The following is a 72,089-nucleotide window of genomic DNA, read 5'->3' as shown; positions in this document are numbered from 1 at the left end:
AGGGACGGATTGGCGCCATACCAACAGTGCAAAGGTGGCATATAATTTACACAGAATAGATCAGTTTACCTCTCCTCTCATCTCATCAAGTGTCTATTTAAAGGTGGGATGAGATGCACAGATTCATTCATTCATTCATTCAAGCAGATCTTGGTGGTTAGATAAATTTATGCAAGGAAGTCCTTGGATGGTTGATGAAGGATTGTTCTTAGAGGTCGAAAGAATGGGACCTTGAAATACAGGTATTTTGCCTTAGTCACATAGAAGGATACTATATAGTAAATATAACTTCAAACAAGTATCTGACCAGTGACAGGATATATTGCTTAAGTTTTATATCCTATTCAGTTTTGAGATATATTGTTCTATTTCTTGCTCTGTAAAAAAATTTAAGAAATTATAATTTCTGAATTAGGAACAAAAAACATATTTTCACAACAGACTTTAATCAAGCACTCCTACTCTCTGATGGCCACCTTTACTGGAGATAACTTGTCCTCCTGGGCTTTGTTGGAGAGACATGATTATGAAAGTATCAATCCTTTTGACAGTAATAACTATATCAAGACACATTGTAGACTGTCACTACTGTGAATTAAGGTAAATTATCAGTAAGAACAGCACAAACAAACTGCAACCATCATTAATAAATTGCTAGCAGTACTGGCATGTTTCTTTAGAGGAATAAATGGACTTTTATATTAGCTTTTAATGAATGTTAACTGCTTCGGAAGTTTAAATAACGACAAACTGACCATTCCTTATTAAAAGGGATTTGAAGAGAAGTGAGATGTAGGAAGATGTTCTTTTAAAAGATATGGCTTTGATCATTTCTAACTCATAAATTAAACAACAGAGTTAGCTGAAAGTACTTACATACTTTTATACTTATTCATAGATTAAACAAAAAATGGAGGAAAGATTGATTATATTTCTTGTAAAAAGCTAAAAGGGTGAATCCTTGTTTTAAGTAAACTGCCCAACCTTATTATTAATTAAGAAATCAGCTGAACCTAAGGTTAATTATAGAACAGCTGCTGCTGCAGACCCATGATCAAGTGTCTGCTCTTGAGTGAGCAGGGGTACTTGCTGTGGGAATCGAGGGTGATAAATGCTTCAATGTTACTAAGATGGATTGTTTGTGGATTTGCCCAGAAAATACTTCAGAAAGTGTTAAGTAACCGTTTTAGTAAGAACCTCTTCCTAGTAACCAAGATTTAATAAAGAGATTGAGCAGCAGATGAAGAGTTGGTATAAGAGGAAGAGCACACGCTCTTCACAACGATTGAAATAGCTGTGAGTACTGTAATGCAGTATATCCAGACAATAGCAGACAATAGCCATTAGAACTAATAGCATGTCCAAAACAACTTCTCTCCAAAACTCAGGAGTACTATGTGGGTGTGTTTTTATTTTTATTTTTATTTTATTTTTTGTATCTTAAGGTTTACCAAGGTGCTGTCCAATAACAGACCACAATTTACTGCAGGAGATTGCCAACAGCTTACAAAGCTGAACAAAAGGAAATAGTCATAGACTTTGCTACCTTACCTTAAAAGGAAAGCAGCAAAAATAGCACTTACAAAATAAATATTGAGCCTGAAGAAACAAAAGTATCATACTATATTGCCTGGTAAGCACTATACCATGTACCAGTACGCTCTAAATTCCTGTAGCTGGAGATCCTATTTAGATTTTCTTTCCTTGAATGTCATTTGGTTTCCCCCTTGGACATAATTTTAATGAGGAAATCAAAAAAGCCCAATGTGGTAAAATTCATAGTAAATTTGTTAAATGGAAATAATTGGTTGAATAACATTTTCTCTCCAGGGAATAAGAGTCTCATGATAACCTTTGCTTTGGCCATTGGAGCAGAGGGGAAACCCAGAGCTGTTAAAAACTGAATGTCACTGGGAATTGTTTTCTTCCTGTAGAATTGAAACTGTTTCAGTTCTGTTTATCACAGAGCCACCCGGGAGCAAGCCAGCAAGAAGAAGCTGCACTTGGCCAGGGCATAGGTATCGGTGTACCTTTCAGATAGAATTGCTCCACAAAACCTAAATTACAGGCTACTACACAACTGGTATCTGAAATTAAATAAGATGAGGATTTCAAAAGGACTGTCAAATGCAATGCAGATGGGTCAGTAATGCTGTTGAATTGGGTGGGAGAAGATTTGCTAGAAATGTTCTAACATGGGACAAAATGTATCCTAAGCTCCTCCTTACGTGCTTATAAAATTCAGGATGTTTTCCTTCTTATCTTTACAGAAATGTGTAAAATTAACCTCTTAGTATTCTGCATATTAAGTAAGAAGCCTTAAAAGGTCAAAACATCTAGTTTAATGCACTGACAATCTATGCATGGAAAAACGCCAACTTCAAATTAACTGATATTAACTCCTATTTTCTGTGTAGCTACTACTTGTTAAAATTAGATCTGGTTTTAAGTTTAGATCTAAGTGTTTCAACTGTATTTAGTGTTTCTCTTGGGAAAGAAGAATAATTTTTATGGTTAGAGACCTACGAGAGGAACCAGAAACGTGATTTCTGTTCCAAACTCTGCACAATAACACAGTGAGTGACAAACCTAAAATTGGAAAACATTGCAAAAAAAATGTTTTTCTTTGTGTTACAGACTCCCTGTAAAAGCTTATTTGTTTGTTCTTGATGGTACCTGCTATATACACTGCTTCATAAGATCGTGTCTGTTACATGATTTGCATCCTGTACAATAGCTTGCTTTCATCAGTACTTAGATTATCGCTGTGTATCTAAATGAGAATTTCTTTTCTCAGCCCTGTTGGCTTAAAGATTTCTTCCTCAAAGGTTCTTCCAGTTCCTGTCTCAAGAACCATATGAACATAACTGTGGTGACAAATAGAAGAGTTTAAAGGCTTTCACAGCTCTGGGACTCAGATCCCAGGCTGCTATGCAGTATCATAGCTGAGGAGTTTCCCCCTTGAATTTAGAGAGGTCAGTATTTCACTCAGGGAGACCCTTGAAATATATACCCAGTGGAAAGTGCTGTTACCTGACATTTCACAATGCATTTTAGCATTTTGCAATGATTGCAATCCAGACTGCTAGAGAAATTTATAGGCTTAGGTTCTTAGTATAGTGAAAGTTGTAGTGCAGTATATTTGTCACTGTATTTATTTCTGTGTGTTTTATTTCCCTCTCGTATGCTTTGTGTATTGTGTCAATTATCTGAGGAAGTATATGATGAGTACAACACACATATATGAAAAAAGAGAGTATTTTAGAAAGTTTGCACTAAAAAAGTGTGAATTTATATGAGATACCTGCTATCATTTTGGACTGTAAAATCAAATATAAGATTGGATAAAAAAGATTTAATCATTTCAATTTTGAAACTGTCACTGCCTCCAAGCACTCTGCTAACTTATCTCTCAGTAATTTACATATCTCTGTCTAACTTTGGCAAAACAAAGCACTTCCTCAAGAAAAACCTGTATGAGATTTACAAATGGAATAGCTCTGAGCAGTTCCAAAATAATGTCTAATTTGCTGTGATTTCAAAGAAGGAATGGATGGGGTAAAAATAACAATTCATAATAAATAGTAATTGTAATTAAAAATAGTAATAATAAGTATTTATTTGCTCTTCAGGGAATGCATGTTCCAATGAGAGCTCATAATTTGCTGAATTTGACAGTACTTGAACACAACATGGTGATTCTGAATACAATAGGGGAAGAATCAGTATTTGAGAATATCCAAAGTCAAGGTCAAACAAAAACTGGATAGCTGAATATGATAGGATTGCGATGAAATTTAGGGTTTAGGGTATTCTGCTTACTTGCTGTCCAGTCCTGGAGGAGCATATATTCCCTAGGGCCATCATTAGTTATTCATAAAGTATAACAGAAACCTAGTTTTACTACCCTATTCAGAAGTACTTCAGTCATGGTAGCACTGAGTCATGGTGTATGGCTCATATTTTAGAACAAAATGGAAAAGCATTTGCCTGCCTATCCTTAAGAATTTGATCTCATAGACAGTTTCTGAAAGCATTTTCCATTCACATGGCAAAAACACTTTGAAAGGATAAACCTTTTAAAATTGGAGTTACTGGCATTTCCTTAAAAATGGGTGCTCATACTACTTTTCATATTTTTATACGAAGTGATTCCAGAAATTTGTATAGGCTTTGGGATATTGCCAAATATCTCAAATTTACTTATTTGATGATAATTGACATTATATGGGATTTTGATTTAGCAGAGTGATACAGCAGTATACTTAAATCACAATACAAGTACAAATTACAGTTAGTAAAGTATAGCAATTGCAAATATACATTTGAACCACAATTCAAATGTTATTCTCACTGCCAGTCTCTATAAAATGTTCACCATCATGACACTGAGTGTCCTCAGCCGCTGAAAAGGAATACTTGGGTTGAAACCAGCTCAAAACTGTTGCTCACTTCAAAGTTCATTTTGTTGATTGTTCAGTTTTTATGCTCTGTTTTGGGCTGAGCCAAATATACATCCCCACTCCCATGCTGATCTGGGTAACTATGGAAGACACCTGCACTCTTTTGATTAACTTTAGGACAAACGTTTATACAACCAGTTGACCCACTCAGCTGATGTAGTCAGTTAATCCATATAAATGATGTAGTCAGTTCATCTATCCAACTGTTATAGCCATTTATCTAAATGAAAGGCCGCCTTCCAGTCCCTGTTGTGTTCCCTGCAATAAGTTCAGCTTCCTTCGCAACACGTGTGGTCAGTCACTCCCTACTTCCCTGAGCTTCATGGGCACATTACCCTTTCCTGACTTCTTCTACTGATTGGTCACATCCTCAGAAAATCAGACATTGAGAATAAAGAGAGACTGTTATGTTCTTGTTTTATGGCTAGAGAGACACACCAAGCAGAGGGGTTATCTGGATTCCCTTTGCTGGGCTGAGGAATGGTTGTGTGTCTTCATATAAACTGTGTATTTGCCAAAATACGTAAGAGTCCTGAGCTTGGAGAGGAGCATATGTCTCTTTACTTCCACATAAGTGTGCCCATTTCGGTAGAGAAACAGGCTGTCTCGAGTTGTCATACTGCTTTGCATTTTCAGCCTTAAAATTTTGATTTTAAAGGTGTGACACACCTTTGAGTGGAATTGGGGATAATTCGGTTACACTCACTGAGCCGATGAAGAAAGCACAAACACGTTGTTCTTTTTGAATTCACAAGCTTCCTACGTTGATAGAAGCATTTGAATCTGTGATTTCCACATCTCTTGAGAAGACTTTAACCCCAGATGATTGTGGTAGGAAATGGGTCCCCTTCGGAGTTACAGATCTCTTTAAGAACAAGTAACATTCCTTATTTTGGGGGATTTATACTTAAAGATCTCATTCAAGTAAGATCTTATTTAAGTTAAATTTTAAATGCCTCTCTGAAGTGTCATGTATTGTTTACCATCTGGTCCACTGATTTAGTAAAAGGAAACAGAGACCAATGTGTTGAATTAATACAGTGGGCAGATAAGAAAGAGGTAAGCATAAAGATGGGATTGGGATTAAAGTGGAACATTAAAAATTAATTTCTTTAGAAGTTTAACTTTATTGTGTTCTTACTTTCAATTTTGGATTCATCTGGATGGAAAACAGAATATTTTGGAATTCCTTATGTAAGTCAATGGAGTATGGACCCCATTCCTCCTCTAAGCTCTTGAAGAGCTATGGATTCTGGAAGGTATAAGTCTGGTAGATCAGCTGCCAAAAAGCCATGCAGGTGAGTTGGCAAATAATCAGATGAATTTTGAGAGCTTAATCAAAAGTGACTTATCTCTGTCAAACTCTCTTAATTTAATGAATAAGTGAAGTCCAATGGCCCCCAGAAGCGGTTGCATGCTACGTCAACAGCACTTCCCATGTACAAGTGCTACTATGACAAGTAGTTGTTGATAACCCTACATAAAAGAGAAAATCAGCTCATTGCATGTGCTCACCAGCAATGTGAAAAAGCATGTTGTTCTGCTGTGTGTGGGATATGGTAACAGAAATTCTCTAAACCCCTGGCCAGAACCAGGCTCTAACCACAGCTTTCACAACTAGGACCGCACACTTTCATTACTTGGTGCGAATGTGACAAGAAAAAAATGAATGTTAAGTCTCTCAGACAGCCAGTACATCTGGCTTTTATCCTTCTCACTGCCTCATTCAGGAAGGAATATGGTTATTTTTAAGTCTAGGATCTGTATGTGGAGCCAAATAAACACAATTCTCCAGCTGGTTCAAAGAGGATAGGAAAAGATTTTGAATGTCCTAAATTGTACAGGCATATTTATCATCTACTAAAACCTCTCCCCAAAAGAATCAAAGGCCTCATTTGTTCTTACAATACTCATTACAGCTCCAGTCACCCAATCAGAGCCTTAAGGCAAATAACATTACATTTCAGATACCAGAATACAAACAGCAAATTGCAAATATTCTTCTTGACCAGGTCATGAATGTTTTTTGATATATAATATATCAACTGAGACTTTCCAAGCAGTTGCAACCTTCAGATAGTTTAGTTCTTGCTGTGGTGGTGTAACTAAATTATGGCCAGAAAGGTGGACTAGAGCTTCCCAAAACTGCTCTTCACGGATTGTGCAGTTCTTCCTGTGACCATGGTTTCTTTTGTTTTCCATCTCTTCTACCCAAGTATTTTTGGTTTATATGTTTTTTTTTAAAATAACAGTTACTATTGAAAACAATGTCTTAAACTGTGTTTGCCATGTGGTTATCCAGAGCTGGGTGGGTACGGATATATGGTTTTGGTGACCACCACCAGGGCTCTTTTGAAGGTGTGGCCTATTTAATTCAGAAAAAAAGTATTGAATCCTTCCTCCCTTAGCTTTCCAGTCTGCTCATATTTACTACTTCTCTCTGACGTGTAGCAATCAAGTCACTCAGAACACCTTGTCCTACAGCTTCCACATATGCTACTTCTCCCTGAATCTGCTGTATATGATTCATTTGCAGCTAACTAAAGATTAGGCAACTCATTTGGAAATATGTTGAAATGCCCTTACAGTTTTCGTTTAGTAAATGCCACTGAGCAGAAAATGAAAAGGACTATCTTCTTTTTTAAAAGGTAAAAGAGTTTCCTTATTTTATGAGTGTTTTGAACTTCTGCAAAATGTGGCTTGATCAGTACTTTGAATGATGGAAACATCATTATCTGAAGTTTTGTCTGATTTGTTTAAATACCTACAGTTTAGAGGGTATAATTACTTAAGTGTGGTATGCTACTGTGTCTCAGTTTTTCTTTCTCATTTCTGCACCATTTTGGTTAGCATTCTGTTTCTCATCTAGTCTCAACAATATTATTAACTTCAGCAGGTATAATAGAGAAACCTTGTAGTAGGCTAAGTAAAGATCTTCTTTAAACATCATTTTACCAAAGTAAGGCCACACAATTATGTTCATATTATTTAAATGGTTGTTACATCTAATATGTTTTACAGTTCTTTCTGGATCTGCCCAGATGGGACTTTCAAATAAAGAACAGATGAAAGCAAACAGCAATATAACAATTGGACGCTCGTAGTAAAAACAAGAGTCTCAAGCTTAGAGTTGTAATTGTATCTCCTTTTGTAGGGAAAATATGTTTCCAATAACTTTGCTGCTACCCACTGTCTGAAACCTCCAAATCAGAGATGGTTTCCTTCCTTTGTTTTTTTAGATTTTTTTTGCTATGAAAGTGTAAATAGAGATGTAATAGAGATAATGTAAATAGAGGCACAGGCATGTAAATGCTTTATCCTCTGTTAATCTGAGATAGGATCTGTGGCAATTTTCCTGTTCAAAGGTGTACAGATTTAGAGTATTTATTGTGAATCCCTTTAGCTTATCATTGCATAATTAACTATATCTGTGTCACACTTATCTGACACTTCTTATTAAAATTTGTTCTTTATATTCAATCTTTCTAAAATATCTCTATTCTCTTCTTTACTTCCTGCTCCTGGTTGACATATTGACGATGTATTTGTTGAATTGTTCTTCTCATGTAAAACACAAAACTAGGACTTTTCTTTTTATGTCGCATATTTTTCTTATGTTTTTCATCAGTGGTCCCAGTTATTTAAGTGAAAACATGTGAGAGCTCTTTGGGAAAGGAGAGAAAGAAACAGTGAGGCTTTGTGACTGTAGGCAAACAGCTAAGGAAATATTTTTTTCTCTATTTGAATATATTAATAATTTTTAAGAGTCTGAGGATCAGATCTTCAGCCCAAGTTAAACCCTTTTCTGCTACTTTAGCTGTGCACAGGGTAGACAAAGTCAAGCCGAAAGACCAAGTGGAATTTTTTTCTGCTCAGCCAAATCCCCATTCCATCTGGTGTTATGCCAGAGCTCCCACCCTCTATCATCTTCTGCTCCTCCTTTCAGCATCCTTTTAAAGAACACATTGCACACGGGCCAAGAGCTGAGAGGAGCTAGAGGGAGAGAGAACAAGATGCAGGCTGAACCCGGGAGCCCAGGGTTTAGAATAACTAGTGTAAGAAAGTTGTACTGTGAAACTGTTTTGGCCCCAGGCCAGGATACATACACTTCTTTTTATCCTCTTCCCATTGTCCACCCTCTACTCCCTGCTTTATTCTGAGTACGAGCTTTGAAGTGTTGTGCTCTGGACTCCAAAAGCTCTGTAACAGAAGGGAAATTCTTGCCTTACTGAGAATAAGTTGCTTTGCCCATGCACAGGTTTTTCATGTAATCTATACGTGAGGATTCTTCACACAAAGATCCATAGTCCCGTGCCATGTTCTTAACACATGACACTGTTACAAGAGAAAGGCATTCACAAATAACATGTATGAAAGCACCAAAAAAAAAAAGAAAAAAAAAAGAAATGTGTGAAAAGATAAGCTTCTGGGGTTGCTTTTGAGCCTGTGAATGCTATATGGTTAGCCCACGAGGGTTTCATAGTCGGGAGTTTGTCTTGTGTGGTTTTGAATGGTGAATAAGACAGCTATAGAAATTTTGAGTTCTGTAGAGACTATGGTCTCCACAGAAGATGCAACTGTTTTAGTTAATGTAATTACTCTTATGTGACAAAGAAAAGTAACCAGTACGTTAAAAAATCTTTTAAAAGAGAGAGTTTAATTGAAAGAGACCACTATTTAAAAGTATAATACTTTAGCATTATCAAATCATGTGAATCCCATGGATAGCCGAAAGCTCTCTGCAGGAAAATCCCAAATTCTAAGGAAGAGATAACTAGATTCTTCTCCAGATCTCTGACAGGAAGGAGGAGAATACTTGTGTGGCACTCAATTATTCAGTAAAATCTGTTTGATGCTGCTCAGAGGTTTGGAATGTGAAAGGAAGTGTTGCAGGGAGAGACTAGTTATCACAATCTGCATGAAACTCTCAGAAAGGCATAATGCACTTCATCATTTGGATCACTCTGACACATATATGGTGTTTATTTATATATGTACATCTATCATACCAGATCTTTTCCAAATCTTTGTACTTTGCTGTGGATACAGTTTTTACACAGATCCTTCTTGCAAGTTCATTGCCCTCTCACAAAGCACAAATATCTTTCTCTTTTAAATATGGATCTGTCTTTTACAGCTGTATTCACTAGAAAGATCTAAATGCCTGGGCTATGTCAAATAAGAAGCTATCCTCCATAAATGAAATAGTATCGTTCTCTCCAGCTGCCTTCCTCAAGCACGTTGTAGGGCCAGTAGTAACCCATAAAAAGTTTGCAGTCTTTTCCTGCTTGTATATCACATCTGAGGTACTGTAACAAAAAACAATAGTCAGAGCAATATTTTCTTGTTAGTGATGAGGGATGGAATTGCAGCCCTAAGTCACTGGCAAGATTCCCATTTGTTTTTTGATAGGTCCGTAACTAACTAAAGAGGACTACAATCTGGGAAACTTTGAAAATAAAATCTGATCCTCATTATTCTCCTGTCTATGCAGTTTTTTCCACTCAGGAGCCTAAACAGTGATGAAGAGAATATTTGTAAAGCCAGCTGGCTCTGTCTATAAGCCCACTTGTGCTGCAAAGTTTGTCTGTGTGTCTCAAAGGGATGCCAGTCTTTTCACTTTTAAACAGTTTTCTTCTTCATGGATTTAAGCATGTTTACATTTTCTTGTCCAACTGCTGAATCTGTACCCTTGCTGGTTTTCTCATCTCTGGCCCATGGATGCTGTTCATATTTATAACTTGTGGACAGTAACCTTGTCAAACCTCATGCTCTGGACATTCCTTGGCAGAACGTTTCTGACAGGTGATTTTTCCATTAAGGGATTTTTTCATTTGGCTCCACTCCTAAACTCTCCGCACAGTCTGTCTGGCAGGCTGGGTGTGCACTTCAGACAGACTCTGCCAAAAACTCAAGATTTGTGTGCAGTTCTCAGGCAGATATTCAGAAACCATAATATTTTCTAATTTAAGCTCACAGATAACATGTGGCCAAGTTCACACATTGCTTTATTGAGATTGAATGGAGGTGTTGAGTGAAATTTAATGGGAATGTAAGTGTGAAAGATTAGAGGGTAACTAAGTTTTGCTGTGAACTTGTGCCCTTACATTATGGAGAGGCTCAAAAGTGGGATTTTCTTCATTTCCAAAATTTCCACTTAGTTTCTCTCAAAAAAGGCCAAGATGTGACAAAATCAAAGAATCTGAGTTCTGGTAGTGCCTGAATTTGTGACTCATCCAAAAGTTTTTCAGATTTTGTGATTCCCTCAGGCCACAAGGTTTTACGGTTTATTTTATCTAGCCAAATGTACTGTTGAAATCAGTTTTGTCTCAGTATAAGAAATTAATCCTCTGAAAGACATCTTTGCAAAATGCAATGTTCTGTATGTTTTTACTATTCCACAGAAATAAACTGAGCTGTAAATAGAATTCTTATTCCACTGTGGGACAAAATCGACACTTTTCAGTAAGGGAGGAAGACCGGAGAACTGCTCTAGAACAATGGTTTGTGCACTCAGCTATAGGGGAGAGAAATAATTTCTTCTAACAAGGCTTAGGCATCCAGTTCTTACGTTTAACAGTCATATTCTAATCACTGGGCTAGTAACTACTCGGATGCTGGTCTAAGGGTAAGAAATGGTCACCTGTTTACTTTCTCTCTGAAATTGTTTTCTGGATTAGAGAAATCTTTTAGTGAAACTGATAGGTAAGGGGAGGGGAGGAGAAGGGAGAGAGGGAGGGAGAGAAAAAGAGAGAAAGAGAAATAGAGAGAAAAAGGAAAAGAAAGAAGAAAGAAAGAAAAGAAAGGGAGGGAGGAAGGAGAAGAAAGGGAGGGAGGGAGGAAGTGAAGTAGGAGGAAGGAAGGAGGGAGGAAGGAAGAAGGGAGGACACTAATATATAAGCACTTTCTGAGAGAAAAAAAATGTTCTCTTGCAAAATTCCTGACCACATAACCAGCCTCAGAAGTCAATAGTAATTATAAAATACTGGCAAGAATGTGATACATTTAGAATAATTTGTAAGATAGGCAAAATGGGTGGAAAATAATATGAAGACAAATGCATGTGCAGTATGTAGTCTTAGATGAACACAGTTCAGCTTCATTAATCTTTCTCAAAATGGATATATATCTATTCTACAATAATTTATGAACACAATATATAATCCAGTTATTGAGATATTTATCAAATGAATATATTGGTTAAATTTAATAAAAGGAAACAGAATCTGAAGACGAACCATTACTTTATGAATATTTTTGGACTGGAATGAGATGAAGACTGAATTATTATCATGAAGACTTTATCCCTTACCTTCAGCCTCCTAAAAAGCTTCTGCTTCCGTTCAGAACTGAGCAGCAGAGAATCAGAGAAGCTAAAGAGCTATAGCGCTTGAAAAGAGGTTAGTTCACAGTCCTCTGAGCAGATGGATAAAGATGATTTTTGTGGTATCTGAAACTGCCAGACCTGCCTGGTCTACGACTAAGGAATGGTAAATTAAAGCTATGTTAGACATGCAGAGTATTTCCATTTTCAATAACTTTAACTAAATTGTGTGTGTTTTTTTTTTAGCTGAAGTGAAACAATAGTTTGTTTTAAGAAAGTTGTCTTGAGAGTTATTCACCTCTGGTCGCAGGCTATTCGAGGGAAGAACTGTTAGCGCCAAATCCAATTGCTTTTGTTGATATGCAATAATGATTATATAGAGTACTGTGGCCCAGAGCCCATTCTAAAAGTGGGAAAATCAAGTCATTGCTCCCCAGGACAGGTTAAAGCATTTTGGAGTGGGTCCAGAGGAGGGACAATGAAGCGATTAACCTTGTAATACTGGGAGAAATGTTACCTCATCTTTGGATAAAAAGTACTGCCAGATAAAGCAATTTATATCAAACAACCCTGCTCCACTGAAAATTTGAAGCAAACCTCAGTTAAAGCGTCAAAATACTCCTGTTGTTAGAATTTCCAGTCTGAGGAAGCTAGAAGTAGGGAAAAAAGTTAACAATTTTTTCCAATCTGCCTATGTAGAGTCAAAAAGCTCAGTCCACCTCCACGTTTTCGATCAAATGGAAGCCCTACTACAACCATTCCAAACCTCGTTCAAACCGCTGAAACCATTTTAGGCTTCTTCTGCAAGTTAATTCAAGTGAAACATAATGTGTGTCCTACTTAGGAACAGATAATTGCACCTTAGCACCTCTGATACCTACTGCTAATTGTCACAGCATTGTTATCTGTTTTATACTGCTTTAGGTAAACTTTTTCTGCCTTTACTGTACTGCTACTTCATAAACAATATAACTCTTATTTCTATGATAGCAGTCTGGATTCTAATTTTATTTCATCCAAGTGCAACTAAGTCACAGTTTAGTTATACTTACACTAGAGGCGGAATGTGACATAACATACCAACACCCCTCCCCAAATATTATTTATTTTTAGTAAACTACTACTTCAGTTCATAAGCTAATTGTTACTGTAACGGTAGATGTACTGTAGGAATTCTCTGCCAAAGTTCATTTAATTTGCATGTTAATAGAGTAAATCTTGCATCCATTTAATAGTGCTGACTCAGGAGTTTGACAGACAAAATAAAAATATGGGTGTGTTTGTGGATACACAGACCTGCCCTCTGAAATCCTTTGTGGCATATTAAAGCAAATGAGAATCCTCTCTTTGGCACCATTATCCAAATGCCTCCCCCACTTCCTTTCTGTCTGAGGTAAAGGCTGTGCAGATGGTTTGGTGTAATTCGCTCAACAAAATGATTCAGAGACAAGACGATAAAGCCCTTTTTACTTGAACCTTCATCCCTTTGTTTTTGCTGTATGCTGCAGGAATTTAGTACGTGGGATAGTTTATTTCTTAGAATTTTAACAGCTTAGGCTAAAACATGCCATATTTTTCCAGCGAGTGTATGGCTTTACTTTTTTTGAAAAGTCTTTGAGAATACTCTGTAACATATCTATAGTATCTACGTTCTGAAAGAAGGAGTTACAATCCCAGCTTTAAAACGTATCGCCTTTAAAACGTATCGATAGTGTTGCCTTTGTAAACTTTTATGTGCATCATAGGTAGGTCTGCATCCAAGACACACGTCTAATGAAAGCATAAATAAAGGTAAAGAGTTGCCACCTGTAGCAGGAGACAAGCTTGAATCTTTTGTGAGATGTAATTTCTAAAGAGCCATAATTGGAGATGAAAATCAGTTTGTCACAAAGTCTTTCTTTTCACTCTCTCTTTCTTTAAGTGCTATCCTTTTATCTACCTTGGCAGAATTTAACCAGCTGTTTTCTTGTGTATCTTTAGGAAAATGACCATATTTTCAAATGATAACCAAACAAAACAATTTTCTGACGGCATTTTTATAGGCTTACAAAACAACCTCACAAAATCTTTGATGGTGTGCTTTTAAAGTACACCTAAGTTCTGGTATTATTAGCTTATAATTCAGCAGTGACACACAAGTATTTCTCAGGGGAACTGAGACTGAACAGTAGAGGATTTTTTTTCCAGACCTTTGCGTTTGAAATAGGATTCTTGCATTTTACAGCAAGCTTTGAGATTCACCCTGAGCAAAAGAGCAACTTTCATAACGAGTGTCTTGTCTTACCAGAACCAGATTCGGACACATTTACTAACTTTGAAGTGTCTTACTTTGCAAGTAGTGCCATTAAAAGTGATGAGAGAGAGAACCTCAAAAAGAGAATAAAAAACTTACTGTAGTTTTTATGAAAGGAAGCTGAGCGTTGAGATAAACACAAAACAGCTGGTTTAGAATCTACCAGCAATCTGATATTTAATATGTTATGCAGCTCATCACTTAAAAGTTTATTTAGTTTATATAGCTTATTTAGCTACTTCTGTATACTCCCTGTCCCCACCACAGTGTCTGTTTGCCTGATGATTTTTAGTGTTCGTTTGCTGGTGTATAGATGGAGAACTGAGGCACAGAGAAGGTGGCCTGATCAAAATTACAGAAGAACAGTAATTAGTACAGTGATGGAGTGCAAGTAATTTTGCCTAACATCAGGGGATTGATTTGTTGTTTTTTTCCCTCTTGTAGGCATCCACTGCTGTTTGAGAGGATCTAGGGTATCACAACTAACCTCCATTTGCCACCTGAGAGCTGTACTAACCTACATTTGCCACCTGAGAGGTACACAGCTCTCCTGCATAGGTCTTGTAACTGTTCTCTCTAGAAATTAGAAGATGTCCTGGATATTTTAGATAATCTTAAATGGCACTAGACCTCTACCTATACACAACTGAATCAAGTACTAGGTGTCTAACTCTGATCACAGGGTCAAAACTCTCACAATGAATAAATGTCTAATCAGTGGAATTTAGGGTGCAGTTCATCTTCCCAGATGTGTAAGTCCACAAATCTATCTAAGGATAAGGTAAGTGACACTGAGGTCACTGACTTAGCCAGCACTGACTAAAAGGCAAGCTTAGACCCCAATGTAAACACAGATGAGATGAATGCTCTCCCTGAAATCCCTGACTGAGAATCTTCAGTTGGTTTACCCTTCGTTGTTTATTCTCTCTATATTTTTCAGTGATCTTGATTAAAAAAAAAAAAAAATACAGACCGCTGAAGCGGGTAAAATTGGCTGTTTTTAACTTTGATATCTTTAATTCAAAGGCCTTTGTCTTTTTAATGAGACATAAAGACCAAGACTGACTACTGCAGACAGACAGGCTATCACTGACTCCTGTGCTGGATGCAATGCTTAATGAGGAAAGCTGTCCCTCCATGACTGGTCTTTTTTTTGGTTTATATTTTCACTAATAAATGTGTGGCCAAATTTTAGTCAGGGACAGCGCAGACCATAGAGTAGCTGCATTTTCACCATTCCTAGCTCCAAGCTAAGAAGGGGAAAAATGATACCATATCAATGTTACAGAATTGGAGCTACAAAGAGAAAGAGTGAGGAACAGAAAGGTGTTTAAAGTGGTACTTGTATCTGTAGCAGGTAATCAAGGAAAAGCAGCTGGTGCTTCTATTAGAAAGAGAATAGAGAGAGCGAAGGGCCAAGTCACCAAGCCACATAAGGCACATTTCCCTTTTGCTCCCATATTCCCTTCACTGACTAATGTTTGCCTGACCCAAATGACCTGCTGACGCAATCAGCATCAGTACCTAATGGTTCAGAGTGCTCCAAAACTGAGTTCTTTCTTTCAGATAAATGTTTGTCCTGGGATCTTTACCCGTATGATCGTGCAAGGTCTTCATGTTGTTTTTGCTGTTGTGAAAAATTGCCTCAGAAGTAGGCCTGCTAGGGAAGACAGCAGACATCTTATCATGGAAAGTATGCAGATAGAGTAATCAGCCTCAGCCAATATAATGTCAGATTATGAGCCTGATCCAGCGTCTTGGCTGCCACATGTGATTCAGTGCTTCTGGGCTTTGTCAGCCAAAAATAAATCACAGGTCAGAAAAACCTGATGCTATTTCTCAGACACGGCAAGGATATATGCACAGAAGTGGCTTCAGATCTGATTTATTGAGATCTCTTTTTGTCTCCAGAGAATGACTGGAACACATGTATTTTTTTTTTCCTCCAAAATACTCATTTATGGAAGAACATGTTTCAGCCCCTAAATGACTATTCTATGCTTGTCAGTTTTAGATTGCAGCACCAGTTACTTTAATGATTTCTGAGGTGATGCTGATGCCTCTGAGGCTGCCTGGCAGAATTGCTAGCATAAAACTAATGAGTATCCCAGTATGACCCTGCACTGTTAGAAGATGAAGGGGAGGGGGGAAATAAATTAGAGACCGGGGTCTGTAGAAAGAATATCTGTAAAGGCACTTAATGGAGTCTAAAATAGAAAATTAATTACCTTATAATGATTACGGTTTGTGAGAATATTTGATTTAATTCCATTTATAAATATTTTCCACTCAATGATAAATGAACTCTGGGATAGGTAGTAAGCAAAATCTGAGTCTGATACAACTTCAGAAGTACATAGAGTAGAGAGGTATTAGAACAAAGCAGCTTTTATCTACTGTTTTCATTCTACTTCTAACAGGCTTTGCATAATCTTTGGGTATGAAATAATGTGGCATCACTGTAAAGTAGATGTTGGAACATACACCTGAAAGCGCTTGATATAATCACAGTAAAAAATGGTAAATTAAACAGCATTAGTCTGAAGCAGCCTGTTATTAAACTATTAGAAGCTATAGCCATTACAGTTTATTGTTTATAATTCCCCAGCCCCTAAAGCCTTATTTAGTGTTTCATATTTTTCCAGGTCAGTTATATGTTGAATTTTTATTTCTTAATACAGTCATTAACCTATAGCTCTTCTTGTGAGGAAAACTTGCATATTTTAAAGCTATAGCAATGTTTTGCTTATAAGTAGCTATCAAGCAAACAAAATGGAGGCATTAAAGCTCTAGTCTGCTGCGGCTCTTGAGTGCACAGGTTAATGAGAAATTATTTTTCAAATTTGTTTTACACATTTATGAAATTCAGTATAGTATTTTACACAGACAGTCAAATTGCATGGTCATACAGGTTCCTTCTGGCAATAAAATCTATACATTTGCGAAATAACTTTAAAGAAAGATAACATTGTTCCAAATATGGAAATAAAACCATAATAATACAAATATTATAAATTCAGATCTTCTAGGTAGCACTTCCGGAGCTTGGCACTTCTCTTTCAGATCAGCAGCTATTGATTTTGTGTAATTTTCCTTCAGAACTACATATTCTCAGACTCTCCCATAAAGTTTTAAATAAGGCAGCAATTCCATAGTATTTTATACTTGTATTTGACTTCTGCAAAAAGCAAAAAGAGAGAAAGTGAGAAAGGGTGTGGTAAACTGATATATTGTAAAAATATATATTCAATATTAATATAATACATTTTTGAAAAATCATCTGCTTAAAAAATATACTGGAAACTCAGCCATCACAGCACTAAGCAAATGAGTCAAACCTATGACGTGAAATGTGCATAAATAGAATAAAACTTAGCAGATATATAAGTAATATGTGAGTTTCACTTCACAAGAAAAAAAGAGGTAATCATTTTCCTTTTATATTGGAGTGAAAACAGGAAAAAGATAATATTTTCTATGAAATAAAATTGTGAAAAATTATAACTTTTTCATTTTAACATTTTAATTTATCTTATTTCATTAGCTTCATAATCAGTATGTTAGAAAAAGCATTCACTGGATGAGTTAAAATTAAAGTACATTTCATTCAAAAATATCAACATGTTATTTTAAAACCCTTTATCATGTTTTTCTTCTAAAAAAAACCTGTTGAATTAAATTTCTCCTTTTCCATTTTGAAGAAAAGATAATTCCAATCGAAATAGTTGTATCAAAAGTTCTGCAACTGAGTCTATAAATTTCTTTAATATGAGTGAAATACAAACATAAATAAATTTCATGAATATTGAAAAATTAGGCTGTGGAAGTAGTCTGAATTCCATGAAGTTCTGAAGATCTATCCCTATTTCATCAGCTAATGATTGGTTCACTCATTCAGGTATTTTATATTAAGATTATATATTTTCACTACAGCAACATAATTTTGAAGGTAAGAATACTTTTAAAAGACTTTATGGCGTATGGAGTTTTTTGATAGCATGCTTTTTCAATAAAAAATAAAATGCTTGTAGGCTTCTCCTGATAATGTTCACTCCTTTTGGGACTCCTGCATTTGAGTGGAGACAAAATTAACTCAAGACTGATAATCTTTTAAGATGAATCTAAATTGAACATTTTAAGATATTTAAAAATGTTTATTGCATCATGCCTTTCTAGTGTGCGTATCAGTGTTTCTTCATTCAAGCACTTCAGTAGAGGCAGTTGCATCCCGTCTTGCTTTTGTGAAAGATACCTATAATAGATTCATGTCTGGGTAGCACTTCATAAATCAATAGAGGCTACTATAAAAAATATGGAAAAAGGTAGCTATTTAAATGACACAGTGGCAAGGTAAGCAGTAGAAAAGGAATGTGAATGGTTCTTAGTGGAAAATGGATATGAAGAAGAAGAAAATTTGAAGGTTCTCAGGTAAAATTTGGCCTTAAAAAATAAGATCCTGACTCACAGATTGTAGGTTTTACCTTTGACTTCAGGGCATGAAAGCTTTTGAAAGACTGTTGAACAATCCAAGAGTTTTGGAAGAGAAGATTCTAGTAGAAAAAGCTACCAGATCCATAGGCTATGCATATGGATATTTAATCCTATATTGAAAGAAATAAAGGAAGAATCACTAAAGTTAGCTTTACCTTACTTATGTTTAGTGGTATGAAAGTTCAATAGCTGATACCAGGTAGTTAGTCATTTCACTTTCAGTGTAATCAACAGAGGCAACAAGCATTTCCAAATAACAGGTCATCCCTGTATTTGTATAGGTGAATTGAAAGTACCTCTAAAAGTACCTTTTGAAAGTACTTCACTAAGGACAGAGAGTTTAGATAACTAGGTTAGACTAAATGCTTGACTTCCAAACATTTAAGTCTATGTGAGTTAATATCACTCTAGTTTTTCAGCTTTTTTAATAGTATTTAGCTTTTTAAAAGTGCAAGACCTTAATTTTTTTCTCAGTTTTGTTTCTGGTACCAGAAATTCCTATAAATTGTATTAAATTCTCCTATGTCTATCAGCAACTCAGGAATTAATTTCCAATACGCATACATTTAGCTACCACTGATGATTTTCTTTTGATTTTTCATACTCTGCCTGCTGATAGCTTGACCCTGCAGTCCTTATCCACTCCTGTCACAGTTCAGTGCAGACATCTATAAGATTAGGTGGAGGAAATGGAGTCTTAGCAGAATAAAGGAAGAGAGCTCAAAGAACACTCCTGCATAAAAAAGTGATTGGAAAAGTAAAGCTAGTAATGCTCTGAATGAATAAAGGGGGTTTACCTAGAATTTCAGTTGCTTAATCTCTTTCTTATATAATGATAAATTACTGTTTATGCTTTAAGTTGACAGCAGAGAGTGTGTCAGATAGGGCAAACATGTAAAAAGTTTCATGCAACAGAAAAAGTTTGCTGTTGTTCAAATAGCTGGTTCCTTGGAAATACAGTCCCTACAGAAAGGCACTTACAAATCCTTTACAATATATGTAATATCTTTGAAGAGCCCTTATATGAAAGTTCTTTGTAATTTGTTAAATGTAATAGTATTCTGTAAGCTTTCTTTAACACCATGTAGACTTGAAGTTTAAATTTTTTTTGATCCATGCTGTTAAATTCACATAGATAGAATTCTTTAGTGATTGTCACAAGATAGCTACCAAATCCTCTCCAAAGAAGTCAGAATGATAGAATTGCACTGTGATATCTAACCTTAGTTTATTAATTTTCAGATCTGTTTATTAAGAATCATTGCCAAATCACTGTCAAATCAGTCTATTAAAAACTAAGATTAATACCTTTTTTACAAAAAAAGTTAAATAACATCTTATACATGGATATTACAACATAGAACTATTACTGAATTAGATAGCATCGTTGACTTAAACAGCATTTACAGAGTGCTGGCAAGTTTAGATATTAAATAACATCAAGAATCACGTCTGCGCCAGACAAGTTATGAAAATATTATTAATGAATTGAACAAGAGAGTTCCCGGGAACACTTTACACTGTGTAAGTCATTCTGAATCAATAGATTTATATCAATTTTTAAGTGGTGAATTAGCTGCATATACTGAATGGACTTATGTATGATCGGATATTATGGTTCTTTGTCATCTTCACCTCCCATTGGTGGTGAGATTGTGAAATATCAGTGAAATATTGCTTTTTGTAACTAGACCCCTCAAACTGAGTACTCACAGATAACCCCAGAGAAGGGGGTTTACTTTCTTCTCTTTAAGGAGAGGTTAACCGCTTCTCTTTGGCATTGCTCAAACCTTAATAGTTTATGTTTTAAAATATTATTTTCTGCGGGAAACTGCTCTGGTTTATTTAATGTACACAAAAAATGCCCTGAATGCTTTATGTGTGTGAGTTATATATGTATGTATATATTTTTATATATACACACTCAGGAGACAATGTTTCTGCTGCTGGGAGATCATAGTTTGAGTTGTTGGTGTCTTTTCACATTTATGTAAATAGTTGCCTGGAACATAGGGGAAGAATACCCACAGGAGCAAAAATTTGCAGAATCTCACTCTAAAAATGGGTTATAGTTTCACATCTCCGGCCTAATTAGGCCAAAAGAAAATATTTCTGTAGCAGGAACGAGTCCCAGTCTATCAAGGAATGTAAACATATGAGTAGTTTTAGGCATGTGGAAATCTCATCAGTTTTCATGAGAAAATATACGACTTTAAATTTCTCTTTCAGTTACAATCTTTCTGAACTAGCGTTTATGCAAGTGCAAGCCTCGCTATCCTTGATTAAAGATAAATTCATATGCTCTTATTAACAGCTAGTTGGACATCAATACATCTAAAGTAAGATCTGTATTAGTATGGAAAACATTGTCATGGGAAATATTGATTCCATTCTATTCCAGTTGCATAGTATCCTAATTTCTTGGTTATTCCACTAAGCCATTGGGACCTAGCTAGTAATTCATATCTTAAACAATTTATTTTAAAATTTTATTTTAAATGGTAATCTGATATACACAGAGGTAACTTTTCTGACTTCCATGAAATATATGTTTCCATACTGGTATCTTTCAACACAGAACAGATACAGTTAAGCAACCTGCAGCTATTTGCATCAAAAGCATTATCAGCACTTGAGTTTCACCCTAAAGCCTACTAGACTTGCTGAAAATGCACACAACTCACACTGTACGGACTCAGGTCAGCCCCCACCTCTCAATTTCCTACCGATCAAAAGTGAAGAAACTTTTCTGCCTTAATTCTGCAATATATCTGAAGATAGCTATAAGTTGGAAAATCTTACACATTCACTAAACCAAAGTAATAGTCTTACAGAATCTGTAAGACTAAATAAAACCAGACTGAAGTGTTAGCACTTTCAGCCCTTAAGTGGAAATACAGTGTTTGTTTTAGATGCCTGAATTAATTAGATAAGTATGAGTACTGCAACTGAGAGATGCATTCTTTTATAGTCCTTGTCTAGGTTGGAGTCAAGAGTTATATGCTGTGTTTACAATATAGTGCTTCATAAAGATTTGGAAGACTAAGAAATTAGCTACTAAACCACCAGCTCAGCTACCAGTCCTGAAAGTCTTTGATTACATACTTTGCCCGATCCTGTTTGCATCATCCTTAGAATTTCGTGGAGGTAGAAGGGAATTGTTCACAAAAAATCACTAAATTGTGCTCAACTGTGAAGAAGCAGGAGTGGGGAAAGGCTCCCGTAAGCTCATCATTCCATCACCCATTATGCTCCTCATATTTAGAAGAGGATGATTACATAACCTGTAAAGTATGGCAAGTATGACTTTGATTCCAGCTGTACAGAATAGATGCTGCTTTAGAGCATGCACCTAGAAATGCCTAGAGCATTCTGTTTGATCTCATAATTAAAGATGAATCTGAACAGGAAAAAAGCATAGATAAAAGAATTATTATTTCCAAAGACACTTGCGAAACTTCCAGTGACTTTCAGAGTCATGATTTCAGTCATGATGGTCAGCTCATGCAAACACATGTGAAAAAATACTGATATGTACACACAAAACTCCATGACTCCCTCTAACCTAGACTAGCTCTAGACGACTATCATCTACTTTGCTGTATGTTATTTTTTAGTTTTCTCTAATCTAACCCAAAATCTAGAGAACAAGAATTAAGGAAAGAGGGGGAAAGAGGAGCAAGTCTAATGCCAGTGGTAAGTGCTGTCATGAGAACTTGCCATGACAACACTACTGGGGTTTGTATGTACAAGGCCATGAGAGCAGAAGTATGAGAAAAATGACATGAGAAGAGTAAGGAGAAATTACAGCCACAGAGGCTCTGGGAAAACACTACCTCAATGGCCTAGAGGTGAGGTTACAGTGCTGCAAATAGCAGGCTATTAGCATTACTAAGGCTGAGGCACTAAGGTAGCTAGAGTGCTGTGAAACAACTTCCATGTGTAAAGTAACAACAAATGCTTTGCTCCTCTGTTACTGCAACCTCAGAGCAATCATTTTATCAGGGACAATTAGGAGTCAGAGTTGTTCAGGCAATTGGCTCCCTTTCAGACAAATCTCCCAAACCCCAGAAACATACAGGAGGTCTGTAGCTTTTCCATTCGGATCAAAAGACTCATGGAACGTCAACAAATTACCTGAGAGCCGACAAAGAACATATGTTCCTCTCTACCAAGGGAATTTGCTTTTTCAGTGAAATTCCAGATAAATCAATTCTTGTACTCTCAGTGGAGAGAAATGCTCGTATTGGTAGAATCATAACAAATTAACCATGGAGTAAATGTGTACTACATTGCAATGAAATATCTTTGGATTTCTTGACCAGCACTGGGAAAAAAAGAACAGCAAGTGTAATTTAATGACGTCAGACAAGAGCTGCTTACATCTGTCTTGTAACTAGTCTCGGGTCAAAAATCTCCTTTTACTCACACTGCATGTAAGACCTCAAGATTCACTTGCATCGCAAAAAGCATCACCTTTTTCTAAGTCCCAGCCCACTAAGCCTAAACAACACTGTCTGGAGCTAGGCAGTTCCCTGATTGCCTTCCAAACCACTTGAGCATCCTGAGGAGGGACTAAGTTCTGATGACCAACTATAGATCAGTTTTATTTCTTCTCCTCCATACTCCTATTTTCCGTTCCCATGCACACATACCTGTGTGTATGTATCCTGTAGTGGTATTACAGTGCAGAATAACCACTTCCCTTTGGCATTGCTGAAGCCGTAAAGCGGAAGAAGTATTTCTCCCTGGCCTACTTTATGTCAAATAAGCAACTGAAATGAAAATCATTATAATTTCAGGGTTATTTCCACATTTAAATGTTGAAGAGTCTTATATGCAAAGGAAAGCCTGACAAGTAAATATTTGGGGTAACTTTTTTGTATGGATTATTGTTCTATCTGTACAGCGAGGTAGTCGTAAAGCAAGTGAGTGCTTTTCAATGGTTACAATATAACTCTAGGCTTAAAACCAAAGTTCCACGCATAAAAAAGAGACAACAGCACACACTATCTTGCAATCCGGACAGAAGAAACATTACAGCCCATGAAGAATCCCGGCTTATTCTCGTTTCCATTGTCTTTCATTTCTCTGACTTCTTTTTCAAGAACAAGGCCTGCCGCTCACCTATTCTTCACTCTTTGGGGTAGATGCCAACAGGGAAGGTAAATATGTCTCCTCTAAGAAATCATGATTGCAATTTTTTTTTCTAACATGATATGAAAGTTGAGCTTGGGTAGAAATTCATCTCTCTGCAAAAGCAGAGCATAAATATCAGTTTTATTATAAATAATTTAATTTGACATACTGTAAATGCATTTTTGTCCGCTGATTATTTACAGAAAATAATCATCCTCCTTTCTTAGCTTACAAATAATGAAAATATTTTCCCCTAGTCCTTTGGAACGTCCTTTGGACACTGTAAAACCAGATCTCGCATATCCTCTCCAGTCCTGAAATGTCATGTTCTGTGCTGTAATAACTAACAGAGGCAAATGGCTAGACTTTTTCTTCAGGTGGCAACGTTTGTAAAACATATTCCACCAGTGTGACAGGGACACAAGAAAAACATGAGGTGCTTAGACTGAGTCAGGTAGACTGTGAACAATTCATCTGAAATTGGTTGTCACAGAAGTCTGTACTCTCGTTCCTCATGTACTCATCAGAGGCATGAGAGTCTCGGCAAAAGAAATAATCAACAAGGATGATTAAAAGATCCAATTCTTTTTCTCATTTCAAGCTTTGGCACAATAAGAGTTGCTAATGGGTAGAAGTAATGCTTTGAGTAATCATGTGTCTTTCACTGAGTGTCATAGCAGTCAGATCCCAAGATCTTTGAGATGTTATATCTAGAATTTTAAGTTGAAATCAAACTGCTGTCTAGAAAATGGATAAAAAAATCTCAAATGTAGTTACGCCTTCTACTGTTGCTGAAGTAATATGTATATATTTTTTAAATGATAGGAGAATAGAAAGTTTCAGACAAACATATTAGTCACTGAGTATCTCCGAGTATTACTGGGTTTTCAGTTCCACTTGAGATGTCCTCGGTGTCTGAAACTTACAGAGAATATAGAATAGGATTGCCTCATAAGAAGCAAAAGCAAAAATATGGAAAAAATCGTTATTACTACAGATACTGTTGTCATATTAAGCACTTTCATGAAAATCTCCATCCTGGTTTTCTCTCTCTGCCCTATAGCCCCATGAAAAAGCAAAACAATTTAAGAATACATTTTTTGCTTGACAGGCTCCACAAAAAAAAGCGCAGAACAACAAAGAAAAGGTCCTTTTCCTATGCTAAGCATGAAAAGACAGAGAAATATTTTTAAAAAGTATGCAAAAATTCATGCTTGCTTTCACCGAAAGAGAAGATTCCCACATGACTTGTTTTCGTGTTAGAAGCCTCTGTTATTCTTACAATCTGACAACTTGCACCACTGTGCATCAAGTCAATCTTTCTTAATGTAAAGCCAAACAATCAGAAACAGGAAAAAATGTCATGTAGCAACTAACAAAAAAATCAGATAGCAACTGAAGATTAATTTTTCCTAAGAGTTTCTTAAAATGAGAATAAGAAGAATGAGAAGAAGAAAAGAGTGAGAAGAATTAAACTTTTTATCATTCTTACAGAGATCAGAAATGTTAATAAAAAAGTAAATAAAATCAATACATTTAATTTTTTTATTGATTTGTAAAATGCACATATACTTTTCACTACTTAATGCTTAATAATTAGGGAATAGGGAAAGGAAAAGGAATAGTCAATCAGGAAGATTCTAGGTACAGTTCCCCTTCTTTTCTCAAGACTAGTATTGTAGTTTCTGTCCGTCAAAGGGTCAAGCTTAGCAATTATGCATTAGCTACAGGGTTTTGAAAAATCTCAACATCAGTATTGTAGGAGAGAGTATTTTGTGATTAAACAGAGTTTGCTTTCTTTTGAAGCACGTCTGGAGTCATTAGCAGCCTGTGGCATTAAGCTCATAGATCACATCCAAGGCCTTAATGTTATTCTCGGAGAAATTGCTTTCTGAATGCTATTTGGCACAAACTTCAACTCCTAATTGTTTAGGAGGAGTTCTCAATTCAACTACCCATTCATTCAGATGTCCCAAATGATAAATATGCTAATGAAGAACAAACAGGGAAAGAATCTTGAAGTAAAAATAACTTGTCCTTACACAGACTTCATATTATCACCACAAGCCTTTGCAAAGCAAGGATAATGTTGCCATTCAAAATTAGCTTGTCTTTGCATTAAAAATATTTTACTTCATTTTCTTTTAACACTTCTTGGACTCTTTGCATGAAGGTTTGACTTGCCCCTACGTTTACTCAGAAGAGTTTATAATTGTGTAGTCAATGCACGCTGCAAGAAGGGGAAGGTGTAGATTTGAATTGCTACAAAGAGAGGTGGGTATTAAACTTTTCTTTAGCTCCACTACCACCACCACTGCTTGAGAATGCTCACCTTTACCGCGTGTTTTAGGGCGCCTGACCCTGCTAGCATTTGTTCAGCATGCTTATGGGTGTCAAGGATCCTAATTCCTGATAAGAATTAGTCGTATACTTCTGACACTATTGAAGATAATGTTAAGCTAACTCTGTTGGTGATCATTTAGGTGAATTGTGCTGTGATGGAAAGTACTCTGTAGCTCTGATATGACCAAAGATGGCTGATGAGAATAAACAGCTGTAAATTCTTTTATTTTTGAACATAAATATCTCAATTCACTAAGTTTTGGTGGAGTTTTCTTGTGTGATCTGAGATTATGAGGTAGAATGCTGCTCACTAAACTACCAGCAACTGAACTGCAAAGTTAACCAGGTCTTCCCTTGGAAAGGTCCTTAGGGAGCCAAAGCTGGTTTCTGTACAAATTGTGTTCTGCTACCAAATTGACATATCTAATCAGCTGAGCATGCCTTACCTCTAAGCTCTTTTGGAGTCACCAGCCTACTTGCCAGTGGGCTAGTCTTCCCTGAGACAACAAATTCAGTTTAGTAAGTTAAAAAACTTACTTAACACAGCATGAATTCCTCTCTAAATAGTTGTCGATACATAGTTCACTTATAGTTACTCACTTGAACTTTTTTGTAGACTGGTGCTACATAAATGAGGAGACTTGTCAGTTTTCAACCAAAATTACCGAAAAAGGGGCTATACATAGAGTATGATTAGAAATTGCAGAAATCGAGGACCAAAAAAAGGATACTAAATCCTGGAGGGAGGCTTCCTAGCAGGAGATTTCATAGAAAAACTGAGGCTCTATATGTAGCCTTGCTCTTGTGCTTCATAGAGATCCAAGAAGAAAAACAGTATTGCAGTGGCAGTGAAATCTTCATCTTAACTGCAAGTTTCAGTACAGTGTGCCAAAAAATATTAGAAGAACAGGACTAAAATCATGGGCCATTTAAGGTAGATATATCTAGAATCCATCAAATAAATTATAATAGAGATTAGATTAAATGAATGATCATTTCACTTAAAATTATTCAGAAAAATTCTGAACAATTCTACTGCATTCCTTAAAATAGAATTGAGATTCTTAGAGGATAGATATGCTTTACTAAGTAAATAGCATTAAATGATGAGGAGCTCAAATAAGGTTTAAAAAGCAAGGGGGTTATATAACAATAATTGCGTTAAGTTTGTGATTTAGCAGACTGTTTAAAGTTTTGTGAAGTAATTGTCTTCATAATTCATTCCACAAATTCCCGTCACAAACTGGCAGTTTTTCCCAAATGATCTTGTCAGAATAGAGTAAAATTTATTATTAGTACTAAAATGATGAACTTTCTGAATACTGATCACTGTTCAATGCCAAACTGTTTCCTATAATTGTTGTAATTTAACAAGAGTCACAAAATCTTGTTAAAGGTCTCAGTGGTCCACAAAGGAAGAAGATTAGAAGGTCACTGGAAACACTTTAATTATACGTGGTCCTCTTCATTCCGGTTAGACTTGAAGATAATAGCTTCAGTAACTAAACAGAGCCTTAGGATCATATTGAGTTTAACATCAAAATCTCAATGCTTTAATAAAGCCTGTCTTTAAATTTAACTTTCTTATTAATCAAATAATACACCTTGATGAAACTTTTAAGCATTGCCTTTTGAATTTTATTCAATCATAGTCACAAAATAAAAACCTCCATTTGTTTCAGTTTCTATCATAAGTGCAAAAATAATAATTAAAAATCATTTCACTCTTGTGCAGTGGAGATACTAAAAATTGACAGAGAAATGCTTGCGACTTACACGCTATCTTTGAGCATCTGCCTAAAACCTCAGCAAAACATAACTACGTATAAAAACATGCAAGTATCAATACAAATGTTCTGATGCAGTGTTCAAATTGAATATAAAACACAGTTTTGCTCATTTGACCATTAGAAGGAATATTTTAAAATAGAGTTAAGATCTTAAAATTGGGAAGAAGGGATGTCCTTATTGTTGCATCTCACCAGATTTTCTTTCAAGTTTTAAAATGTGTGTGAGAAAGAGCTTTAAGTTATTACTGTTTACTTTCTCAGCTTCAATCTTTCCAATTTGCAAGAATCTCAGAATAAGACCTGTTTCAATTCTTTTTGCCCTTCCACTTTAGCGGTAATATTGTTATGCTTTCAGCAGTAATAAATAAGTGTTAGCATGTAGATACATTAAATGCAATTTACTAGATAAAAATCTGTAATTCTATTTTTTAAAGATTTTAAGAACCTTAAAAATCAGAATATAAATAAGAGAAAAGCCTACCTATCAAGTTCTATTTTTCTAAATTTGATGCTTGATGAAATTCTAATTATCTTTGAAAAGTATTATTTATGAAAGTCTTATTTAGAGGTAAATCTGAAGTAACTGCTAGGTCTTCATTGAAAGTGAGCAGATTCTTTCCACTTTATTTTCATAAGGTAGACTTTAAAGAGTCTGAAACTGTACAAAATACTAATGCAAACAATTAATTACTCTAGCATCATATAGCATTGTTTAAAATCTCTATGAATAATGAAAAGGTCTTTTCTAATGCCACTATTCAAATCACATTGTCTGCAAGATAAACCCTGAAGTAATTTATTTTCCTCCTTTTTTAAAAATGTATCACTGCATGTAATATCAGATAACAAAATTGTTATACCAGCTGAAACCTGCTTCCCATGCCTGTGATAAACTTTTGTTTTTAGTGAGTCTTTTGCCTTAGCATTTTGATGTCAAAGACAAATGAATAGATACGGATAACCTAGCAGAATATGGCTTTTCTGTTCCCATATTAAGCTTTGGGACAGTGTAAAAGCGTTGCTACCTAATGACTGCAGCTGGACACTGAGAATGTAGATATCTGAAATCCAGTTTAATATTTGGCAGCAGCTTGTTTTGAAACCACAGGCAGTCAGCAGTGCCCCATAGCTTAGTTTATCTGCTTTTCAAATAGGGATACTATTTACTACCTCAAAGGCATGGTAAGGCTCCATGAATACATGTAAAGAGCTTTAAAAGCTTCAGATGAAAGTCCATATATGGAAGTGCCAAGCATTCCCATGGCGCAGACATCTGGAAACGCAGGAAGGCACCAAACAGGTGGGGCAGTTACATTGTGAATGGCCAAAGCAGATCCCAGACCTACGCTGGTGGCTCCCAAACTTTTTATGCCCGGACTTCACTGTCAAATATCTTCTTCTAGCTCTGACAGAATTACGGCGCTCTGCCTTTTCCTTCCCATCCTCATGTTTCCTCTGTCCCTGAGGTGTCTGACCTCCTTCTCTCCTCATCTCTGGCTCATTTTGCTGCTGTCTCACAGGGTTCCACTTACTTTCTCACCCTTATTGTGAGTTGACGGGAGCTGATTACCTTCTGCATCTGAGGGTGGTCCAGAACAACCATTTCAGTGGTTAAAATCGTTGCAGTACTGTGTTAGGGAGAAAAATGTTCTCCCATGGAAAGGTTCTTTCTGATTTCCATACAAGAATTTTGATGCTGTTTTGTTTAAATCCTGTTGTTCCCAGATCAGGCTTTTCGTATCCTCCTTACAGGCAGCTCCTCCTCCCTTTCTACAGAAAAAGGTCATTTAGCAGGGACCCATTACAGATCCTAACCATTACAGAAGATTTAAGCTTTGCTGCACTTGCAATGAAATGCGTGGGAGTAAAAGCAGAAAGCATCATCTTTCTGAAGGATGAAAGATTTCTGCAGACAATAAGGGACAGTAGAGGATCTCTGTGAAGAAATCTTGACACAGATTTCCTCTTTCATTCCGTATTTTATCACCCAAAGAGTCCATTTCCAGTGAGTTAGCATTTTGTTGTTGTGCAGTTGTTCAATGTTGCTTTCCTTTGACAAATGGTATCTTTTCAACTAAATAAAACAATTTAAAAAAGAACTATGTGAGAAGCTGTTTACCCAAGATCCATGTAGAAGCTTCAAAGCTGTGTGTAGAAGTAAAGCTAAGGTAATGGAAACCACCTCAGGCAAATTAAATAAGTGAAGCTAGAATTCACAATCTGAATTGCTTTGAAGAAGTCTGTATATCATTATAGATATACTATAAGTTTATAAGTATATTTATTTAAATTGCTTCTGCTCTGGTATTCATTTGACACAAGAGCAGAATAGCTGAGAGAACAAAGGTCAAATTCTGTCTTCAGAGAGGCATGTTCAGTTCTCGCTTATTTAATGAGAGCTGAACTTTAAGGGCACTGCTGCTACCAAGTGTTGCCAATGCAGCTGAAGCCTTGAAGAATCTCAGAAGAGACTTTATTCTTTTGAAAATTTCAGATAAACTTCAGTTGGGGTGATTCAGATAAACTATAATGAACTATAGGACAAATATCCAAGCTCATTTTCAGGGTTCTTTTTTATTTCTTAATGTACTTTTGCTCTTTAGGCTATAAGGACATAGACAATACTGCTATGCTGTGTCACTCTACTGATTTTTTAAACACAATAAAGGGCCTAGCCCTTAAACTAGAGGTGAATTCACTATAGGGTGGGCTGTAAGCCAAATTACAGTTAAGGTTATGTTACATTTTCCATCATAAGACCTCTCTTTGTTTTGAACTTTGACAAGCTTAGGAATGATATTGTCTATGGCAAGTATGTGGAACAGGAAAAATAATATCAGGAAAAAATACTTTCTTGGTGTCTGAGAAACTGGTATTTCCCATGCATGGCAGTGTTCAAGTGTAACTGACAGGCATGTCACCCAAGTTTCAGGAGTGTGCATTTGACTCCTTTATAATCCATATGATTGGGATAAATCTGTGAATGTGAAGTTAGCAAATGCTCTGTAGGAGTCTATTGAAGAATCCTTGCAGGATTCTTTGCAGAGCCACCCTCATGCTCTCCAGTCCTGCACAGCTCCTGTGTGACAACCCGCCAGCAGGACTTTGCACCCTCCATCCCCAGGCTGCAGCAATGAGCAGGCAGTTTAGATTGGTCTGCTTTGATGTCTGGTTATGCTAGGGTGGTTGGGAGCCAGAAAGAAGGCAGAGAAGTTGTTTTGCATGCACTCTGAGTAACCCTATAGCTGGCAACAGACACCTATTAAGGAAATGGTTTTTGACATGGAGAGATAGGAAAATGACGGAGGGGTGGGTAAGGATATTTTGAGATAGATGATAGAATTAGGCTTAGGTGTTGTGCCTGGCATGACGGGAAGAAGTGGATGTCTGGCAAAGCCTGCAAAGACAAAGGAAAAGGGGGAAAAACACTAAGAGAAAGCATAATATCCTTTTTTCTTCTCAAAAATAGCTGTGAAACATATAGATGTAATTAAACTGTCATGACTATAGTCACACAAGTAATTTAAGTGGCAGATATCTTTCCTGTCTATGTGATCGTGACAAATATTCCATGGAAGGTAGTGGGGAAGGAAGAAACGTAATTATAGTAGGCTGTGTCACAACCGTGAGCATGAAGGGTCTAGGAACTATTAAATCTAATGTTTCTTAAATTGTAAACATTTGTGTAACCTAAAGCAGGTTCTTCAAATGTAGTCTTTTAGGAGAGCTTTACATGGAGAATAGAATTGGCATTTTGCTCTCCAGAAAATGAGATGACCTCTAACAGTGGTGCAAATCGGTAAATGAATAGGTCCTTACTGGGGGAAGGGCTACCAGTCCCTACATCCACGCAAAACCTTTTTTACATCTGGATTCAGATTGAAATTGGTAAATGGCATTGGAAAAATATTTAAATAGTCTCGGAGTTGTTTTACTGAAGGCCTTGCTACAATTTTAGGAAACTGCTCCTTGTTTAATTTCCTGGGTTAATGCATTCTCCTGATGACAGGTTGAGACTAGGAAATTGGAAGAACCATTTTTTTTGCAGGCAAGCCATTTCCCTAAACCATTTATAATTACAAAAGAAAATATATGGCGGATCTGACAATTTCACCCTGAAGAACAGGTGCTTTAGTCTCCTTACCTTCCTACCTTGATAATGCTTCAAAAGTATTTCCTTAATCTTTAAAGGCTCTATTCAAATCAAAACAAACACTAATTTTTGAGCATTTGAAACTATGCACATCCTCATTTCACTTCAAGAGGAAGACCTTCTACCACATTGTTCAGTAAAGCCCATCTTCATGAGATTTAGTAACGCTTTCTGTATATGACAGGCAGATAGCAGTGGGTCTATTAATTTCAGTTGTGCGAGCATGGAAACATTTTCACATTTTTAAAAGTATTTGAGGATTTTATACATTTACCAAAATTAGGACAAAATCTTTCTAATCCCCAAACTATGCTTGAAACGTAAGAAAGAAAGAAAGAGAGGAAGAAAATACGAAAGAAGAGATTGGGTAAGTCAACTGAAAAATTATGTCAGTCTTTTTGAATCATTTTATTTTGATTTGATCTTTCAGTTTATTTCTTTTATAACAGGTAGGTTACAACTAGCAACAACTAGAAATAGGATAACATTTTTATGTTGAACTTGACACTTGAATAATGGTGAAATACGATTTTTTCAGTAATTTCAAATAAGTGAAACAGCTTTTCAGTTCAGAAAATCAGCAAAATCAATGCTGTCTCAATAGAAAATGTCCAATCAGTTGTAACTTGTGATAACAAAATAGGAAGGTAGCCTTTTAAAAGATGACAACATTGCAAACTTGACCTCAGTTTCAAACCCATCTCCACTAAAAATGGCTTATTTCTGGATTGTAATGTTCAATCATATCCCTCCCCTTCTTACTTTTGCGCATGTTAGCTGTTCCTGACTTGGTTACAGTAGTGTAGATAAAGATAGAATTGGATTAGAATTTAATCAACTTCTAAAGCAATAATACAAACAAGGTAGTAATTCAGCTTGATTTCTCATAATTCCACAGGTAAACAAAAATTAAAAACAATTTACATTTTATATATTCTATTTTTCATTAAGTTCAATATTATCACCTGGCTAGTGATAGCAAGAATATTACTTTATCTCAATATTTCTGCTCTATTCACTTACTGCAAGGGTAAGAAAGAGCTGCAAGCTAACTCCTGAGAGAAGGTAGGATTACAAAAAAAAAGCATTAAAAGAATAGGTAGATACGATACTCAATAAATACTTATGAATCAATTGATAACCAACACTACTTGTTTGTATTTCTTTTATTTTGGGTACTATGGAATGGCTCTTTTATTTGTATCAGCCTCCTAACATTCAAAGGGAACGTTATGAAGGTTTGATGGCTTGTCATTATGAAAGCATAGTCATTTTTAATCTTAAATTTTCTATTCCTTTCCCACAAGGAAGGAGAAGTATAATATCAATGAAGGGTTTCATAGCTTTAGTTCCTAAAAAGCAGTTGGGTGTCAAAACTAGCTCAACTCAAGTAAATTATGGCTATATTACCTTCCCTCAGGTGTTACTGAGTATCAGGTGCTACTGAGTATCTGCATAGTAATAGCTAATTAATTCAAACAGCCTCTCCCGTCTAGATGTATAGATGGCACAGCAATCATAGAGGACTGTAAAAGCTAGAAGAGAGCTGATACCTTAAAGCTAATGAGCAAGCCTCCTATAGAACTTGGTAAATTCAGCCGAGTGTTCTCAAAGACTCAATACAAAAATTACATTAGTAAGGACAGATAGGGTCGTTTGTTGAAAAAGCATCCCCCTTCTGCTTTCACTTGCTATTTATAACATGCGAAGTAACTGAAACCACACTCAGGGCAATTTAGGTAGCTCCATTAGTAGCAATAATTCAGCAGGTGGTAACAACACTGATTTGGAAAGGAACAGAACTGACCTCTTCATTTTTTTCAACCAGGTTTTGTTGAGAAATTTAATTTTCTTATCATCCAGGTGCAGCCTTGATACCACAGTAGCAAAAGCATTAGAAATATTCAGAGATTAGATTTTCTTTATGTGTTTAATCAGAGACACATAGTTGAGGTAGCTTAGATCCACAGTTTTGGATCTGTAAAAAACAAACAGCTTATGGTTTCAGAAGATCTCATATAAACAAAACCCAAATGAGATTTCCTTTCGTCTCTGAAATAAAAGCAGGCCCAAAATGGAACATTAGATCTGTGGGCAACCGCAAGTGGCACATTTTAAATCATTTTACTGCACATATTGCTGCAGTTAGGTTCATGCAGCACTTTTCCAGACATAACGGAGATATATCTCCAAAAAGTATGATTATAGCTTTTCTTGCAGGATTTCAATTCTATAAATGTAACAGGATTGCAGGTGTTCTTGACAAATTTATTTAACATCCAATAATCTAGTATTATTCTGGAAAATGAAATCTGTCATTTTGAGTCTGAATACCAGTCTTTGTTTATTTGACATTTTTATAGCACTAATCACTCTGAGTGCCTTTCTGTGAATTAAGTGTCACTTCACTGAGGCATAACGACTATATCATTGCCACCATTTTACAGATATGAAGACCAAGCACAGGGAAGTAGACAGAATTTTTGTTGTACAATTAGGGCTGAAAGCATCATAACTAGTCAAAAGACTTCTCAAAAGGCCATAGTATCTGCCTGGTTTGCTGTAAAGCTGGACCCCAAGTTTCAATGTAAGCCTACATCCATGTAGCACTTAATTCACAGCTTATAAGTGCTCCCCAGGTCAAAACAAACTAGTACCTGCTACTTTAAAAGATGGAGGTATTAGTCTTACCAATAATATTATACAGAATTATCTTTATTTTTTCACTATCATTAAGTTATTGGGAATGTCTTTTTTTCTGATTTTTCACTTTTTTGGGACCCATTTTCCTTTCTGATGTTGCTTTTATAGATTAATCTCTTCTCTTCGTCGTGCCTTCTCCCAAATGAGAGTTGTGTTTATTACTGATAAAAAAAAAAATCTAGTTATGGTTATATAATCATCTAATTTGAACTTTTTTGCATCTGGATGTTGGGGAATCCATTCTTCTGGATCAAGATATATTTCCTAAATTATGTGAATGTGAAATAAACAACCGTCTCTACCTCCTTCTAGTTTTAGCATTTCTCCTCATGTAATTTTTTTCCAGCTCAAGTTGTCAGCTGTCACTATAATGTAAGTGTGACATTACAATTATTTCTTCAGAAATCAATGTTGCTGCCGTGATAAATAAAAAAATTACCTCAAGAAGGTAAGAAAAGTCCAAGGTATTTCCTGTGCTTAAGGGCCACTTGCAGATTATCCTTCACCCTGTGTTTTCCTTGACAAGTATCACAAGTGTGACAGACTAGGCGAATTTCACTGAGGTTTACACCTAGAAGCGTGTGGGAGGGGAGAATGTTGTCTAATGTTTTACAGCAACACATGTTTGTGGCTAATGGCGTTACACAAAATCATAAATAATCAAAGAAATTGACATTGTTAGTGCAGTTTGTTTAGCAGCTCTCAATTATACAAGCAGTGGATATGTATCAAGTTTATGGTATTGTGTAAACCCTTATTAAAACCCCATAAAGGATTTACACTTTCGTAACATACGCAAATAGATGTATTTAATTTGCTTACAGCCTGTATAAAAATAAAATCCCCAAAGGGTATATAAGCAGCAGGAAACAAAAGTCTTTCAGGAGTTTGCTGCTGACCTTTCTATAACTGCTAGGCTTCCAGATACCGCAGGGTATATAAAACTTGCCACAGTAGCTTACCTTCAGCATCAGACAATGACAGATGATGTTTTGGAGCAATGTGTAAGTTATGCTTCCTGTATTCTCCCTCAGTGTGCATGATTTCATGATAGTATATATCAGGCCACGCAGACATACCTTTTCTTAATGTAACTGGCAACTCCTGGTTAGGAGTTGTTCTGGAAAAGCACAAGGAACTGAGGGGCACAGGTCCACTGTGCTGTCCAAAGGCTCCCACTATAGTGCTCAGGTGACACAGGTTCCGGTGAACCTAAATTCCATAGCTATATCCCTACTTGGACGGTGACACTACTCACGGAAGTAACTCTGCCATTGACCATAGGGACTTTTGGGCAGCTAAACACCTACTTTTGGACGGAGGCTACTATCCATTCCCTGTCTCCTGCTTCTGTCTGGAAATTAAAAAATAAACATACAAGCTGCACACAAGGAAAGTTGAGGCGTTTCCTATCAGGAAAGGGAGAAAGGAGAAAAAGAGGAAAAAGAAAAAAAAAAAAATGGAACCATGACAGCTTCAGGAGGACTATGATACTTTTTAATGTTGTTTTTATATTTTACCCAATGATTTTAATAATCATTTCATTTCAGGAAAGCATCCTACCCAAAAGATCATAGACTTGACTGCTTCATGTGCTTACACTTTAGACTAATAGTGTGCACTGTGCAGTGGGATGTTGTTAAGAGCCTAGACTGCAAGTATCCCTACACAACACCACTCTTGGGCTGGTTGTAGAAAAATCCAGTAAGAAGTGGGAAGTGTAGGTGAATATGGATTTAAGACAGGCATTTCTTGCATTCTAGGAGAGCGGTGAATCTGAGTCATTCGTGAGCTAAGTGCTGTTACCTGCAGAGTTGCTTTGAAAGAGAAATTGAAGTGTTGCAGGGCAGGAGAGTCTTTTGTCTTGTGAAGAGAGCGACACTTCTGAGAACCTCTGAGCCAGATGCCTAACCCCCAAAGAGAAATGGGATTTAAAACAGTTTCCTGACATCAACCTCCCTTTCTTTTAGTTCGTTTAGCATCCTGGAAAGCACTACTTGTTTTAAATTGCATTCTGGGGCACCTCAGGTGTACAGGTGTTTTGCTTGTTTTATTATTACTGCCTCTTTCTCTAATCCTGTTCTAGCCAAGAATGACTTAACTGAAACCAAATTTCCACTGAAATCTTCGTAAATATCCTGGAGTAAAACCGGACAATGGCATTGATACCAGGCTTACCAGGTTCGTTACTCCAAGACGATGATTGCTCTGTTCCCTCTCTAGCTAAACACCTAAATAGATGTACAATACTGTTGTCCTAATGCTTTAAGTCAAATGCATGTTTAAGTGCACTGCTGGATTGGTTCCAGAGTGAGTAAATGGAGATTTCAAGATGAAAGTGCTGCAGAAGTGCAAAGGATTATAACTACTTCCACTGAACAAGTCCATTCCATTCCATTTATTAATGTATTTATATGTCTGTAACCTTTACTGCAGTTTGCCCTGTTTATCTTAACCCCTAATAGAAATGCTGCTATAGTAAGGGCACAGCAGACTAAAAATCAGCATTTTAAATATTATCATGCAGTTCACGCAGTTTGAAGTCAGATATTTAAAAAAAAAATCTAATTATAATAAACCTATTCCTCGATAATAAGTTTGCTTTTTCCCAGTGTACCCAACTACTTACTGCATCTTTGTTATTTATAATCTATTATTAATACCTTCATTCATCTATCACCATTTATTTTACTACTGCGGACTGTACCTTATTTTGCTTAGCTGCATACAGCTCAGTTTTACTCTTCAGGTTCTGTATCTTAATTTTAACAGTCATTCATGACCTTTTTTACTATTATATGCCAGTCTTTGTTTGTAAGTACATGTATATACAGATGCATATACATACGGCAACATGAAGAATTTTTTCAGTTCCTACATATTTTTCATTAGGTTTACAAAATATCTTTTGATCTCTCTGCGACACTGCCATTTTATTTTCTCCTTTAAATGCAGCTGAAGCAGACTTGTAAGCAGCCCTGGAACAAAGACGTACTGTGGAATAAGAATGATAATAATATTTTGCATTTAGATAAAGCTGGTGGAAGTGCCTCACAAGCTATCTGTCTGTACAGTAGTGCTGAATTGCAGCTCCCTCTGAGCCACATGCTCAAGAAGACGGTTAGCAAGAAGCAGGGGCCAATGTTGCAAATGACATATACTTACTTAAATAGCCTCAATTTGTTTTTGATTCCTTTTGTTATACAGTTTCTTGGGGGCCAGGGGAGCTAGTAACATTCAAATGAATTCACAAAAGGTAACCTAGTAACATTTTTCTGACTTTTTTCTCCCTTCTTTAGAAAATTCTTAACCTTTCTTCCAGGCTAGAGTGATTTAAAAACTAAAGGTCTACTTACTGAATTTTTTTTTTATTTTAAAAAATCTACAGACTAAAATAGGATTGATATATACTGAGAAAATAAAAAACATAGAGAAGTGCAAATTATGTTATATTTTAGGGAGAAAGGATAGCAATCTGAGGGCACTGGCTATTAAAATACTTTTTATCTTCAAACTTAGTCCATATGTTTAACAGCTTCTGGTTGCCTCTTTTTACGTCTGATATTGGAGGTCATCCTTCAGGAATACTTCGTATAACAGCATTGTAATGACCTTCTTCAATGTATGTCATGAAATTTAGTTTATGGTTGAGTCATTAGTTTTTAGGTTTTCATTTTTCTGAGGCAGTTAATTAGCTCTGTGATTTTGAATGAATTGCTTTGATCAATAGAAAAAAAAAAGGAAAAAAGAAGATCTGACTTCAAAAATGACTTCATGTTGAGATCTTGGGTAACAGCTAACAGATCCTATAAAATCCTGGGCTGATTTGTTTGTGTCTGGACGCATTTGGGAGAGCTGTAAGGTAGGGTTAGGTCATATGAATTAGATAATCTGAAGAATGAATATTTATTCTGTGTTGAAAGGGGATAGGAAAGGAGAGAAAACATGCCACAAACAAGCAGTGAGGCTTGACTGAGATGCACACTCCCCATATCAATGAGTATCTCTTCTTCTAGGACTTTTCTTTCAGCTCACTCTTTAAACCACAAGAGTGGTAAGATCAACTGGGAGGCAGGTGCGATAAAGGAATCAAGCGCCTTTAATGGGATTTAGTTGAAATCAAGGCACCTAAGACTGAACCCTAGTTAAAAATTCTTCACTCAGCTTCAGTCTTAACCTAGAGGCTCCTAGCATGACACGGGCAAGACTCAGCTGTCTCTGGGTTAGCTGCTTTGTTTGCTCGGGCAGTTTCTAACAGTTCTGGAAGTAAGATAGTCATGCTTGTGTAGTCTCCTTAGTAAGGCTAGTTAAGCACTATGCTCTTTCAGTTGCTGTATTTCTGCATCTGGAGTGAATTTTTTGGCACTGGCTTGGTCCTTGCATGGAACTGCAATGCTGGCATAGAAATATCCTCAGGATCCCAGATGCTGGAAGTTGGGCTGCAGTTTCTATGCTTCTGGTTTACAGGTTCAAATCCAGACCACTGATGTAGGCTTTCAGGCTTCTTTCACAGGGAAACTTAGGCACCAAAACAATTTTCATGCCAAGTATGCTACCAGGGAGTCAAAAGTGACCTGCATACCAAGCTTAGAGCACAAAGACACAGTGCAGTCGTGGGGTAAATGTTAAAAAGGAACTCCAAAGCCAACAGAACCCCTATCTGCTAAAATGCAGAATTGGGGCGCAAATGCTCTTCAGGGACCTGCAGAGCACATGCCCAGAAACCATTTCAGAAGAAATACAGCAACTCATCTACAGCAGTCACACAGGCAACAAATGCCACTGAAAAAATTGCAGGGTCAGAAAGAAACAGCGGCAAAAAAAAGGAGGAGAAGAAAAAGACTGCAGATCAATGCACACATGGGTCATCCACACAGGCATGCCACATTCCCTTTTTCACGGATTAAATGCACTGCTGGCCATGAAACATACTTTCAGAGTTCATTGTAAATCACGCTCAAGCACACATAAGAATATCCTGCATATTTTGCACTTGGAACTCCTACAGCTGTGTGCTGGAATTAATCAAACGTCTCTGCGTTATGGAACCAAATATCTGAAGGAAAGATTTCTAGAGCTTGGGGCCTAGCCATTACTTGCCTCTAAGTCTTGCACAGTCTTTTTAGACTCAAAAAGGACATTAGTCTGTTTTGGAATGGTAGAAATTTGTAAAATGAAGGTATTTCAAGTAAAATGTTTAGAACCCAATAAATCATGATTTTCCTCCCGACGGCCCTTTGTTAAGGTTCTGATTCTTCAGCATACATAGTCCAGATCAGAATCCAACTTCCAAAACTGGCTATCCTAGCTGAGAAGCACACTAAGTTATCCATCTTTAAAGTTATCTTTATAAAAGAAATGGTAAAGTAAAGTCTCAGTTGGATTTTCCATTCTTTGAGGTGCCTTTTATTTTCTTCTGTAAGTTGGGTAATGAAATTCAGCTGATGGCAGACTACTATCTAAAACTACATCACAGAGAACATTCATACTAGTGCGAAAAGCCAGAACAAGGTCCTTTGTTACGTATGTTCCCTTTTAAGCCTGCCTGAAAGATATAACTAGAAAGTTTAAGGTCGTAGGCTTTGGACAGTACCTTTCAATGGTTTTCTTCTCAGCCCAGAACTACAACAGAGTAGATTCTGTATTTGTAAGGGTTTTCTTTTTCCCTTAAGAAAATATTTTACCCTACTTTTTCAGTGTTTATTCTAAGACTAATACTAAATATGTTTCCATATTAAACCGAGTGCCTAATACTTGTAAGCTGTATTTGTAAATTTGCTCAGCTGCAGAAAGAATCTAAAAAATGTGTTGCAAACAAGCATACTGTAGTTGACCAGATAAGTGAGGAGGAACAAAATAAGATACAACACAGGGTGTAGAAAGATATAATTAATAGATGTCTTCAAATATAAGGAATTAAGGTTAAATCTGTTTCCCCTGGAAAAATCTAGGTGAGTATACAGCCATCATTCTTTAATACTTACAAAATAAAGCCTTGCCAAGCCGCAGTAGCTGTTGCAAAATCTTATCTTTCAGGTCTGGGTTTTAAAAGTTCAAATCTGCCTACTTTTTCCAACTTGATCAAGTGGTCTAATAAAATATATTACCTCTCCCTACAAATCTTGACAGTTTTGATATAAATCATTGCAACCTGGAGATGCCACTCTTCCTTTTCCCTTTCTGTACAAATCATCATTGCTGTCTTTGCCTCTCATTTGAATTTATCTGATTTCATTTTATAATCCCTGGTTCCTGTTATTTTTTTCTCTCTTGGTGGAGGTGCATTTTCACTTCCATTAAGTTCTCTTTTAAAATTATTTTCGAAAATTTACACCGATTTTACCATTCATATCTTCAGTCTTCAAAATAATTTGTGACTCTTGTACTCTACCTTCCATTTTTGAATATCTGATAAAAGACACTGGCACCAAAACTTTTCCAAAGTCACAGGTCATTAGTTAATTCACAACTGCCTTGTGTTTCTATACAACAATTTCAGAAGATTTTTTGCCGTAACAGCATTTCACTTTGAACTGACTTTCTGTTACTACCCTTATTGCCTTTTCAGGCCTTATGTAGGCGTGTAGAACGTATCCGTGGCACGAATTCTTTCTTAGAGGTGCACAGCTTTGCAGTTTTAGTAACCCCAGGCTGCTTGACAATCCCACTCGCTATTACAAGCTGCTCCCTCACTGTTCTTTACCACTCTATTCATCTGTCAAGTAGTGATATTTTCAGTAGCAATTTCATATTTGTTTCTGAATTGGGGTAGAACAATACTAAATAGTGTCAGATTGAATTCCAGCTCCCCTGAAAATGTTATCATTCTGTGATTATTCTCCATTGACAGTTATTTTTGGATATCCATTAGTTTTTAATCTGCTTATGATCTGCTTTATTGATATAGTATAAAGCTAATTTTTAAAAATCTGAATCTCGTATGATTTAATTTACAAGCGTTAGAAAAATCTAAACATATTCATTCTGCAACAATATCTTTAACAGCTAGATATGTAATTAGTATCTTTAACACCTATACATGTAATCCCATCGAAGAATTAGATCAGGATTGTCTGACAAGGTTTATTTTCCATAAAACCATTTCAATTGACATTAATTATATTCCTATCTTCTCCGTCTTTATTAATTGGTTACTATATTCTTCTATTATTTTTTTCCCAGGTGGATGTCAAGCTAACCAATCTATAAATACCCTGGCTACCCTACTTGCCCTTTCTGCATTCTGGCACACCAGTACGGCTGTTTTACTGTTCTGGAATATTACAAATATCCCATGAATATTAAAAATTAGCATCACTGGGAGAGCTTTTTAAGCTATATCTGATGTTTATGCTTAGTAGCTACTTAAAAACCTCTTCAGTTTCTAGTAAACTGCAATATACTTCATCATCCTCTTAAGGATAAGTACAACAACCTATTTTTTTCACATAGTGCAGGCATATCTATTAAACATATCTACCAGTATGCATCAATTTGTAACAATTTTACAATTTCAATTTAGTTCACCTACAACAATGTAGGGATTTTTTTTTTCTGTTCTACTTTTAAAAACAACTTTTCTTAGTGGTTCATTTTCAATGACTTTAGTTTGTTGTTGTTGTTATCAGCATTCTGAACTCCATAACTTCTAATGTATTTTGCCTCCTATTTTCTTTCACCACTAATTTCTCATGACTGTCTTCGTAGCATCATTGAATCAAGTTTTGCTTTTACCTAGAAATGTATTTTTTCTCTTTTACCATTCAATAAATCTCATTAGCTGTGGGCAGAGCACAGAAACACACAGAGGTGTCTGTCTGATTTCTCTTGTAGCTGGAAGTAGGTGCAGTGATGCTGTTTTGTCCTCTACAAGTTTCACAGTCAGCGTTTGGACAGCTGGCTCTGAAGTCTCCTCACCTTTGATATAGGCATATTGTAAATGTACAAGAGTCTGACCCTTTTTGTCATTGTGCTTCTATGTTCCTAAGCGTATTCAGTGTAGATTTGTAACCCTGACTACCTGCTTCTGAAATATTATTAACAAATGGCAAAGCCCCAGGCAAAGAAGTGTCAAGACATGTTCAGGAAAACATGAAATCCCTCAAATTTTCTGACTCAGTAGTTTATTAAAATTTTTTTTCAATCTTGGCTGATTATATCATAAGCTTTCTTATTTGAAATACAGTATGTAAAAACAATTAAAAAAAACTTCCTGGTAGAGTAGTGTGAGAATTCAATCCAAATCTGGTTTCGCAGTATAACTTTCCCTATAATCTGGAATTTGAGATTCTTGGATGTTCCAAATGCTTGTGATTAAACGGTTTCTCTGCCAAACTCTTCCCCTGAGTTAAAAGGACTAGGACTTAATTTTCAGAAATTTAAGTTCTCTTTCATCCGTTCTTTGCTGTGTGATATTGATGTATGAATGGCTCTGGCCAAATAAATTGTAAATTGTCATACAAAAATAAAACAAATAAAAAAAAAACTACGTTATCACTGTTGCTAATTAAGGCATCACTTTATTTTCATCTCATTTTCAGAGCTTTCATCTGTATCAGTCATTATATTTGAATGGCTCTAGGACTGTTATCAAAGATCCACACTTTCAATAGAATATAGGTCCGTATTAGGATAGGGAAACTGGCAAAGCTGATACTGAATTGATCTGCCTTATCTGCATTGAACAGTTCAAGTTCTGTAGAGCCTGGAGCAATTTCAAGAAAGAGTTAAAGTCAATTTAAAATGAAACATCAACTGGATCCTCCATTCGAACTGCAAAATTAAATTGCAGTTTTACAGTGAAACAGCTGTGAAAAAGAGAAACAATGGACCTTTTAAAGCTCACCAACAACTGCATTTCAGATCAGTTCATATTAGAACATTTGTTTTCCTTACCTGAAACCTCTGATTCCATTTGAAGAGAAGACAAGCCGTAAACCAAATCTTTCTATTTATTTATTTATTTATTCATGTTTTTTAATAATGGGAAGGCTATAAATTGCTTCTGAACTATGACATTTTCAATTTTATATTCCTGGCACACGCCATCAAGGAGAATACTTCAGGCCCTGAAATATTCACCTATTTTTTTCAGGCTTCAAACTTTTCACCTTTGTTTAACGTTGGTCCATTTAAATATATGCATATGTATATACAATCACACACATATATGCATGCTCATTTATATGCATATATTAAAAGTATTCCAGACAGATTAAGACAATTTCTCAGGCCTTGACATGTAACCTACTAGTTCATGAATCTCTGACCTCTGCAGGTTAGCTGCATTCTACTGGATCTTTCTAGCCTTTCTTGGCCAGGACTTATACTGCCGTGTTACAAGGTAATTTATGTTCTATACTAATTTAGGGACTCATCAAACACAGCAACAAATCCTTTAAATAAAAATTTGTTATTGTTTGTAACTATAATAATTTCCATTAACATTAGGCATCTATTAGCATTTAGGCATTATGAAAAAGTATAAAGTTTATTTTTTCAGTTCTGTTAATAAAAGGAGATTTGGTCTTTGTTATGATGATCTTTGCATTTGTTACACCTCTAAATTTGCTAAACTTACAAGAACAGCCTCTCCGTTGCTCACAGCCACCAGTGCTCCTATACAGCGACACGCATACATACGCATCCAAAAGAGTTCACAGGAGATATGAACTTAGACAAAGGGGACAGCAGAAATGAGGTTTGTAGAAAAAATTATGGCACAGACTTTTTTACACTGGAAATACTCTATGGATCAGAAGTCCTGAAACAGCAAGGATAATCGTATTGATTTGGAAGGAATGTCTGGTTAATTTTTCACAAGGCGTAGATTCCTCAAAAATCAATAACTTTCTGCTGTATCTTTATTCTTCTGAATAAACTGTGTCTGTCTAAGAAACTTGATTCCTAAGCTCAATTAGATTCATAAAACATTCACAGACATACACAGCACAAAAGAAATGCAAGCTTTCCCAAGCAGCAGTGAGCATTTAACCCCAAGGTAGGACAAAGTGAATTATTCTTCTTTGATATAGTGCTGTCCTTGGACAGATGTGATTTCTTTTTTCTTTAGTGCTATAATTTTCTTTGTTTTTGTTGGAAATACACAGCCGTCTACTCAGAGATTCTTTTAAAGCTTTCCCTTCACCCCATGAATATTACATTTACCCTATTACACTTTACATTTTTAAAGCATCTGAGAGAAAGACTACTCTTACAAATGGTACAAGCAAGGATGCACATGGCATTCCAGCTACAGATGCTCTTTGAAGAAAAGATAACCCAGCTGGAAGGGTTGACAAAAGGAAGAAATTGAGAGAGACCAATGTAAAGTCAGTGAATTTTAACTAGAGAAGACTGGGGCAGATTTCACCTTGAATTACACACCATGAAAGCTAGCTGGGCTGTGTTAGGTACTACCTTAAGCTTTCTGAATCTGATCTGTTTAGCTCCATTGGTTACAGAGAGCCTGGGGAAACAAAGCTCTTGAGATAAGCGTCTGTATTTGCATGTCAGTAACTAGGCATTGTAAATACCTTTCCTCTTTCTTTGGAAGGACGCTGACTGTGGCTACATGGCCATATTACACGACTCTTGATCTCCGTTACAATTTTCAAGTGTATTAAATTTGCCTTGGCATCATAGAGTTTACCATGTGATAAGCCAGCCTCCAAGCAGATTTTATGTTGTGCCAGGTGGACATAAAAAGTAATCAAGACTTAGATCCTGAGCAGGAGCTTCTTCAGCTCATATGAAAGCCTGTAGCCAAGAGCCTCATCCTGAGTAGGAGCCTTCCCTAATCACATGAAAGTCAGTCAGGCAATAGTCACTGCCATTCCTCTTCTTAAAGGTAGTGAATTAAATGACTTGTGAACAGCACTTCCCACTTCTCCTTAATCTGCCTGCCCCTTCCACTTAAGAGTCTGTTATAAGCAACGAGTGAAAGTTCTGGCAGGCAGCACAATTTCACACCAACTGAATCCATCTTCTGCAACAATTTTGAGGTCTTTTTTTTTCCCTTAGAACTTGATTTTTTAAATATTTTGCAGATATTTATACCTATTTGATTTCTTCTGCTTTTAAAAGGCTGTTGGCAAGGTCTGCAGCTAATTTGCTGTGGCAAAAGGGAGGGAAGGAGAAGCAGCTAATTATTATCGAAATAACAGCCTCTCATCTGGACACTTAGCAGTAAAGAAAAGGAGCAGGATGCAAACCAGTGGCAGTGGATTTGTCACCTTGAGCACTGTTACTGATAGTTTGCACAGACACACACACACACACACACACACACACGCACACACACACATTCTTTAGAGCAGATGCAAGGCATGTTACAACATATTTTGGAGCTTAAGAGTGAATTCAACAGTCCACATAGCCGAAGCGAACTCAGAGAATGAAAAAACAATTCAAAATTTAAAACAAATTTGTTTTCTTTTTTCTTTTTTCCCTCATAGAATCAATGAGGGAGAGGGTATAAAAACCTGGAGATACATTCAATGTTTCTTATCCTAAAATCCTTCCTGATGAAACACTTAGAGCAGTGCAGACAGGTACACTTACCCGGCGGAGACTACTATGGTCACAGGAATATCACTTGTTTTAGGTCATTGGACACTCTATTGGTCATAATTTACACAAAATCCTGAAGGCCCAAACTATGTCATTTTATCTTCTCCTGTTGTTTCAGTGTAGAACAATCTAAGTGTTTTTTGCAGAAAACATACGGTAACACACAGAGTAAAACAAAAAATACCATTAATTTCACTTTTATTTAATATTTCTTTTTCTCTTTTGGATGCTAATTATTGACATTTTACTTGAAAAAATGTAATGACTTAAAAAAAATTCTCTGTGGAGGTAGAATTGAGATTTATAACCATAATGCTTATCACCTCCAATATTTACAATTATCCTACTTCAGTAATATCTCAAGGGTAAAGTGAAATAGTTCAGGAGCAACAGTGTGCACATGCACTGAAATATGTCAATATCTAATTGTAGCAACTGTAACCAATTAGGTTCTGTAAGACTGTAAAAATTGCTTGAAATCTTACAATAATAGATTTTCTTATGAGCCTGAATCTGATCATACTTAAGCTGCACTAGGAAAAGCCTTTTCACAGTGAGGCGGCACAGTGTTCCAACTCACATTCAAGCACAACACAGCAAACTGACTGTGTATCCTACAGCTGTCATGAGCGAAAAGCCCTCCCACAGAGAAGCCATCCTGATATATTTTTACTTCCTGATGCAGGAGCTTAAGTTCCATGACTGCTTCTAATTCTGATATTGCAGACAAATGTAGGTTATTGAACTGACTGCAAGAAAAATACTTTGCATTCTTACCTACTAAAGGAAGAATGAAGGAAACACCTTGATACAAAGGTACCAAATTCCCTGTGGAATTACATGAGGTCCTAGTGATCCGGTTCATCCCAGATAAAAGGTCACTGGCCTTGATGGATGTGTACTAAGGATGAAATCGGCCCTAGAAGTAAAAATGCCTCAAATCTTACTGTAAGTTTCTAAATTGAATGAAGACAAGACCAGTCAAAACCCACAAAGCTTCCCTAGGTTTAAAGTCAAGTCCATAAGCTTTCTGTGGTTTTCAGGAAAGCATATATATCAGTCTGAGTCTACCTGAAGGAGAACCCACATTTTTGCTCTTTGATGCCTTTAGCTGCATTTTATGCTTAGAGTAAAATTCATGTCACTCTAAGGTTATATTATGAAGATTTTCTAAAGGTCTACCGGGAATAACCGGAATATATACAAAAAAGTCATAGTATGGTATTTTTATTACTACATATGTAGATTTCTATACTTTTTTAAAGTAACATTTAAAATCTCTCACTATATGAAAGATTGTGTCTCTGAATTTCGAATGAAAGAGGAAAATGTGTTTTTGAACTCTAATTGTTCATAACCGTTGTCACTGAACAAAGACAAAGCTAGTTTTTAAGCCATGTTCTATAATAACAATAGGAACAAGAATAACAAATGCCGAATGCATAAGCAAAATGCCAATGACTTGAAGATTAAGGCTTTCTCTCCACGCAAAACATTTCACAGCTGGTACTTCATCAGAAGCCTGCTTGGTGTTGTACTTTGTTGCCAGGAAAAATGTTTAATTTTAACAGCTGTTTCTCCTTATCAGGTGTTTGCTTCAAAGTACAGAAAGGTTTACAGAGAATATTTTGTTTTTAACTGCATAAAAAATGAAAAGATTCTTTTAACTGCCTTGCTCAATTCATCCTCTTCTTCCCTCAGATAAATTGCCTTTATTTTCTTTTCTGGAAGAGTGTGTTGGGTGTAGAAATTACATGGAAAAGATCAACTTTTGCTGATAGCAAAGCTCAGCAAGTATCAGCACATGCAGGACTTGGCAATCAATAGTCCCCTTCCTCCTCTTCCATCCTTCCTTCCAGTGCCTTCCCCTTCCCCTTTCCTTTACAAATCTACTGCAGCTCTAGTCCTCGTGTTTTGCTTGCCTTGCAAAAGAGAAAAGATTCATTCTTTGCATATTCTCCCGGTGGTAACTAGTGATGCTTCAGAGAGTGGTGGGTGAGGTGGAACACGACAAACTTCCTCCCAGAGTAATCTTTAGCTGGTGCTCTCGCTTTACAGCTGCAGGGACAACAGAGCTACAGCTTTCAGAGCACTCACAGTTGTATTGGCTCTACTGAGGCCAGTGCTAAAAGCTGATTACTTTTCATAGGGTCACTATTTCACCCTGAGTTTATGATTGTATAGTAAAGATACTCAAACTGTTTTTCCCCTCAGGAGGGAAGTGCTCTCTCAAGACTTCTGAGGCTTTTTAATTAAAAAAAAAAAAATACTGTGGAATTTGTCTTATAGAAGGTGTTACTCCTTGCAATATACATGATATATTAAGGCTTCTGCAAGTATTTGCAGCTGGAGTTATTTAGTTAGACCCTTCTGCGTGTTGACTGGCATAGAAACTCCAGATGGGCAATCACAGTAGTGGAAACTTGCTACAACTCTACCTGTTGCTGCACTATGCCCCATTCGGGCCAAAGATAATGTTTTAGCTGATGACAGGCACCGGACTGGACTCCGAGAATGACATTCAGTGCTTCACTGCTGCAGCTTTTGCCAGCAGAGCTTTTCTGGACCTCCCACAAAATCCTTAAGGAGCAAAAAGGCCCAGCAATCAGTGCCCAGTGACACTGAGCAGGTAATACAGCACAGGCAATATGACAATGCTGCTCTTGTTGCCAGCTTCTGTTTTTAACTTTTTTATCACTTGTAGCTGCAAGCGATGTCAGAGGGTCTCCTAGGCAACATGGTACCAGTGACATCTGAGGGACCGGCTTAGAGGCACCTGCTTTAAAGCATTCAGACACTGGAAATTCCTATAGTTACATTCATAAAGGGATCAGCGCTGTCATTTAGAAGAACCCAGATGCAGTGAGAGTTAAGGTAGTTGTAAAGGACAGCAGTACGAATGAATATCTAAAGATCAATAGAAACAGCCCGTGCAAGTGAAGGAGCTAGTGCAAGGAGATTAAACTTGAACTAGACGCCAAAACAGAACAAAGGAAAAATATGCTCCAAAAAACACTTTGTGATGTATAAGGCACTGATCAAGAATACACTCCTGAAAACGCTTGGGATTATTGCTTGTGATAAATTAAACTGGTCTTCATGCTCATAAGCCTCAGCTTTGTACAGCTTCCCCAACAAATACTGCAAGAACTCTACAACTGTGTTAGTTTAATATTATTATTGTAATATTTCTAAAATGTATCCCACTCATTTTTATTACACTTCTAGATCAGAATGAGTGAAAAGCACAGTCTTTGCATGATTTGCTGCACCCAGCTTTGTAGGAGATAAGCTATCATGGGCTCCTGATGTTCAGATATACATTAATTTATTATAGGTAATAACTCTACTGATTAAAATGGTGTTCATGAAGTTAAGGTCTGAATATTAGCCCTATTGTGCGAACAGAGGTCATACAGAGTTCTCAATAGCCTCTTTCAGTGCACCTTAATCCACACTTAATCCCCTGGCTGCTACAGGCCTACAGTCTTCACACATTGCTCTGCCAACATGCATCAATCCTGCTCTGTGAAGTATCCCCTGCTATTCCTGTTCCACATCTCTCTTTAGTAGAAAAATGGTTTAATGGTATAGTGAAATGTGTAATGTGGATAAACTGCACATTGGGGATCAGATTGAAGCCATTAAAACTATTTTCACTGTGGGTCCTAATGTAGGATTTGAGGGCTAATCTCCAGAGATAAAGGGCACAGAGCCGATTTACCACTTAAACCCCCATTTTTGGCTTTGATTTCATTATTTGTTTGCTCTGTAATTCCCATCTATTTGCCAGCATTCAGAGTGCCTCAGCAGCATAACTGTATTCAAAGGTACTGTGTCTGGTTGATAGCTCTGAAGTGTTCAGCCCATACCTTCACTAGCTGATCTGGAATTAATCTACCCTTTGTAGCACAGATTATATTGCTATGAAATGAACTATTATACAGTGGTATCATATCATTAAGAAACCTTGTGCAAAGGACACAATGCTCACTAGCTTTCTCTTGATTTTTCCAAGCAGGAATTATGATCAAGAACTAATTTCAAGCTGAGTTAAGTTTCACTAAGACTGAATAAAGCATTCTATTTGTTCAATTACTACACACCAAAGAATGAGATAACATTCAAAGAACGGCAATTTGTTTGGAGTGATTTTTAGATCGCTGAGATTCTTATTAAAGCAACTGACATGTAGTCAAGAAAAACTCAGAGCTTGGTGCCCAACTTTACAATGATCCTTTTGCCACTTAAAGCTTATTTCTCATTAGTGGAACAGATGGAAGAATATAGATATTATGTGGGAGGTTTTTGCATCACCATATTCTTTCTTCTGTGTATGAATTAGGAGATTTTAAATATTTGGAACATCTAAATTTGAGAGATAATTAAAAGAGGTTTTTTTCCCCCTTGTAAATAGTTGAAGTCTAGCAAGGAATTCAATGACTTCACTATATCCTTGAGGGATACTAAATGTGAAGAGTAAACACCTCTGGAGACAGGTTTTGAAATATTGCATAAATCATGATGCCCTAAAACCGTGGACATAAACCGTTTTGATGGTTCACTGAAAAATGTTTCAGTGGCCATTTAGTAAAAGAAATGTTGTTTTCCTCCCTTTTTATTTGTCTTGGATGGAACATGTAAAGACTGGGAAATTGATTAGTGAGTTGGGAGAACTTTCAAGAAGAAAGCAAAGAGGAGAAAAAGGTATAGCAAGGGAACTACAGCTTCTTTCAGTCATCCCAAGAGACACAGTATGATCCATTTAGCTTTGACACTTTACCATCAAATCTTTCCAGAGGTCTGCAACAGTATGGTCTCATTGTCAGCAAAGATGAGAATTGATGTAAAATATAGCATGTGGTTTTGGGGAAAAATAACCTATATTGCTACACTGAGTTGAGCTTGGTACAGAAATGTTCACGGTGAAATCTGCTATTACGTGGCTGTAGTTGAATCACAAAGGACATATTAAATATAAAATCTCTGCTAGAGAACTTTCTCCTCTCCATCAAGTTCTTTTCTTCTTCTGAGGTATAAGCAGCATAAGCAGAGTTTTGATTCTTACTGTAAGCAAAGCTACTGCTGGTCAAAAGTTCATCAGTAGTACTTTAACTACTTTCATAGGTTGCAACAAACCACAACTCCCTTCAAATCATTACATGAATTAAAGCAGTAGAGATACCACTAGAGCAAGACGAACGCATTATGCATATCTAAATCCTTAACGTGAAAAAGCTCATGCTCCTAGCTATGGATCTACTGGAGATGTTCCTAATATATTCATATTTCCTTAAATACTAAAAATATCAGGTTTCTGTGAATGCTGTTGTTCCTGAATGTAGCTAACTGATTGAAAGCCCTCTAGCTTACTTAACTACATAAAAGTTAAAGACTGAAGAAGCAGCAAGGCAAGTTTCTTTATACTGCCTGACATAAGACTTGCTTTTCCCCAGGAATATAGGATACCCCTTTTGCTAGAAAATGGCCTTTTATTTCATGGAAAGTCAATGAATGAGAGCTGACCAAGAGTAATAATGAGAGTCTCTGAAAGAGAGACAACATCAAATAGAAGGTTATAAAATCCTTATGGGGGAAAAGGTGCCAGGGAAGAGTGAAGAGAGAAGGCTAGACACAAGTCGAGAATTAGTTCTAAAAAGATATCGCCTTAAAAATATGCATCAGAATTTAGGGAATGAGAAACGGCTGGAGACTGAAAATGCAAGTAGATTGTTTGACATAGTTAGAGAGGCTTGAACTATGAAATTGTTATCACAACTGTCTGTGTTATATCAAGGCTTCATTCTGGTCAATCATCGCAATTGAGCTGATTAATGGGAAATGTGAAAACAGTGTAGAAGGGACAACTGCAGAATTTAAACTCATTAGCTGTGTACTGAATATACAATTGTACACTGATATTCATTGGCATGGATTCTTATGTACTGTTTGTTGAACTGAGTGTAAAGTAGGGCGATTCTGAGGACCAGGAAATTTTAGGAGGGACTGAAGTTAATGAATTTAGGATAGTAATTAGAAGTAGTTTCTAGTAACAAAAGAAATAAAGCTCTGAACAGTCTTCCAGTCGGAATGGAAAGTGAGAACAAACCCTGCCCCCAAACCATCTGTAGGCAATGCAACATGGCATTGAGAATTACATGTACAAGGCCTTATAAAATAATTACCTACTTTTATGGGAATTAGATTCGCTGATGTTGGATGTTCTTTCTAGTCTTATATTCCACGTCTGCTCTTTAAATCATAGCACCGGGACGGGTGCACATAACCTCAGCCCTTCTCCTCTGAGACTGTAACTCAATGTATCTTCATTATATGATCATCTGACCTATAATTGGAATTTTTTCACTGTTCTGTGGTCTCTTGGACTGTTTTTTATGTGTTCATCTCCTTTTTATTTGTGTATTGGCAGTGGTTTTCTTATCATCAGTTCCATTTTTTTCACACATGCTTTTCACTCAAAAGTAGAGTTTAAATTTAGTCATATTTGAGCCAAGCTTCTAAATGCACGTAGACCAAGTAGATTCAGAATTAAACATAAGAAATTTCTTCATCCTTATTTTAACATAAGACATTTTGAAATTAAGGTGGCACTTGGCTTATCTAGAAACGTTATTGTACAGCTAGGTGCATTATAACCAACTCTGAAACCCACAACTAATACTATGCGATAAAATGGTTTCACATAGTAGCATTGGCATGTCGTGTTGGTAGCACAGTAGCAGCAGCTAAGTAAATATAAATGTTTAATGGAGTATACTGCTGAAGCATTGTATATCAAATTAATGGCCCCATTTATAACTTGCATTAAATTTTCCATCATTTTGTTTTAAGACCAGAGGCATTTTTTTTTATGTTGATATGGAATGTTCCTTTTTTCACCTTCCTCTATCAGTTCAGAGATTAAGCACCGCATTTCAAGCTGGCATAAGTTGTTATCGTCCTACTGAAGGCAATGAAGCAATTCCAATTTACACTAACTGAAGATCTGTCCAAACAGAATGAAGAATCAGATCCCTAAAGGAAAATACCTACTTAGTTTCTCTGACTACAGTGATAGCTGGGCATCTAAGAACATTTTGGGATCTAGGCAGAGGTTGCTGATTTGTATAATTAATTTCTGTAAGTAGAGGTGAAATCTTATTTCCATATACTAGGCAAATATATCCTTGTAGGATGATACATAGGTTGTGAAGGTAAAAAAGACAGGAGGTTAGCAATTATAAATCAACTGGTTTCTATATTGACAATAAAAAGAAAAAAGAAAATCCTTCAGTTTGAAGAAGGTTGTCTGTTCATGCTCAGTATTCATATTCTATATGAATTTAAATAGCCATGCCTAGCAGCAGTACAGCTTAGTACTTCCTTGTATTATACTATTAGGGCACTATCTTTTCTCCTATTCACAAAGGTCTAGGTATCAGCACTGGAAACAATATGATGTGATATAATAATGACCAAGAACATTTCATAAATAATAAAAAGGACACAAAGAAGACAATCTGGGGCAACTATTTGACTTCAGATAGTTTCTTCTTTCATATAACAAATTTACTGAGTAATCAAAATGAAGTTACAGGCACTTAATGATGGACTGAAGTCCCAGGGTCATTTATTTGCAATCAAACAATGTGACCTTTCCATAAACTTGAAGTCCTGACAGCCACAGTGACTGCAGATCAGCTTACTGCATCGTTGTATCGTAGTGGCAGATGTTTGCAATTGTGCTTGTTCCACCACCTCTCTCTAATGATATGGAATTGTCTTGAGGGAGAAGCAAAAAGCCAACTTAATTTAAGGATCGAAAAGTGTTTGTTTGAACAAATTAAGAGAAGATAGACAAAGCAGACAGTGTGAGATCTCTAAATAAGGCAGACCTCTAGGGATGATTTAGCTTGACTCTATCTTTCACAAAGCTTGCAAAAAAATAGAGTTGCCAAAAGTACATAATAATATGAATTAGTGTATCTATTGATGTTTCAGCTGCTTCATCTCAATCAATATTAACTTAATATTAAGTCAACGTAAATCTAGCTGTTATTCTCAAATGTGTTTCATAGCCACTTCCCTGCAATGAAGGATGCTTTCATTTTATGCTTCACATAGCACAAAGGGATGCATTTGCATCATACCTTCCTCATTTCACCTCACCTCCCAGTGTTGTTATCATTTTGATGACTTCTGCCCCTGTTCCCTGTGATACACAGCCAGTAATTGTGCTCATGCACCAGAAGGGGGGAAATACATCAAGTTAACAGCAAGTTTATTACTGATTTTTAAGAAAGAAGAAGAATGGATAAAAAAAGTAAAAAGAGAAAAAATAAGAAAACCTTCTTTAAATGATTCCATTAGCATTTTTTTATTTTAAGGTTATAGAAAGCTTGTTTCATCAAAAACCCATTTGCTGCCTGGTAGAGTAAAATGTCTGTTTATAGAGTAACATTCTACTATAAATTAACTGCAGTACTTTTAGTTTTGTATTTCATTTCTACCCCTTACTGGTAGCTTTCCTGCAATAGTTTCTGTTAGCATATTAGGGCTAACTGAGAATCAGATTCATTACTGTATACGTCCTCTTATTTTGATTTCTTATCAAGCTGTAAACCCAGCTTTCATTTGTGTGGATGTTAAAAAAAAAAAATTAACACAATGATTTCTTAATCTGAAGTGCGCAGAACAGCAACGGAAGCAAAGGCCTCTAAGATAACAGGTCTCTGAAAACAGGCTACTTGTTTTTCCAAGCCTTCCAAATCCAGTGGATTTGGGGACTTCTTGTTCACTGAAGAGCATAACCCTGCAAGATGAATTTAAATTTCATACAGCAGCATTTTACATAAGCAGATCTCTGAGGACTAGAAATTCCCTGTGAAGCTTTCTGGTACTCAGAAATCTATCCTCCTGAAATTTCCTGGTGGGAATTTGTTGATGACTTTTTTTTTTTTTAGAATATCAAAAATCATCCAGGCTTTTGTGAAAGAGCAGATGTTGATAACTGTTTTAAGTCCGAAAACTGTTGACATTCTTTTGGAACTTTTTCTCTAAATTTGAAATGCCTTTCCATCAAAAGGTCTGTATAACTGCTTCCCATCCCTAAAAATACATTTATTTAAAGTATATGCATGTGCGCACACACATACACACAAACACAAACCTATAACATTGTGATTAACTTTCTTCTACTTTCCTTTATATTTGGTGTTCTGATGCTTACTTAAGATAGAAAAAGTTACAAAATATAAGGCTGGCTAGGATCTTCTGGACACTGAATTAGTGTTAGGAATTGTAGGTCACCATGTGAAAGCTGTAACCCTCCCTAAAAACATCCCATCTGTCTTGCCTGCACCTCTTCACAATGACCAAAACATTCCCTAAAACTTCATACTTTTCTATATCGACTATCTTTAATATACAGGAACAAAGAATTAAAAGAGTATAACATGCCCCAGAAAATAACACTGCCTGTAGTATAGCCCTCTGAAATAGCAAAGACAGTAATTTAAATTGCCACAATTATCCTAGGAAATAGACTTCATCTCCTACTGCAAAGAAAGACAAAAAGGATCTAATTTCACTGCCAGAGGCAAGAGGGTAAGATAGAACTTTTTCCTGACTACAAATTTGGAAACGGTTCTAACACCAACGTAATATTAATAAAAGTGGTGTATTAGTGGTGGTGTATTAGTTTAATAAAACCAGGCTTCTCAAAGAATAAGAAGTCATCAAGGACAATTCCTTCTTTTAGTGGCAAAATAGACTCCTTTTTTCAGTAACACATAATTCAATGTATTGATAAAACAGTTCCAACACATTTGATTTTATATGTGCGCCAAGCTTTGAGAGATCATTTATAAAGTAAACCTATGGCCGTAAAAAAAAAGACATTGCGTTCCCATTTGTCTTTAAACCGTTTGAATGTTGCTGTACTGGGCTTAAGAATAAGCCAGCAGTTCCACACAGCATGTATTAAGGTACCCACTATGTACAACACATAAACATGAGTTTGACTCATCTGGTCTCTTTGAAGACATGTTCAGCAAGACAGATCAGACGGTAAGATTTTTCCTGAAGTCTACACCTCTAATTTCATTTGAACTACCTGAGGCAACTGTGATCCAATGACAACAGTGAGCAGAGAAGGTCCCACAGCTCCACAGAATGCTGTTGTTCTTGGCGGTTATTTTAACTTTCTTCAAATTTAAGGGCAACAAGTCGGTCAAAGTCCATATTCTCATGAGCTTGATCTAATTTCAATGCTTTAGACCTTTGGATGCTGATATGTCAAAAAAAAAGGTCCTCTTTTGGCTCAAGGTGCTCATCAGTCATCTGGAACTGCTTCCTGAATCTCATTCATTATGTAAATGAGAAGTAGTATTTGTTCTATTTCATCTACTGGTACTAATACATTAATGTGGATGTTACAGCTTGAGTCCCTGAGAAGGAACTGGCTTTACATCACTCGCTGGCTTGTGATCACATCCCATTACTTTTAATGGCCCTGTGGCATTTAAGGTCACTTGATCCTTAATACAGCGGATTTCCATGATGTCAATGAATTGGTAGCTACTTCTCCTCATTCTTTTATCTTCCTTTTTCTATCCCCTGGAAATTAAGGTGTTTCATGACACTGCATATCTCACTGTTCTGTGAAACTAATTCCTTCTTTTAACTTCATATCTTTTTACTGTTTAAGAGTACAATAGCTGTGAAGTTCTTTCTCTAGTCTAAAACTAAGCAGGAGTAAAGCAAAATTTAAAATATCAGGGAATTTTTTAACTCAATTAGTAAAGATATCTAGGCAGGAGCTGAAAATGCTTCTATTCAATATATCATCTGTCTTTGAATTTTGGTATATTATGTGAGAAAAAATCAGCCTAGTAATGCTATATCTGTGTAAACAATCCTTATTCATTGAAGTCTGTAAGTTAAAATCAATATGTAAATAAGCATTATGGCTCTAACCTTGAAAAGTATAGTTTGAAAGTGCTACAGTCAGATTTATAACTACAAAGTACCATGCAGCATTGAGCCCTGTCAAAACAGGATAGCAGACTTTGATGGCAACAGTAGGCATATTCCAATCCAGTTCCATTTAACTTTCAAATGTGGACTCACTGTATTTCAGGGATTTAACATGCTTGCTCAGTATTCCAAATCACCTATTGTGTAAAAGAGGAAAGAGAAGTACAAAGTCCAAATAAAATCTTTCATTTAGCGTGGACAATTTAAATATAATTTTCCTGTATTCAAAAAGTGCTTGCCAAATTTAGAGTGGAAATGATTTTTAAATGCAATGTAAGCTTTGGGTAAGCTTTATATAGCAAACTATCTAAACTAGAAAATATAACCAGATTGCTTTTGTCAGTTACAGAAATGCATTGCAATCAATCAGGAAAGGTAAAGTGCAAGTAAAACATGCAGCAGTATAGAGTGAGGTAAATACGCATGCTAATAATAATCACATAACACTGTCCAATTTAATTTTGAGCTTGCAAATTTTTTCTTACTCAAGTAATCCTTGGCTACTTGAACAATTCCAGGAACTGGGAGGGTTACATGAATGAGATGGGGACAGCAGGATGGGATTCCAGCAGCTATTCATTTGAAGCTGGTAGGCTTGGTTAAATTGAATATCTCAGTTCATAATTTTTAACATACAGAAGGCTGCAGAATAAGACACTTTTAATAAAAATATACATGATAATTTAAAAAGTGAAGGAACTAACTGAATCTAATCCATGCTGAGGCTGATTCATCATAATTTAATCATAAATTATCAGATACAATATGTACAGTCCGGGATTAGGACAAGTATAGACTTAGTATTTACCCCTTTGGGGCTATTCTTCCATTTTTGTGCTATATAGCCGCATTTTATATCTGGAAATAAACCATAATGTTTTGCCTCAAAGTAAAATGGACAAAAAATAAAATTTGCATTCTCCATTGTCTCTTAACATTAAAAATATTAAAAGCGATTCATTTGCATTTTCAATTCATGCTCAAAGAGAGAAAGATAGATAGAAAATTATGCAATAAATGCTCTCCTATAACATCCTGGATGAACAATTTCTTTTTACTGATATCAGCAACTGTAAGCAAACTATGGGATAAGAGTATCTTTTAATATTTGCTCTCATATGCCCTATAGCTGACTAAAAGATGGATTCAATTCTCTCATTTTTCACATATCCTGCACACCTATATTTTTTACACCAATCTCCAGTTTGGCAGGAAGAGAGAGATGTTAGAAAACAATATTTATAGCTGCCTGATGAAGAGCACTCTTTTAGATTTTCTCTCTGCTGTTCCTTATCTGCTTTTTTCACATTATTGTTGTTCACCATTATTTTCACGCTTTCTGAATTCAGTTGCAGAGCTGGCATTTCACTTCATGGCTAAACTATCAAATTCAGCATTGTTCTTTACTCAGCATAACCTATTTAGGGTTTGTTTGAGTGGCAGTATATGATATGCACTTGCTACCTGCAGTAATATCTAATTACAAAGACAGTTTCCTCCCACAGAGTGCTGGAGACTTTTGAAAAAATTATACTTTTAGCACTGGCATCAAATGAGCTTGCAAAATTTAAAGCAGAATAGGTTTCAGAGAGATGCAAGGAAAAATTAATGCTGTTGTTATTACTGCTGTTTACTATGTTGTTATTTACTGAACCTAAATGTCAGGCATTAAAAGTCTCCAGTACAAATTAACAGTTTAATTAGAATTGGAAAGATATCTTGCAATTGTGCCTCTGACTTCAGTCAGCTGCAAAAGTCTACTACAGACCAAAAGAGAAAAAAATATTAAAGTAAAAGAAGCTATTTTAAATACATTCTTCAAAGCTGACATGTTAAAGTAAAAAATATACTGATTATTTCTTGATTTGGGCATTTTATATAATAACATGCATAGAAACAGAAGATTATAAAATATCATGGCACAGCTGGGAAGAAGCAGGCTAGCATAATACAGTGGTTTCAAAATAGGCTAATTTGATGAGAACTAAGCCAATAGCTTTGAATTCTTGCAGCAACAGCAGTTTGCAAAGTCAGATAAATTTCACTGAATTCAAGCTTGTATTATATTTATTCACAAATAAAAACAGTCATTAATTCAGATTCAAGGTTGTAAAGGCAGAATATGAAAAGACTATTAGTATGCGGTAGTTACAAACAAAATCCAAATATTCGAGAGCTGGGATATTATTTCATTTTTGCAAAAGGACTTAGCTTTCTATTTTGCAGTATTCTGTGAAATAGTTTTGCACCTCTGCCAACAATTATAGGGAACATACATAGGAAGGAAAAACCTCATTTTATGTATACCACTTGTGTACCCACTGTTTTCCATCTGCTCACAGTGCAGGATGGGCTACATTTTGGGCTATATTAGAAGGGGAAAGCATCGTTTGAATCTCCAGAATTCCTCATGCCCTATCCATGGCCAAAATGTGGGCCTATTTCCAAGCAGTGTGGATTTTGAATATATCTGGGCATGAGAATGGGCTGCAACCTATGCTTGAAAACCATGTAGACATAGCCAGAAGCAGGCTGGTCTGGTTCCTCAGGTAATGGTACTTGTATTATGCATTTTTATTTGTTCAGTGAGGTCAGAACAAGCATGCTGTAACGAGGGTATGAGCCATAGTGAGATATATAACACTTTCTTTTCCTCAGACATTATAGTATGATTGTATTTACCTTCTGTGCTGAGTGATTTGAGTGAAAATGAACTGATGTGGAAATTCAGCTGTTTTTCAACTCCAGTTACAGATAAGTTTTACATCTATTTATGAAGGATTAGAGAAAGATGATTTTGTAGCATGCAAATTAAAATCTTGGGCAATCTGAAGACAGGCTTGTAATTTTATAAAAATCCAACTATTGTTTCTATGTATGCAAATCTATCTTCTGCAAAGTGTTCAGTCTGTAAACAGAAACAAAAGGTAGAAATCTGGTTACAAAGAACTCTCGAGAATCAATCAGAATCGCTGATTCTGTCTAAAGACAGAAAAGATAGGGAAAGCTGTTTGTGAAAGAAGCAGACCCTGAAGTAGATCCTAACCCTTGCTTGCAGGCTGAGAAGATCAGATCAATAGAAGAAGGCTATAATAGGGCAACTTGGGGGCAGTATTTGAAAAACTGCCAGAGAACATGGTTTGCACTGAGGAAATCTCCCTGAAATCATGTTGAAGCCATTCTCGATGGTTGCAACAAGGCAGAGTCTATATTTTCACACCTGTCAGTCTGCTCAGGATATCACTAGGCCCTGACTGCTGTAAATGCATCGCTATTATGTGAGAAAGGGTCTCTATCCTCTCAGAAAATGGGTCTCTAATCTGAGTTTGGCCCCCATCTTGTTTTTCTAACTTAAGTACAGATTCCTGATGAAGTTGACATATGTTGTAACTGGTGCATTTGCTACTTGTAACACCCCCTAAATCCATCTGGTCTTCTTCCAATAACCAAATTTTAAAGAAACTACTGCTGAAACAACTTATGGCTCATGGAGCAGAACTTCTGTGGCGGGAAGGACAGGGTTTGCTTCTCTTTCCAGTGAAAACAGCCTTTGAAAGTCATTTGTCCAAGAGTCATCTGGGAGCTGTAAGTCTCTTATTACAAAAACACAGATGTTGGGACTGGAAATTGATTCTGTGGCTTTGTTTGTCACCTTCTGGAATGGAATTAAACCAGTGCCCCAAAGACTGCTTTCTGTAAAGACTAGCCTATTTTCTTGTTTACTGGTTTGTTCTTCCCTCATCAACATCCACACAGTGTGAAAATGAAACATAACCTTCTGGCTTCAGTAGCACTGAAATCCATTGCTGTTTCTACTTTCATAGCATGGGAGGAGGCAAAGAGCAGGGTGTGCATAGAAATCTCTGGCAGGCATCCTGATTCCTCTTTACTTGTTGCTACCTTTTGTTCAAACAAAGCCATGTATACTATACAAAAGGCAATTTCAAATACCTGCATTCTGTTAATCAACATCAGAAGGCATCGCGGCAGTTTAAGCAAACAGTTTTTCAGTACAGGACATACTGCTGCAGGTGAGCAATGCATGAGAATATGTTGTCAGAGCTGCCATTAGAAACAGAGCCACAGAGAACGCCCGTGCTTTGAAAACACTTCATTCACATTCCCTTTCCTTGTAAACAGTAGTAAACTGAAGATTATTAGCTGCATAAAACCCAGACAGGGAGTTGCAAGCTGCTGACATTGTAGCATTGAATATACGGAGCTCAGCAGCAAGACGCCAACAGCAATCTGAAACAACCTTCATGAGACCCCCCCCCCCCCACCTAATAACTACGGATTCAGAGCGTCGTTGGATGTGCAACCTCCCAAGGTTACTGAACAACAATCCTATTTCTGCTAATAGTAGACACTCCTTGTTCATTTATAATTAGTCACTGTGGAGTTTTTATAAAGGTTTTTATAAAGGTTTTATAATGCTATGATTTGTTTTAAGGAGGAAGAAAAATATACATGTGTGCACACACACATTGAGCAGAGGATATTATCCTTCTACCATTCACTAGCAATAGTCACATTTACCTCTGGCATTTTGTGTATACATTGCAGGCCTTTTATGCTCTGCATCCTCTGAGTGATTATTGTGCTGAGAGAGGCTGAGACCTGAACATCTGTAGCTCCCCTAAAGCCACAAAGTCACTTCCCTCTGCTGTTCGAGCAGCAATGGCACCTAACTCAAACAGAACAGATATTCCTGGGTCTAGTGCTGAGAACACTAAATCTTTCCTCCAGCAGACAGCGCGACTGCGCTTCCTGCCGCAGGTCACTGAGCCTGTCTTCTCTACACTGTAAATCACAAATGGCTGGAGAGAGCAGAATTTTGCACAGGAGAAGTCCCCCTTAATCAATGGTGATGTTTCTCATTTATTTGGTTTTAAATAAAAGTTGCACAACTTTGCCTAGTGGCTCAGCAATGGTGCGGTCAGCAAGCTAACGTGACATCATACTGATGCCGTCTGTTTCAGACTTTCCCCTAAAGGTCAGGGGAATGAGGCATGAAAGGGAAAACAGAGTCATCAGTAATAATTTCTTTTATTTTCCAGCCTGATGAGCCATAAGTCAGATTGTTAGCACACTGTGATGTGTGGATGCAGGCAGGTTTTAATACCCGTAAAGACAGCTGTATCTGCAACATTGGAAGCTTAAATTTTAGTTTAAATATTTAGAGGATAAATACTGAAATGACAGATCTGGTGGTTTCACAGTGCTTGTACCACAATAAGCAGTGAAAGCCATATCTGGAAAAGCACAGGCTGGGTTTAGGTCCCAAGTGGTCTGTCGTTTCACTGCTGAAGAAAAGTAGAGCTCAGCTGTTGCACTCTGCAGAAAGCTAGCAGAGAAGCATTGTGCCATACCACAACAATCAGAGCGCTCTGCTCAGCCCCGGCGGCGTGCGCTCGCTCTGAAAGCTTGGATGTGTGCGAACGCGCTGGCGCCAGGCTGCCAATGCCTTGGCCTTTACAGTGACAGCATTGCTCGCATTGTAGTGCGGAGATCCTCTGAGCGGTTTGACTAAGTACCCTGGCTTGTGCAAAGGAGCTCAATTACTCTGTCTTCTTCTGGGCCTTCCAAAATCACAAAGAGAACCAAACAATATGATTTCTGAACTGAAGGTGAGGAAACACACAGGCTGTGTTCTCCGGTCAGGTAAGGCTCCGTGTTTTCCATGGATTTTGTCTGCAGTAAAAAAGCCAACACGAAGCTCTGTGTCATATGAATAACCATGAAATTACCCAGTCACAGGAGATGTACAGCTCTGCAATGATGCAATTCATTTTGTAAAACAACAAGAACGGGCCGCACATTTTCCCAGTAGATAATTCAAGCTTTTTCTTTTCTGTAGTAATCCATTACTGGCAAGATTTCTCCTCTTAACCACAGAAATTAAAACGTTAGTACATGACGCAAAATTACTTCTCAGGTCACGTTCACTAAACTAAACAAATACATTTTTATTTCTCAACTGGAAAGCCTCTTAAAGCTACTTTTAGCAACCTATATACTTCTAGCATTTAAGACACAAATTCCTTTTCTCCTTGCTTAAATCTACATTTTCACTTGAAACACTGCTGTTTTGCATTCATTTCCAGCGTGCCCGGCTATTGTTTCCACCTATCGCATTGTTATCAGATGTTCTGCAGGTTGACAGTTATTACTGCATGCCAAGAGCCAATGAAGGCAGCACAGCTATTCGTGCTTATTCCATGGCCAGTATGCACGGTATCATCCTAATCAGTGTATCATTCAATACTCTTCTCACCTGGTTTCCAGGCTTGATTTCAGATACATTGGGCATGCAAGAAATCAGTGGGTGTGACATTCTGTTTTTTATATATTCCAATTCAGAAGTAGTTTTAAAAGTTATATATTACTGAGGCTACTTGTGATTAAACTAATGTACTGCTTCAGGTAAATGACCTGTGTCCTGTTCCTATGAAAGAACATGAAAAGTAGAAAGAAGCTACACTTGCATTTTTTTTTTTAAAGATAAAGATAAAATTTGCATATGAAACCTGGGAGAAATTTACTGCTGGCATGTAATAGTGCTTTAGTATTCAAAATAGGAAAGAAAACATTTTCTCTTTGTATTTCACTATCTCAGACAAAATCTCTAGATTTTCTTGTCCTTCCTTTATTCCTTTTTTTCTCCTGATTGCGTTTATTATTTTTTTCTCTCACTAGTAAGACATTGTGGCCTTCTGATGTGCTAATATGTCTCTAATCCCTCTGTGGTTAGTACTAGCAAGTTCGTTCATCTTTATACCTACATAATATTTTCTTAACTACATAGTTACGTATTTTACATCAGAAATTGTACATGCTATCTTTTGAATTTTATATGTCATTGTGGATTTTGTATTTATATTTTAATTTATAGATACATATTGTGGTTTTAGAACTAGAATATTTTCGGATACTCAGCTTTTCTTTACTGTCTGTGTGGTTAGAAACTGAATATGAATTTTTAAAACGAAATTATATGTTATATACTGGCTGGAAGTTAAGAGGCATTATGAAAACATTAGTTTAAAACTCAGAATAGAGCTATATGTTGTTAGCAATGAAAGTCAGGAGATAATTTTTCCATCAAAATACAAGAGGGAAAAAAAATTCACGCTTTCATCGAAACAAGTCTTTTTTTGGGGAAAAATTATCATTTTTGAGAAATATGTAAAAAGAACACAAATACGCTCACTGAAGTTCAGATACGTCTCCCATGCACATTAACAGAAAGTTGAATTATTTAGGAATATTGAGTCCCCTTATGATTTGTTAAATTCAGAAAACTACTTAGATTTTGAAAACTTATTAAGCATACATCTAGAAATCAGTTCAAGCAATACTCTGCAGCATGAATGTCCTTTCATATTAGGGATCATATCACATGTTTAATATGCTTAGGGCCACAATATAAATTGCTGGAAGGTTACTTGTTAGTGTTACACTTAAGTTATAATTAATTTATATTTTAGTGGAATGATAAAAGCTGCACAAATTAAATATAAATTAAATGCTCCTTTCTGTAAAGGAGCATTTAGAATTTTAAATGTTGCCCTAGAAACTTAAGATATTGTACATTTCATCCTAATTCTTTTTTCTAAACATTTAACAGTTTTATATCTCTAAATTCACTTGCTTTTTAAAATGTATAGAGTGATCTGGAATTCAATTTATGTAAGTATTTGAGTAACAAAATGTTAACTTCCACCTAAGGAAATAGAGAAAAAAAATTAAAGTCTTCTGTAGTTAAAATGATTATTAAACAATAGTGTACTGTTAACTTTCATTCTGCTGTCTCTGGGTAGCCAAACACTTTAACTAGAAATGTTTCCTTCAGAAAAAAGGTAGGAAACAACAACCATGCAAAAACCTTGGAATTCAGTGCTAAAAAGTAATGGATCTTCTTCTCAATCAGCTTTCTTTTGTAGAAAATGGAACACCTTAATGGAGAAAAATGTCTAGCTCCTCGAAGCAAGAAAGAGCAGGGAAGTAAGGGTTTTTTACGTTATTATTTATGTTAGAGCTCATTTGATCTGGCCTCTAGTCCAAAGGTCAGAATGAACTACTAACTCATTGGAAGGCCCTCCCTCTGATAACATATTCAATTTTCTTTTTGTTCCACCTAAATGATAGAAGATTGTAATATAACATGAGAATTTCAGGACCTAATTTTCTCTTTTCTTTTTATTACGCTTTAAATCATTGTGAAAAACCTCACCACCCGAAGCATTTATAAGCAAAGGTGGATCACAACTTTAAAGTGGATATTGGTAGACAAGCACTGACTGGAAGACAGACAAGAGAACCTCCTCTTCCACCTTAATACTGCTGGGGCCCAGAGGGCACCCCGAGGCCCTGACTGTCCTCCCTGGGCCCCCCTTGCACCCTCCACCTGGCCTCGGGGGCTTTGTTTCAGCTTCAGCTGATGCTACGTGGGTCTAGCTCAGCAGAGAGCAGGCTCACAGCTTGTTGCTGATGTCCAGGGTGGGCAAGACTATGCGGGCTGGGGTAGAGCGAGGATGGTGGAAATTATTAGCTGCCTGAGCATGAATTGTGTCCTTTGTCCTCAGCTGCAGAGCATGGGCTCGGTCCTGTTTTATTTATTAGTGTAATGTTAGCCTGAGACACCTCAGGGACTATTTCTTTTGGGCAATGTGCAGAGTAAATAGTGCTGAGTATGTGAAAGCCAGATAATTGTCAATAGGGCTAGATGACTTTCAAGACAACAGTGAAAATCCTCAGAAACCTTGAATCCGAGCCTTCTCTCAGGGACAGAGTATTAGTTTAAAGAAAAGAAAGAAACACCTGTTACTGTTGTGTAGAATTCATCACGCATGTATAGTTTTCCTGACATATTTTTGGCATATAAATGAATACACTACTATGTAGTCCTACACAGCCCACAGATTGCAGTGCTAGGTTCTACAGAATGCAGGAATCAAACAGCATTGCAGACCTTTGCTTTGCCATGGTGTTTGTCCACCAGGAACATAAGTGAGCCTTTGGCTCACTATGCGAAAGAGAGGTGGAAAGAATATAATAATAATAATAATAATAATAATAATAATAATAATAATAATAATAATAATAAATATTTCTGTCGTTCCACAGTTACTCAGACCAAATGTGCTCCTGAAGTTTGAACAATAACAGTGAAGTTCTGTTGCGACTTTTCTTGTAAAACAGTTCAGCAACATCTGCAGCTTGCACGTTTTAGAGCAAAGGTTCCTGTGCAAAATACAGCATTGCAGGAGCGCCTCTGTCAGACACTTAACTGCTTGTAACCATTCTCCAACAGAAACAGTTCCTTCTCTAATGGTTGTAACGTGGAACAGCTAGTATTTGACAATACAGTACTTTAGACATGCAAAGGCTGGCATGAACCTTGGTGTACTGATAAAACTTACCAGCATGATTTCTTCTACTATAATGGTGCATTTGCTGAGAATTAATCCCAAAGTGGGTGATGTTTAATACAGTTCTAATCCTATAGCAATCCATGTGGCATGACAGTGTTTGCTTACTTTATATCTTAGGAAACGCTTTGTCAATATGTTCCAAGATATGACTGCTATATCCGGGGGAAGAAGGAGAGGAAGGAGAACGTCTGTGGTAATTTTTTCGATTAGTTCAATTCTTTAACATGAATGACCTTCTCATTTAGACCAGACTCACATTTCAGCCACAGAAATAAGTCATTGGAATTGGTGTAAATTACTTTTTTAATATACTTTTCATTGATAGTTAGATCAAAGTCAGGGCCCGCAGATGTCAAATAAAACATTTTAGAAATGTTGACTATTTTATGTCATTCATCTGATAGATACTAGTTATAAATAGTGAAAGATGAACAACATGAGCTAAAATAGTGGAGTATATTCCAAGCCCTAAAGGAGTAGATTTAAAATCAAGAAGTTTAATCTTTTTACAATGCAGTACGTTATTGGAATAAATAAAATGTATTGGGATAACAGGTTGAATTTTTAAGATTTCTCAATAAAGGCTTTTTCTTTTTTCACTGGTGGAAATTTTACTTTGAGTGTATAGTTTCACGGCCCCAAGACCAAGATGAATCCTACCAAACATTAAGTGTTTTGCTATAATGTTTATCTTAAGAGTCAAATGATTAGACTCCTACTAGCAAAAAAAAGAAAAAAAGAGATAGACAACTCTAGAATTTGAATCAGTCTTTGGAATCACTTTGCATATGACAGCAAGAATCCATGGTACTTTCATTGCTTGCTGCTGAGAGTGTGTCAGATGCCTAAATTTAAGAGAGGTACATTGGATTATTAGCCATAGCTTGTAGTCTTTCCCGGTAGACTAGTAGGCTACTTTCCTTAACCTTCCAGAATCTCTGCATTTATATTGGTAAAAAAACTCCTTTTAAGTACTTATTTTCATAGCACTTTTATTAATTTCTTTGTTCAACAAAGAATTTCAAAATCAAGATTTTCTGCATCGTGGTCTAAGCTTCACATTAAATGATGTAAGATTACCCTCATTTCCTTACTTAACTTCAAGTACGAGATATAGAATACTTCACACATACATACTGTCTTTCATTCAGGATTCATTACCACCTTCCAAATGCCATTCTGTTGACTTATGCAATTACTTAGCTATTGATCCTTTCATTCTTGCTGAGGTAATAATCGATATGGGTATGCTAAGCTGAGGACTTTCACAGTGCCTTGTTATTTAGGTTTAGGTCTAGTGAAACTTTTTTACAACCTTTAACAGAACCTACTGCTTTTGAGTCTCTAAATCTGTAAACTGTTGATTAATTACTGTCTTTCTTTCCTAGGAAAGTGAATTACTTCTGAGACTTACACTGTTCAGTACCTTCTTAAAAGTGCCAGGCAGTAACTAGCCAAACCTCTGTTATTAAGGAGCTATGTAAATGATATTTTAAGAAGACTGCTTGTCTTCTTTCAAAAGTAAGCAACGTGAATTAGATAATACTATAGTGAAAATCTACAGGTAAAGGAAGCCAGTGATAGATAAAAATGTAGTTAAGTATGTATGACTGAACCAAACCCTCTCTCTCTCTGTTTTAGTCTTATAGCACAGCCAAAAATAAAGGTAAATGTGGTAATACAGGTTACACAGGTGAGGTGATTAAAGTGATTATCTTTTCCTTCACGCTCCCATCACTATCAGTGGCACCAGGGAACAAATTCTGGGGGGCTGATCCTTACTGCCTTCCTGTAAATCACGTTGAGGAACTCATCTCATTGCACTTCAGACGAGCTTCCTAGCTCTTCAAAGGCTGAGCCAGTCATTCAAGCACCTTGGATAATCAGGGGAGAAAAATCAGCATATTCAAAGGCAATTACCCCCATTCAAAGGTAGGTGTGCAAATGCTGTAGCTTCACAATCAGTTTAAACCAGATTAAGTTGGCAGTACTAGAGAAAAGTGATCTTCTTGTTCTTCTGCTCCTCTATTTCTCCCTTGTGTCAGCACAAGTGTTTACCTTCCAGTTAAAACTACACGGTTGGGGGTTTTGCCGCACTAGTTTTAACTGACATTGTTTCTCTGACCCGGTCCACTCTGCAGCTGTACAAAGCTTCCCCAAGAGGGTGGAGAAGGCAGAGAGATGAAGGGGAATGACAGAAGCACTTCTTTTGGCATCAGTGCCAGATGCTGCTGCTGCAAATTGATTGTGAAACTATAGCATAAGATGCAATAAGCTGCCTGCCTCTATTGATTGCAGATGGGGTTCACTGGCTAGCCGGGCCTATAGCAGAGATGAAGCTGCTCTAAAGATGTTTTTCTAGTGTAGTTCAGATCTTGATTCAAAATGTTACACTTTTTAATATTAAAATATATTTCTTAATGATAAGGAAAACACACATATAAATTTTTTTTCTGCTTAGAAATGTGCTGTTTACAAGGACCTAAAGAGTGTAGATTTTTAATACCCTTCAGCAAAACAAAAAGAATCTATTTCAGAACATGAAATGGATACACATTGCACTTATTTTTTAATTTTAACTATGCACAGGGGAACTAAATACACAGACTAAGTCATATAGAAATATAGGAGAATCAGACCCACTATACGTCTTGTCTACAGTTTCTTACAGAGGTTGGAGTCCTTTGGGATTCATATGAATTGATACAAAAAATTAAAAAGGAAAAAAGTAATAAACAGTAATGGAAACCATGTTTCTGTTCTGCTGCCAGAAGGGATTATAATATTCTGAGTACAAAATACCTCTCTGAATGAAAAGTGGGCACAATGAAGGGGGAATGAGAAGCGGTGGTGGGGGGAACAAACTTGCATTTGTTTTTATATCTTACAATATTAATAGTTCAAAGAGGTTCATCTGATATGAACAATAGATCTTTCATCTTTTAGCCCACCAAACAGTGGAAAACCTCAAACAACTGGCACAGCATTTTTAGAAAAGAAGATAAAGGGGGAGAAGGAAATCTCCTAACAAATTGAAAGCCTCTAAATTATTTTGGAAGCAGGTCAATTAGCTACATTTTCTGGAGAAGCAGAATACAATTTGGGAAACTGGTTTATCTCTCTGTCCTCTAAAGACTTTGCAATAAATTTGCTCTGCCCATGACAAATGCTCCTGATTGTTATAGTGGGGCTGATGCAGTTCCAGAGACAGAATTCCTCCTACACTTAAGGAGTCAACTACCAAGTTACGCTGGAGTTTCAGGCCTCAGCAGTTATTTGTGTCGCTGTGTTTTATTATTATCTGCAATGGATAATTTAACCACAATTTAAGGGCTACATCAACTATGGGAAAGACTGGTCCCAAGGATGGAATTATGGTTTCCATGGAGATTTACCTTCAAGATGCTAGAACATTAGTGAAATTCAAAATCTGCCACACATTACGTAAAGTGTAAAACTTTTTGAGGTTGACCTTCCCTCATATCCGAGATACATATAAGCCTTGTCCAGAAGTGGTTGATAAAGCTAGGCAGCAAGTTTGGCTAGCAGAAAGCTACTGAAAGGCAAAACAGTATATAGAAGATTAGTGTGTTTTAGGTTAAAACTTGATCTTTACATTATCCTAAATCATGAGCTTTGGCCAGTAATTAGGTGTGAGGTTAGCTGAACTGGTTTGGATAAGATCTGAACTAATTTGTCTTCTGCAATCCCTTTGCTCTGTGTGATAATACATCCTTTTCTTGTTGTGGGTATGAACATTATTCACAGCTTTTGAAACGCACCACTCCCAATAAGTATCACAAGCTGGATGCAGCCAAGTAAATAAGAAATTCTATAGAAAAATATTTTCTTCAAAAAATGTATAGAAACAGTAACTGCCTGGAGTAATGGCTTTAGCTGTAACTCAGCTTTTGATTCTGCAGCTACGACTGTGGGAAGTCAAAATTCCAGATTTGATCCAAATTTTTCAAACTTTAGCTCTCAATAGAGAACACAATCACTGTGTATCCAAATTCTAGTTATTCTAGTGATTACAATCTGCTTCTTTTCAGCTATTTTGAAAACTGATTCAGTTTAGAATTTAGATTTTCCTCTTGAAACAGAAATAACCACCTTCCCCTTTCAAAAGACTTCTAAAAGCATTAAGCAAATATTCCTAACAGGTATAATGGGAAAATTAGTCTTGTGTACTCCTTCAGATCATGTCATACCTTTCTTAATATTAAGGTCTGCTTGTTTTTGTATCAAATTTGAGAGGTTATAAGTACTCAACTCAGAAGTAGCCATCTACTTGTGGTTTCCTGCAATGTGTTGTATGTGCATTCAGTTCTCTCTGGTCTAAATTTAAAATATTTTTACTCCAAGCCTCAATGCTCTTAATTTAAAATACATAGAGCTATTTGGAAATTTAGGCCAGTTAAAAACTGAATATGGCTCTCACGGTTATCTCTAAAAACTGTTCACTATTAGTTTCTCAGACTTTGGGAATCTTAGTTTTTGTCTGTAAATTCTTAACTGTTTTATGCCATTCCTCAACCTCCAGCAGTATGGCTCAAAAGTTCGTTTCTGCCACTTTCCATATCCTCCCCCCCCCAATTTTCATTAAACAAAATAGACACTATACTGTATATTCTACACAAAATTATCAGAAAATAAAGTGCATCAAATAGCACTGAAAAGTCATATTTGATGAGCTATGATTATTGTGATTATACAAATGATAAATTGTGGAGAAATGAAGAGAGGTTTCTTCTCTTTCACTTTTTTAAAAAGTAGCTGGAACCAAGGCTGGAAGAGATAGCATGCACATAGCCTCTGAAGTGTTAAATATTTTATCCACAAGACGAAGAAAATAGCTATTATCATAGTAAGAGAAGTTGTTATTCAGTGAGAAATGATAGCAACCGTTGAATGTAATTTTCTAAATCTAAAGCCTACCGAGCAATAGAAACTTCAGGAAAAAGGAAAACTAAAAAAGCTTTTGTGTAGTCTCTGGCATAAAAACAAAACAAAATCTGGAACAAATTATAGCTGATATAAACAGTAGAATCAGAGGTTTATCTGACATCATTTAAAGAACTTTAATTAATATAGAGAATGATGAAACTATCACACTACAGAGACAGAAGTAGAAAATTAAGAATGCAAAAATACACTGTATACAACTGCATTTTATGTAATCTACTCTGAATGCTATTTCTTTCCTTTATATGTTAAAACAAAACAACAAAATTAGGCTTTACTTGGCGCCATTGATAGGTTTTTTTTTTTTTCTCACAGAGCTGCTTTGGCTTCTTGAACATTTATTTAGAGGGAAACTTGTTTAAGACACTGATGGCACCAAC

Source organism: Struthio camelus, chromosome 5 (genome assembly GCF_040807025.1).
Source record: "Struthio camelus isolate bStrCam1 chromosome 5, bStrCam1.hap1, whole genome shotgun sequence".
NCBI classification, from domain to species: domain Eukaryota; kingdom Metazoa; phylum Chordata; class Aves; order Struthioniformes; family Struthionidae; genus Struthio; species Struthio camelus.
This window is presented reverse-complemented; position numbering follows the sequence as displayed.